The sequence below is a fragment of the Lynx canadensis genome, chromosome F1 (assembly GCF_007474595.2).
Source record: "Lynx canadensis isolate LIC74 chromosome F1, mLynCan4.pri.v2, whole genome shotgun sequence".
Classification (NCBI taxonomy): Eukaryota; Metazoa; Chordata; class Mammalia; order Carnivora; family Felidae; genus Lynx; species Lynx canadensis.
Genome location: NC_044319.2, coordinates 25350829 through 25422636, shown reverse-complemented (window position 1 = coordinate 25422636; position 71808 = coordinate 25350829). Strand labels below are relative to the sequence as shown.

At 44.0% G+C, this 71808-nt stretch overlaps 2 protein-coding genes across 5 annotated transcripts; both read right to left on the bottom strand.

Annotated features, from left to right (window-relative positions):
• Positions 1–30656: 30656 nt before the first annotated feature.
• Positions 30657–53918, bottom strand: RNASEL (ribonuclease L). Of its 3 annotated transcripts, XR_004343094.1 has the most exons (8): positions 53778–53916; positions 48930–48999; positions 39379–39464; positions 37952–38157; positions 36936–37068; positions 34090–34223; positions 30923–32988; positions 30657–30824 (listed from the first exon to the last, which is right to left on the bottom strand). XR_004343094.1 is itself a non-coding variant. In XM_030302559.1 (7 exons), the coding sequence occupies exons 2-7, from the start codon at positions 50404–50406 to the stop codon at positions 32850–32852; spliced, it is 2175 nt and encodes a 724-aa protein (XP_030158419.1). In that variant the 5' UTR covers positions 50407–50610; positions 53778–53918; the 3' UTR covers positions 32636–32849. The 3 variants fall into 3 exon arrangements, 2 of the variants coding, with proteins under 2 accessions (XP_030158419.1, XP_030158420.1); XM_030302559.1 differs by lacking the exon at positions 30657–30824 and having other exon boundaries at positions 32636–32988; positions 48930–50610; positions 53778–53918; XM_030302560.1 differs by lacking the exon at positions 30657–30824 and having other exon boundaries at positions 32636–32988; positions 48930–50443; positions 53778–53918.
• A 7114-nt stretch (positions 53919–61032) lies between these two features.
• RGS16 (regulator of G protein signaling 16) lies at positions 61033–67298 on the bottom strand. 2 transcript variants are annotated; one of them, XM_030303026.1, is made up of 5 exons: positions 67056–67298; positions 66044–66154; positions 65224–65288; positions 64769–64935; positions 61033–62885 (listed from the first exon to the last, which is right to left on the bottom strand). In XM_030303026.1, exons 1-5 carry the CDS (start codon positions 67097–67099, stop codon positions 62664–62666), a joined length of 609 nt encoding a protein of 202 aa, XP_030158886.1. In that variant the 5' UTR covers positions 67100–67298; the 3' UTR covers positions 61033–62663. The 2 variants fall into 2 exon arrangements, with proteins under 2 accessions (XP_030158886.1, XP_030158887.1); XM_030303027.1 differs by having other exon boundaries at positions 65224–65285.
• Positions 67299–71808: the final 4510 nt, after the last annotated feature.

The window sequence follows — 71808 nt, the reverse complement described above, 5'->3', positions numbered from 1 at the left end:
CAGGGAGGGCAAGAGGACACTGGGAGGGAGAGTTGTCAAGCCCTGGAGGACAGGGCTCAGCTCAGTGAGGGAACAAAGGTGCTGGTAAGTGCCATCTCCCTCTCCCATCACCCAGCCAAAATCCCAAAGGGAACCAGTTCCCATCACCGAACTTGCTTGCACTGCACAAATGCCCAACGCTGTGCTTCTATGGATCCATCCCTCCGAGGGGTCTGCCTCCCTCCCCGTGCTGCAGGGCCCCTCCCACAGGGGACCACTGATGCCAAAGCGAACTAAGCCTGCCCTCCCGCCCCTGTGCACCTTGTGGATCCACCCCTGTTAATAGGCCCTTGGCCAGATCCCATTAAAGCAGTACCACAAGCCTGGCAGTGTGCAAGTGGCCCAGACAGGGGCCACACCACTCCACAATGAGTCCTGCCCCTGGGAGAGGGGAACATAAGGTACACACCAGTCCGACTGCAGCCCCACCAGTGGGCTGGGGACAGACATTGGGTCTGACTGCAGCCCCGCCCACCAACACAAATTACTCCCGACAGCACAAGGGAAGTGCCCTGCAGTTTGGAGCCACCCCAATGACTACCCAAAATGACAAAACAGAAGAATTCTCCTCAAAAGAAACTCCCAGGAAGTAGCAACAGCTAATGAATTGATCAAAACTGATTTAAGCAATATAATGGAACAAGAATTTAGAATAATGTCCTAAAATTGCTGCGCTTGAAAAATGAATAGAGGACTGCAGAGATCAAGGGACTAAGAGATAGTCATGAGCTAAAAAAAATGCTATAAATGAGATGCAAAATAAAATGGAGGCGGCCATAGCATGGATTAAAGAGGCAGAGGAGAGAATAGGTGAATTAGAAGATAAAATTATGGAAAAAGAGGAAGCAGAGAAAAAGATAAAAGAATCCAGGAGTATGAGGGAAGAATTAGAGAACTAAGTGATGCAGTCAAATGGAACAATATCCGTATCATAGGAATTCCAGAAGAAGAAGAAGAAGAAGAAGAAAAGGAAGAGGGAGAAGAGAGAAAGGGACTGAAGGTGTACTTGAAGAAATCATAGCTGAGAACTTCCCTGATCTGGGGAAGGAAAAAGACATTGAAATCCAAGAGGCACAGAGGACTCCCTTCAGACGTAACTTGAATCAATCTTCTGCATGACATATCATAGTGAAACTGGCAAAATACAAGGATAAAGAGAAAATTCTGAAAGCAGCTAGGGATAAAACAGGCTCTAACATAAAAAGGGAGACCAATAAGACTAGTGGCAGACCTAGTTACTGAAACTTGGCAGGCCAGAAAGGAATGGCAGGAAATCTTCAATGTGTTGAACAGAAAAAAATATGCAGCCAAGAATCCTTTATCCAGCAAGTCTGTCATTCAGAATAGAAGGAGAGATAAAGGGTTTCCCAAACAAAAACTGAAGGAATTCATCACCACTAAACCAGCCCTACAAGAGATCCTAAGGGGGATTCTGTGAGTGAAATATTTCAAGGACTACAAAGTACCAGAGACATCACTACAAACATGAAACCTGACATCACAATGACTCTAAACCCATATCTTTCAATAATCACACTGAATGTAAATGGGCTAAATGCTCCAGCCAAAAAAATAGGATAGACATCAGAATGGATAAAAAAACAAGACCCATCTATTTTCTGTCTACAAGAGACTCATTTTAGACCTGAGGACACCTTCAGATTGAAAGTGAGGGGATGGAGAACTATCTATCATGCTACTGGAAGTCAAAAGAAAGCTGAAGTAGCCACACTTATATCAGACAAACTAGACATCAAATTAAAGGCTGTAACAAGAGATGAAGAAAGGTATTACATAATTACAGGGTCTATCAGGAAGAGCTAACAATTATAAATGTCTATACGCCGAATACGGGAGCCCCCAAATATATAAAACAATCACAAACATAAGCAACCTTATTGATAAGAATATGGTAACTGCAGGGGACTTTAACACTCCACTTAAACAATGGATAGATCATCTAGACACACGGTCAGTAAAGAAACAAGGGCCCTGAATGATACATTGGATCAGATGGACTTGACAGATATATTTAGAACTCTGCATCCCAAAGCAACAGAATATACTTTATTCTCGAGTGCACATGGAACCTTCTCCAAGATAGATCACATACTGGGTCACAAAGCAACCCTTCATAAGTATAAAAGAATTGAGATCATACCATGCACATTTTCAGACCACAATGCTATGAAACTTGAAATCAACCACAGGAAAAGGTCTGGAAAACCTCCAAAAGCATGGAGGTTAAAGAACACCCTACTAAAGAATGAATGGGCCAACCAGGCAATTAGAGAAGAAATTAAGAAATATATGGAAACAAATGAAAGTACAACAATCCAAACGCTTTGGGATGCAGTGAAGGCAGTCCTGAGAGGAAAATACATTGCAATCCAGGCCTATCTCAAGAAACCAGAAAAATCCCAAATACAAAATCTAACAGCACATCTAAAGGAAACAGAAGCAGAACAGCAAAGACAGCCTAAACCCAGCAGAAGAAGAGAAATAATAAATATCAGAGCAGAAATAAACAATATAGAATCTAAAAAAACTGCAGAGCAGATCAATGAAACCAAGAGTTGGTTTTCTGAAAAAAAAAAAAAAATTGATAAACCTCTAGCCAGGCTTCTCAAAAAGAAAAGGGAGATGTCCCAACTAGATAAATTCATGAATGAAAATGGAATTATTACAACCAATCCCTCAGAGATACAAACAATTATCAGGGAATACTATGAAAAATTTTATGCCAACAAACTGGACAACCTGGAAGAAATGGAAAAATTCCTAAGCACCCACAAAGTTCCAAAACTCAAACAGGAAGAAATAGAAAACTTGAACAGACCCATAACTAGTGAAGAAATTGAATCAGTTATCAAAATTCTCCTAACACATAAGAGTCCAGGACCAGATGGCTTCCCTGGGGAAGTCTACTAGACATTTAAAGCAGAGATAATGCCTATTCTTTTCAAGCTGCTCCAAAAAAAATAGAGAAGGAAAACTTCCAGACTCATTCTATGAAGCCAGCATTACTTTGATTCCCAAACCTGACAGAGACCCAGCAAAACAAGAGAACTACAGGCCAATATCCCTAATGAATATGGATGCAAAAATTCTCCACAAGATACTAGCAAATCAAATTCAACAGCATACAAAATGAATTATTCACCATGATCAAGTGGGATTCATTCCTGGGATGCAGACCTGGTTCAACATTTGCAAATCAATCAATGTGATACATGACATTAGTAAAAGAAAAGAACCATATGATCCTGTCAATCGATGCAGAAAAAGCATTTGACAAAATTCAGCATCCTTTCTTAATTAAAACCCTTGAGAAAGGATAGAAAGAACATACTTAAAGATCATAAAAGCCATTTATGAAAAGCCCACAGCTAATATCATCCTCAATGGGGAAAAACTGACAGCTTTCCCCCTGAGATCAGGAACACGACAGGGATGTCCACTCTCACCGCTGTTGTTTAACATAGTGTTGGAAGTTCTAGCATCAGCAATCAGACAAAAGGAAATCAAAGTCATCAAAATTGGCAAAGATGAAGTCAAGCTTTCACTTTTTGCAGATGACATAATATTATACATGGAAAAACCGATGTATAATAAATTTGCTAGAACTGATACATGAATTCAGCAACATCACAGGATACAAAGTTTATGTATAGAAATGAGTTGCATTCTTATACACTAATAATGAAGCAATGAAGACAAAGAAACTGATCCCATTCACAATTGCACCAAGAAGCATAAAATACCTAGGAATAAACGTAACCAAAGATGTAAAATATCTGTATGCTGAAGACTATAGAAAGCTTATGAAGGAAATTGAAGAAGACACAAAGAAATGGAAAAACATTCCATGCTCATGGATTGGAAGAATAAATATTAAAATGTCAATACTACCCAAAGCTATCTACACATTCAATGCAATCCCAATCAAAATTGCACCAGCATTCTTCTCGAAGCTAAAACAAGCAATCCTAAAATTTGTATGGAACCACAAAAGGCCCCGAACAGCCAAAGTAATTTTGAAGAAGAAGACCAAAGCATGAGGCATCACAATCCCAGACTTTAGCCCCTACTACAAAGCTGTAATCATCAAGCCAGCATGGTATTGGCACAAAAACAGACACATAGACCAATGGAATAGACTAGAGACTCCAGAAATGGACCCACAAAAGTATGGCCAACTAATCTTTGACAAAGCAGGAAAGAATATCCAATGGAGTAAAGACAGTCTCTTCAGCAAGTGGTGCTGGGAAAACTGGACAGTGACATGCAGAAGAATGAACCTGGACCACTTTCTTACACTAGACACAAAAATAAACTCAAAATGGATGAAAGACCGAAAAGCAAGACAGGAAGCCATCAAAATCCTCAAGGAGAAAGCAGGCAAAACCCTCTTTAACCTCGGCCGCAGCAACTTCTTAACACGTCTCCAGAGGCAAGGGAAACAAAAGCAAAAATGAACTATTGGGACCTCACCAAGATAAAAAGCTTCTGCACTGCAAAGGAAACAATCAACGAAACTAAAAGGCAACCAACAGAATGGGAAAAGATATTTGCAAATGACATATCAGATAAAGGGCTAGTATCCAAACTACGAAGAACTCACCAAACTCCACACCCGAGAAACAAATAATCCAGTGAAGAAATGGGCAGAAAACATGAATAGACACTGGTGCAAATGCAAACTGGTACAGCCACTCTGAAAAACAGTGTGGAGGCTCCTCAAAAAGTTAAAAATAGATCTACCCTTGACCCAGAAATAGCACTGCTAGGAATTTACCCAAAGGACACAGGGGTGCTCATGCATAGGGGGACTTGTACTCCAATATTTATAGCAGCACTTTCAACAATAGCCAAATTATGGAAAGAGCCTAAATGTCCATCAACTGATGAATGGATAAAGAAATTGTGGTTTATATATACAATGGAATACTACTTGACAATGAGAAAAATGAAATCTGGCCTTTTGTAGCAACGTGGTTGGAACTGGGGAGTGTTATCTAAGTGAAATAAGTCATACAGAGAAAGACAGATACCATATGTTTTCACTCTTATGTGGATCCTGAGAAACTTAACAGAAGACCATGGTGGGGGAGGGGAAAAAGTTAGGGAGGGAGGCAAACCATAAGAGACTCTTAAAAACTGAGAATAACTGAGGGTTGATGGTGGGTGGGTGGGAGGGGAAAGTGGGTGATGGGCATTGAAGAGGGCACCTGTTGGGATGAGCACTGGGTGTTGTATGGAAACCAATTTGACAATAAATTTCATATTTAGAAAAAGAAGAAGAAAAATAATCATCAGAGACATTCAAACTACAAACCAAGAAAATATGGAAGATGGCCATTGCCTGCTTTCAATCCATCTAAAGATACTTTGACATCTAAAACTCATCTCAACTGGGTACCCTCAGAACTCTGAAACTGGTTTATAATTTGTTCCAATCCTTAACCATTGTTTTTCTCTTGTTTCCACAGAAATGCCTCTTATTTAATACCTGCTTGAACCATGAGCATAACTTTGGGAACACACATCCATCACCACTTCCTGAAATGAATTTAGTAGAACTGACCTATTTTCAACTCTAAGAGACTAGCTCAGTGAGATAAAACAATCTACCAGCTCACATTTTAGTATGTAGAGTTTCTAAGGAACTCTAGGGGCCCAGGCCAGGCCACCCTAAAATATGCCACTTTGTCATGTTATTTTGAATTAAAGCTATTTAAGAACAGAAGAACATTCTGACTCTCTTTGTCTCCAGATAGCAGGAAATAAATCTCCAATGTGAAAGCTATCCTTCCTGCATCAGGGAGCAGAAAGACATCCTTATCACCTGAAATAGGTATTTAGAGCCAAGAAGACTGTATAAATCAGCAAGTCTTGTTACTTTTACTAGTTTACTACCTCAGCCCAAATTCTGTTTAGAATTGTATGCTAATTAAAGCCAATGAACATAAGTTTTCTCTGTCCATTCCTCACAGATTTATGGTTCTTTGCCTAAATATACAACAGCTGCTTGCTTTGGTCATGTGGGGAGTCTCAGTTTCATTATTGGACATCTGTGTATACAAAATAAAAATTTTTTTCTTGTGTTAATCTGTCTCATGTCAATTTAATTCTTAAACTAGTTTGAAGGGAAGAAAAGGGTAGAAAAGAAAATTCTTCCTCCCAAAACCAATAATCAAGTCGCCCAGGTGCCTCTTAATGAAGGGTACCCCAGCCAGACCAGCTGGCCCCACACTGCTCCAACTTTGTCCTCAGAGGGAATACGTGCATTTAGTGTAAGTTGGGGCTTGGCTATAGGCAGATGCCATGGACACCCAAGAGCCTGCTCTGGACATCTGGACTCTCTGGATACTTTTTATGTTCCAGGCCCCTGGCTATACTGTCCTGCCTCGCCTGTGCATGAATAATAAATACCTATCAACCAGCCTCAGCCTTTGGGTAGCGAGGGCCCCCCAGGTCTGTGGAGCTCTGGCTGGTCCCCAATCTTACCTGTATTGCTACCAAGGCACTGAGAGGCCAACCCCAAAAATATTCCTGAGGTGTCAGCTTTAAACTGGTGAAAGTTTATATTTTCACTGGTTTTCTGATGGCTTCTGGGATTCTCCAAGGCACCCAGGTGTCCCTTATTATAGGATACTTGGGCCACTTTGCACAAGCAAACTGTGCAAGGCAGTCTAGGTTCTTCCTCCTCTGCCCTCAGGGAGAATCTGCACATCGGTGTAGGTTAGTGCTTAGAATTGGGAAGATGCCCTATACCCCCAATGGCCTACTGCCATGACCAGGCTACCCCTGACAAGTTTTCTGAAACAGGTCCCTAGATACTCTGATTTGCTTGTCTTGAACATGCACTATTTCCTCCCCATCAGCAGATTTCCATAACAAAACCTATTTTGAACATAGTTCTGAATGGGAACAGATTGAAAATATGCCTTGTTCACTAATCCCACCAAAATCACTCAAGAGGCGATTTAGGGGTAGAATAGATTACATAATTAACTTCAGAGGATTCTGAGAGACCTATTGAAATTTTAGATTGGACAAAATTTGAGACTCCAGATGTTGGCCTGATCACCTGACCCACTGAGTTACATCCTGTATTAAAAAGACCAACGAAAGACATTACAGCACTCTTATTAAGAGCATTAGCTTGCATAGATGCCTATAGATAGAAAGGAAAAGTGCCAGCACAAAAAGTGATCTCCAGGGTAGAATGCTCCTTAGGGCACCAACCCACACCCTGAGCTGATTATTTTAACCCTTTTTGACCCTGTTCATTTTAACTACCTAGAAGCTAGGCCTACGAAAATAGACAAAACTACAACAAATGATAATATGGAACCAATCAGAATCACTAAAGAGAAACCTTATACCAAACAAGAAAGAACAAAAACTGGAATTCCAACATACTGATTTTGACCTACAAACTCAGTGACTATTAGATTTATGGTCCAAAGGAGGACAAAACCTGATCCTCACAGGAGCAGAGATTGTGCACCTCAAACCCATTAGCAGCATTGCTACATTGAATCAATACCTTAGAGCATCTGGGGAAAACAGTACTAATTTATAAAATCTTTGGGTAGCAGCAACCTGGAGATTAGATGGTCTACTCCAAATATATCATCCCTCACACCACCTCCATAGGAAACAGCAGGGGGAGCGACTAATATAATGAAACTGGACTATTAACTATGATTTATGATAAGGGCAGAAACCAACACTGCTAAATGTGGAAGCAAGAGAATTAAGAAGTCTAAAAGCTGTACCCCTTCCCCTGCCCACAGTCACAACAGCATTATTTATAGTATTTGTAGGCCCCAGAAACAGGAGAACTGATTGGCTTGATAAGGACAGCTGAGGAACAAAGTCAAGATATAAAGGATAATTTTAACACTTATGTATATAGACAATAGAAGCCTATGCCTCATAAAAATTTAAAAAAAAAAAAGCCAATCAAAATAGGCCATCTAGACCCAAATCTACAAGGCCCTTTTGGCTACCTAGACCATTTAGACCACCACCCTTGAAAACAAATTATAACCATAGAAACTCAAAAAATGCTCCAGAAACTACACAGGCAGAAAAACAACCAAACTTGTACAGTAAATAGAATTGCGGAAAATAAACCCACATATACCCACTAGTCCATTTACTGTAAATACTACCCCTTTACAAAACCTAATCCCATTAACAGACAAATCACTGCTAGCCCAAGAGAGCAAACCCTGTGAGCTCCCCACAGGACTCAGCAGTTTTTTATCCTTGCCCCAGGCCAGAGACAATTGCCCATATGTTACACTGGCCATATAAATAGAAACTTCTCTTGCAAATAAAAATATTATGTATACTGCTGTATTGTTAGATACAGGGTCCCAGTAACAATGATACAAAGATATCCTACTAATTTGAGAATTTAAACAATAAAAAGGGACCAACTGAAGGATTAGAAGTAAAATTAACCCCATGCACATGAATATACACATAGATTCCTAACAATGAGGACAGATTTTTTTTTTAAGATTTTATTTTTAAGCAATCTCTATACCCAATGTGGGACTCAAACTCACAACCCTGAGATCAAAAGTCACACACTCTACTGACTGAGCCAGCCAGATGCCCCTGAGGACAGACTTTATTTCTTTTAATGTTTATTTTTGAGACAGAGACAGAGCACGAGTAAGGGAGGGGCAGAGAGAGAGGGAGACATAGAACCCAAAGCAGGCTCCAGGCTCTGAGCTGTCAGCAGAGAGCCCAATGCGGGGATTAAACCCACAAACTGTGAGATCATGACCTGAGGTGAAGTCAGACACTTAACCGACTGAGCCACCCAGGTGCCCCGCCTGAGGACAGACTTTAAATGCTTTAAAAGTCCCAATTTAGAAAAAAGTCTTGGAATTGATATAATAGGACACATCATAAGGAACCATTCAGGAACTTCTAAAGAAACAAATGATTGTTCCTACTATTTCACCATATAAATAAATCTGTCCTGTCAAAAATCCAGAAAGGTCAGATAGATTTATCTAGTAGATATTAGGAATGTAAATACTCTCTCCAAATTGAAGGAGCACTCCTGAATATAGGCATAAACAATACCACCACTGGATCTGGAACTTATTCATGGGGATAGATTCATGTGACATGTTCTTTGCTATTCCAGTTGATAAGGAGAACCTACTCCTGACTGCATTCACATGACAAGGCAAATGATATCAGTTTACTAGATTACCAACAGGAGACCTTAACAGCCAGTAATAGCACACAACCTTCTAACACAAGACATCCAGGCTTTTCAGGAAAACAACACACACACACACACACACACACACACACACACCAGCATTTCTTATATTGGTGACATGCTCATTTATGGTGCTAACTTGGAACAGACTAGGGTTGTAATAGAGTTAATTGAATTCCTTACACTCAGAGCATGGACAATTGACCCAAGTAACATCTAAGGACCCCACACTACTGTAAAATTTCTAGGCATAATTTGGTCCTCTGAAGACAGAAAAATAACAGACCCAGTCATAAACAAGATAGATTGCATCCCAGCTGCTACCACAAAAGCAGCAGCTCAGAAACTGATAGGACTGTTTAGATATTGGAAACGGCACATACCTCTAATGGGGATAATACTAAAACACATTTATGAAGTAACAAGGAAGATAGGGAATTCAGTTGGACAGCGACTCAAAAAGCAGGCTTCAGTTATTTCAAAAATGCACTCAAATTCTTAATACATTGGTGTCAGATAGTAAGGACTCCAAATACAAACTGAAGTGTCTATACTCACAAGGTTTACAACATGGTGTCTGTGGATTAAAACATTGCAGGACCTCAAATTTTACCAGATTGCGTTTAGGACTAATAAGTTCCCATGGTCGAAGACCAGATAACTAACCAATTGGAATGCTCACTTAGGCACTCTATGTGGCCCTACAGAACACAGAGCCAGTAACAGAATATAAACCAATTATAGTTAAATGCCAATAGCCCATTTTGGAGTGGGTAAAGCAGACCCCTGACAGAGGGGAACAACTCCTGACCATAAAGTTCTAAGTGGAAATTGTGTTTTTCCAAGCAGGACTAACGGATGAAGTTTGAACCATCTGCATGAACTGAGGAAATCTCTGCAATACCAATAGTGAAGTTGCTAGAATTTCCAACAGGGTAAGCCTATCCAAGCTTGAGCACTTGGGCAATGGGAGCACCCTGGTCCTCTGAATGGTTTACAGATGGATCAGCCTCCATGACATCATCTGGATTATACTGGTAGACTGCAACCTTGAGGACTAATGATGGTCTAATCCTGACAGAAGCAGGCTCTGGAAAAGCAGCACAGTACACCGAACTAATTTTAAAATTGATGAGGGAACACTCAGTTCAAAAAAAAGTAGAATGACACATGTTTTATCAGACCCGTGGGAAGTAGCTAATGGAAAAGCTCTTTGGTCAGGAACATGGCAGGAAAATGAATGGAAAATGAGAAATAGCATATGCAGTAAGGACAGATGGCAGAAAATATCACTGGTTAACACGGCCCTAGTCATCATACATGTCTCTACAGATCAAAAGGACAACTCTGAAGTAACCAAATTTAATAACTAGGTAGATAAACTCAACAAGAAAACTAGTAAATCAAAGAATCCTAAAATTTATCTTAAAAAAAATGATTCATGGCTAAAGAGATAACCAATTCAAAACATAACCATAAAATAAAGAAGAAAGACATTAGAATGTAATATCTAAATGCACAGCTATGCCAACTGATAGGATCATTGCATGGGCACATCACCAAAGAAGTCATGCTGTTACACATGGCACTAGAACATGGTTAGAGGAAAGAAGCATGTATATACCCATGAAATGTCTTCAATTTCAAATTAAGAAATATGAGAATTTCTGAAAGTTTAAAGCTTGGAAGTAATTAATGAATACACCAGATAAGGTTAAAGTGACAGACCCTTCAAAATTATACAAATTGATTATACAGGACATTTGCCCTTATCAAAGAATAAACTATATGCATGCGCCATTGTAGACACATGATCACCAATAGGATCATCCTATCCTTGGGGGGAAATTATTTTTAAAAATTCACCATCAGAATAGAAAATGCCAATGCTTGATATGGTATTACAACCATAATAAAATCAGATTACAGCACCCACTTCACAGGTAAGTGAATATAAGAATGAGCTAAGGAAGAAGTCATAATTGGAATGTCAACTTACCCTACAATCCAGTTGCCTCTGGATCAACTGAGAAGTATAATGGTTTACTCAAGCAAAAGCTTAGAATGCTTGCTAACAATCCAGATATGAAAGCTTGGACCAAAACAATCTGGGGGTGGCAAGATCTCCAAATCATCATTATAGAAAGGATGGAAAAACTATTAAATAAATATTGCAGTCATCTACGGAGATAAGAATTAGCACGAACACCCCAGAATCTAAACCAAAAGGAAAAGTATTAATTAAAAACATAATAATATATAGGGGCACCTGGGTGGCTCAGTCAATTAAGTTTCTGAATCTTGGTCTCAGTTCAGGTCATGATCTCATGGTTCATGAGTTCGAGACTCGAGTCAGGCTCTGCACTGGCAGTGTGGAGTTTCCTTGGGATCCTCTCTTTCCCTCTCTCTCTCTGCCCCTCCCCTGCTCGCTCTCTCTCTCTCTCTCTCAAAATAAACAAACTTTACAAAACAAAACATAATAATATATATAGTACTCGGGAAAATAGCACCTGCTACTAATCAAACCTATTGGGTGACCAAAGGAAAAAGTATATCACATCAAGTTAAGGAAAATAATGTGACGCCTCCCTAACAATTTCAGGAGGGAAGAACACCATCTTTTATTTTATCAGTACCAGATGCCTAATATTTAGCCTAACATGTGTGGGATGATTGCACTTAGAGGTGTATTGGAACAATGGCCATAATAACTATAGATTTCCTTAAGTGGCAAGAACAACAAGGAAGAATTGAAAATTTATAGTACAGTACACCTACCTATATTTTGTAGGCATGAATCCACTATGCATCTTTAACTCTATCAGTATCTCTAACCTGGTCAGTAGCACACTGCCTGTTGGCTATACCATTCTGCCTATTGTTTATTGTTGGTTACCATACTCATTGCAGCAATGGATAATCTTCTGACAGCTCCAGCAAGAGTAGTTGTGCCACTGTTCCAAAGCGGAATGCAACCTTCTGGTCTAGATACTCCACCCTCTGTGACATCCTCCACTTTCTTCAGAAATCAGCCTGGTCACCTTATTGCAACTGAGAAGTCACCAGCATCCCCAACATTATCCACATCACCAAGCCCAGCCTCTCCATCCCATGCTTTATTATCAGTGCCATCTATTTGCTGGGAATCCTTCAATCAATGGAGAAACCAAATATTCAGGGATGCTGATGAAGCAGTGGATCCTCAACAACACTCCCTACTAGACATTGACTTGGAGGATGAAGATTCACTGGAATTACTAACTTGCCTTTGCTATTGTAACCCAGTGTATATACCAAGACAACCAGGGACTAACTTTTCTACTTTTCCCTTATCTTACTTTTGAGTTCAGCACTGGACACATGGCAGAGACTCTGTGACAATAACCCAGATTTAACTCCTGATTTACTCTGTGCTAGTATTTGTAAAAGAGCAGCTGCTTAATATGCAGAATGGATGATTATATCTTTAAGTATAAATAGGTCGAAAATTGATAATTTGGTACACTCCCAATTAACACTAATCCATAATCACCTATTAGAAAATGAACAATAGATCCATGGATACTATAGCCAGACTTTAAATGAACAGAGACATCCTGTAAGGTATATAGTGAAATTTGCATAGGAAACTTAGCATATAACACATATCATTATCCTTCATGGTATACATGAGACCTCTCTTTTTAAATTTATTTTCATGTTTTATTTATTTTTGAGAGAGAGAGAGACAGAGCTTGAGTGCAAGAGAGGCAGACAGAGATGGAGACACAGAATCTGAAACAGACTCCAGGCTCTGAGCTGTTGGCACAGAGCCTGATATGAGGCTCAAGTCCACAAACTGTGTGATCATGATCTGAGCCAAAGTCAGATGCTCAACCGACTGAACCACCCAGGTGCCCCCATGAGGCTTCTTTCTTACACCATATTTTTCTACCCCAAGAATATGGGAACCTATGTTACTAAAACCTGTCCTGGTCATATTGGAACTTACAATAGTAGGCTATGTTCTGAAGCTTAATATGCAGGATTTTCAAGCCAGATATAGATCCCAAAATTGTGCTCAGTTTTAGCACAACCTATGTCAAAAACAGATTCACTAAAAAGAAGGAAATTCTTTCAGTTCCTTGTTGGCCTTGTAGGAGGTTTAATTGGAGGAATATGTGTCCTGGTTTAGGTCCCCAACTATCCTGCAGGCATGTGTGCAGTTCCCCCTATCAGCCAGCCTTGGGTTAGGCATTCCATGGGCATTCCAGGCCTATGGAGCTCCAGCTGACCCCAAGCACTTGAGCAGCCTCAGATGGAAGAGAGCCCCCCTCCGGAAAATCTTTGTGACGCAGCAGCTTTTAAACTGGCTGTAGTCAGTCCCCACTTAGATAGGTTGCCTATGTGGCCCTGGGCTTCTCTAGCAATCAGGGCTCCCTGTTACCTATATAGTTTTATATACATAGGTATATATGATGGGCCCTAATATACTACACTATATTCTTGCCAAGGAACAATCCAATGTGTTTGAAAGCCACTACTCTTATATCACAGTCAGGTGAGCAACAAAGGGGTCTGTTCAGCCAGCTGAAGTGGGGAATGCAAAACAACCACCCTCTCTGTCCTGTACACAGTGATAAACCCTCAAAGCCAAACTGTAATCACTTTTTGATAGGTTCATAATGATATAACAGAAAGTGAATTTAGAATAATAGTCATAAAATTAATCGCTGGGCTTGAAAACAGTATAAAGGACAGCAGAGAATCTATTGCTACAGAGATCAGAGATCAAGGGACTAAGGAACAGCCAGGAGGAGCTAAAAAATGCTGTCAATGAACTGCAAAATAAAATGGAGACAACTACGGCTCGGATTGAAGAGGCAGAGGAAAGAATAAGTGAACTAGAAGATAAAATTATGGAAAAAGAAGAAGCTGAGAAAAAGAGAGATAAAAAAATCCAGGAGTATGAGGGCAAAATTAGAGAACTAAGTGATGCACTAAAGAGAAATAATATACGCATAATTGGTATTCCAGAGAAGGAAGAGAGAGGGAAAGGTGCTGAAGGTGTACTTGAAGAAATCATAGCTGAGAATTTCCCTGATCTGGGGAAGGAAAAAGACATTGAAATCCAAGAGGCACAGAGAACTCCCTTCAGACAGAACTTGAATCGATCTTCTGCATGACATATCATAGTGAAATTGGCAAAATACAAGGATAAAGAGAAAATTCTGAAAGCAGCTAGAGATAAACATGCTGTAACATATAAAGGGAGACCTATAAGACTCATGACTGATCTCTCTCCTGAAACTTGGCAGGCCAGAAAGGAATGGCAGGAGATCTTCCATGTGATGAACAGAAAAAATATGCAGCCGAGAATCCTTTATCCAGCAAAAGGATATCTATCATTTAGAATAGAAGGAGAGACAAAGGTCTTCCCAAACAAACAAAAACTGAAGGAATTCATCACGACTAAACCAGCCCTACAAGATCCTAAGGGGGGGTCCTATGAGACAAAGTACCAGAGACATCGCTACAGGCATGAAACCTACAGACATCACAATGACTCTAAACCCATATCTTTCTATAATAACACTGAATGTAAATGGACTAAATGCACCAACCAAAAGACATAGGGTATCAGAATGGATAAAAAAAACAAGAACCATGTATTTGCTGTCTACAAGAGACTCATTTTAGACCTGAGGACACCTTCAGATTGAGAGTGAGGGATGGAGAACTATTTATCATGCCACTGGAAGTCAGAAGAAAGCTGTAGTAGCCACACTTATATCAGACAAACTAGACGTCAAATTAAAGGCTGTAACAAGAGATGAAGAAGGGCATTATATAATAATCACAGGGTCTATCCATCAGGAAGAGCTAACAATTATAAATGTCTATGCACCGAATACAGGAGCCCCCAATTATATAAAACAATTAATCACAAACATAAGCAACCTTATTGATAAGAATGTGGTGATTGCAGGGGACTTTAACACTCCACTGACAGAAATGGATAGATCATCTAAACACACGGTCAATAAAGAAACAAGGGCCCTGAATGAGACATTGGATCAGATGGACTTGACAGATATATTTAGAACTCTGCATCCCAAAGCAACAGAATATACTTTCTTCTCGAGTGCACATGGAACATTCTCCAAGATAGATCACATACTGGGTCACAAAACAGCCCTTCATAAGTATACAAGAATTGAGATCATACCATGCATACTTTCATACCACAATGCTATGAAGCTTGAAATCAACCACAGGAAAAAGTCTGGAAAACCTCCAAAAGCATGGAGGTTAAAGAACACCCTACTAAAGAATGAATGGGTCAACCAGGCAATTAGAGAAGAAATTAAAAAATATTTGGAAACAAATGAAAATGAAAATACAACAATCCAAATGCTTTGGGATGCAGCAAAGGCAGTCCTGAGAGGAAAATACATTGCAATCCAGGCCTATCTCAAGAAACAAGAAAAATCCCAAATACAAAATCTAACAGCACACCTAAAGGAAATAGAAGCAGAACATCAAAGACAGCCTAAATCCAGCAGAAGAAGAAATAAAGATCAGAGCAGAAATAAACAACATAGAATCTAAAAAAACTGTAAAGCAGATCAATGAAACCAAGAGTTGGTTTTTTGAAAAAATAAACAAAATTGACAAACCGCTAGCCAGGCTTCTCAAAAAGAAAAGGGAGATGACCCAAATAGATAAAATCATGAATGAAAATGGAATTATTACAACCAATCCCTCAGAGATACAAACAATTATCAGGGAATACTATGAAAAATTATATGCCAACAAACTGGACAACCTGGGAGAAATGGACAAATTCCTAAACACCCACACGCTTCCAAAACTCAATCAGGAGGAAATAGAAAGCTTGGACAGACCCATAACCAGCGAAGAAATTGAATCGGTCATAAAAAATCTCCTAACACATAAGAGTCCAGGACCAGATGGCTTCCCAGGGGAGTTCTACCAGACGTTTAAAGCAGAGATAATACCTATCCTTCTCAAGCTATTCCAAAAAATAGAAAAGGAAGGAAAACCCAGACTCATTCTATGAAGTCAGTATTACTTTGATTCCTAAACCAGACAGAGACCCAGTAAAAAAAGAGAACTACAGGCCAATATCCCTCATGAATATGGATGCAAAAATTCTCAATAAGATACTAGCAAATCGAATTCAACAGCATATAAAAAGAATTATTCACCATGATCAAGTGGGATTCATTCCTGGGATGCAGGGCTGGTTCAACATTCACAAATCAATGTGATACATCACATTAATAAAAGAAAAGATAAGAACCATATGATCCTGTCAATCGATGCAGAAAAGGCCTTTGACAAAATTCTCAAGGGTTTTTATTAAGAAACGTTGCTGAAAGTCAGGATAGAAGGAACATACTTAAACATCATAAAAGCCATTTATGAAAAGCCCACAGGTAACATCATCTTCAATGGGGAAAAACTGAGAGCTTTTTCCCTGAGATCAGGAACACGACGGGGATGTCCACTCTCACCGCTGTTGTTTAACATAGTGTTGGAAGTTCTAGCATCAGCAATCAGACACAAAAGGAAATCAAAGGCATCAAAATTGGCAAAGATGAAGTTAAGCTTTCACTTTTTGCAGATGACATGATATTATACATGGAAAATCCGATAGACTCCACCAGAAGTCTGCTAGAACTGATACATGAATTTAGCAAAGTTGCAGGATACAAAATCAATGTACAGAAATCAGGTGCATTCTTATACACTAATAATGAAGCAACACAAAGACAAAGAAACTGATCCCATTCACAATTGCACCAAGAAGCATAAAATACCTAGGAATAAACCTAACCAAAGATGTAAAAGAACTGTATGCTGAAAACTATAGAAAGCTTATGAAGGAAATTGAAGAAGATATAAAGAAATGGAAAAACATTCTGTGCTCATGGATTGGAAGAATAAATATTGTCAAAATGTCAATACTACCCAAAGCTATCTACACATTCAATGCAATCCCAATCAAAATGGCACCAGCATTCTTCTCGACACTAGAACAAGCAATCCTAACATTCATATGGAACCACAAAAGGCCCCGAATAGCCAAAGGAATTCTGAAGAAGAAGACCAAAGCAGGAGGCATCACAATCCCAGACTTCAGCCTCCACTACAAAGCTGTAATCATCAAGACAGCATGGTATTGGCACAAAAACAGACACACAGACCAATGGAATAGAATAGAAACCCCAGAACTAGACCCACAAACGTATGGCCAACTCATCTTTGACAAAGCAGGAAAGAACATCCAATGGAAAAAAGACAGCCTCTTTAACAAATGGTGCTGGGAGAACTGGACAGCAACATGCAGAAGGTTGAAACTAGACCACTTTCTCACACCATTCACAAAAATAAACTCAAAATGGATAAAGGACCTGAATGTGAGACAGGAAGCCATCAAAAGCCTAGAGGAGAAAGCAGGAAAAGACCTCTCTGACCTCAGCTGTAGCAATTTCTTACTTGACACATCCCCAAAGGCAAGGGAATTAAAAGCAAAAATGAACTACTGGGACCTTATGAAGATAAAAAGCTTCTGCATAGCAAAGGAAACAACCAACAAAACTAAAAGGCAACCAACGGAATGGGAAAAGATGTTTGCAAATGACATATCAGACAAAGGGCTAGTATCCAAAATCTATAAAGAGCTCACCAAACTCCACACCCGAGAAACAAATAATCCAGTGAAGAAATGGGCAGAAAACATGAATAGACACTTCTCTAAAGAAGACATCCAGATGGCCAACAGGCACATGAAAAGATGCTCAACATTGCTCCTCATCAGGGAAATACAAATCAAAACCACACTCAGATATCACCTCACGCCAGTCAGAGTGGCCAAAATGAACAAATCAGGAGACTATAGATGCTGGAGAGGATGTGGAGAAACAGGAACCCTCTTGCACTGTTGGTGGGAATGCAAATTGGTGCAGCCACTCTGGAAAACAGTGTGGAGGTTCCTCAAAAAATTAAAAATAGACCTACCCTTTGACCCAGCAATAGCACTGCTAGGAATTTACCCAAGGAATACAGGAATGCTGATGCATAGGGGCACTTGTACCCCAATGTTTATAGCAGCACTCTCAACAATAGCCAAATTATGGAAAGAGCCTAAATGTCCATCAACTGATGAATGGATAAAGAAATTGTGGTTTATATACACAATGGAGGACTACGTGGCAATGAGAAAGAATGAAATCTGGCCCTTTGTAGCAACGTGGATGGAACTGGAGAGTGTGATGCTAAGTGAAATAAGCCATACAGAGAAAGACAGATACCATATGTTTTCACTCTTATGTGGATCCTGAGAAACTTAACAGAAACCCATGGGGGAGGGGAAGAAAAAAAAAAAAGAGGTTAGAGTGGAAGAGAGCCAAAGCATAGGAGACTCTTAAAAACGGAGAACAAACTGAGGGTTGATGGGGGGTGGGAGGGAGGGGAGGGTGGGTGATGGGTATTGAGGAGGGCACCTTTTGGGATGAGCACTGGGTGTTGTATGTAAACCAATTCGACAATAAACTTCATATACTGAAAAAAAATTCATTTAAAATAGATATATAAAGTTATAGAAGCTTTATGGAAAAGAAATATAGAGAAATGAATTCTACACAGTCAACCTAAAATTAGAATGTATTTAAGTTAAAGAGTTTTAATATCAAAAATATTTTTAAAATTCATAATCAACATTTTTCTTTGGTTAAAAGAACAAAGTTTTCTTATATTATTGGTCTGTTTTCAATAAGAAGTTGTAAACAAATGTTTTCCTTACCTTTAATATAATTTGCATAGGAAACAAAGGTTTTATATTGTGTCTTTTTAAAAAAATTTTTTTAATACTAATTTACATTTGAGAGACAGAATAGGAGCAGGGGAGGGACAGGGAGAGAAAGAGTCACAGATTCCAAAGCAGGCTCCCGGCTCTGAGGTGTCAGCACAGAGGCCGATGCGGGGCTCGAACTCACAAACCCGAGCTGAAGTCAGATGGTAAACTGACTGAGCCACCCAGGTGCTCTTGTTTTGTCTTCATCAGGTCTCCGAGCACTCAAGAAAACCAAGTCTTCTGCATATTAAGAGAGCTAAGTTTTGCTTCAACTTTGTGAGCCTTTGAAATCTTCCCTTGTCACTTTGGACAAATAGACAATTAAATACTGCTTCATAATGATCTGTAATTCTATTTGGTCAACTGTCCAACACCTTTTGATTTTTTTTTTTTTTTTTTTACAAACTTCTCAAAATTAAATTTTAAATAGTCTTTTTCTCTAAAAGTAACTGAGTATTTCCACAAGATACTTGAAACTTCTCAAAAGGTTTGCACTCTCTCCTTATAAACAGCGAAAGGTTAAACTGCACTAATTAGGTACATTGGGTATTTTAAATTACATGACAAGTATTGTCAAATAAGAGATGCTAAATTTGAATATTTTTGTGTAGATATATGTTAAAATAAGTGTTCTATAAATTGTGTGAAACTCCTTGAAATCTGATATGTTCTTTTTTTTTAATGTTTGTTTATTTTTGAGAGAGACACAGACAGAGACAGAGGGGCAGAGAGAGAGAGGGAGACACAGAATCAGAAGTAGGCTCCAGGCTGTCAGTACAGAGCCTGACGGAGGGCTTGAAATCATGAGTGTGAAATCATGACCTGAGCCAAAGTCGGACGCTTAACCAACTGAGCCACCCAGGTGCCCCTGATATGTTCTTATATATTGAGATATGACATATCTTGAAGTATGTCACAGAAATAACCAAATTCTCTTGCCAATTACCTCATAATAAACTCTCATGAGACCTCTAACCATTGCTATTTTTAAGTCTTTTGTCATCTATAGCCATGATTTTAAGTACTTCATCTTCAAGGATATTTATGGGAAATATTTGATAGTTTTTAATAAATTTAAGATTATAACACTGAACTGGGTAAGAATTTCTAAGATAGATTGCTTTAATGTTTTGTTTTCCAGATTTAAAGGACTTCTGTTTTTCTTCTCCTATAATCTATCTATAGCTCACAACAATTTTGTAAAATATATTTTTATTTAATTTACTTATTTTAGGGGAGAGAGCAAGCAGGAGAGGGGCAGAGAGAGAGGAGCAGAGGATCTGAAGTAGACTCTTCACTGACAGGCTGACAGTAGTGAGCTTGACATGAGGCTCGAACTCAGGAACCACAAGATCATGACCTGAGCCAAAGTCAGACGCTCAACCGACTGATCTACCCAGGTAAAGTATATCTCTAAATGAAAATTAAAGCATTTAACTTTTTCTCCCTACCTGATCCCTCTAGAATTCTGAAACTCTTATTAAATTCTCATTAAATATTTAATTAATTATCAAATATTAAACTCTTATTAAATATTCTTATCATTTATGACAATGTATGTATTTACACAAGTTCATGAGAATCTGTTCTCTTTGGAATAGCATACCCAATGCAACTACCTCCTGCTTTGACCAACAGTCGATAAAAGGAGATATACTTTAATATTGGAAAGGCCTCATTGCTTCTATTAAAAATAATCACGCTTTTGTAGAGCATTCATTCCACAGCATATGCTCCTGGAAGACAGAAATTAAAACATCACCTTTATAAACTGGGGACTTTATCTACTGGAAAACATATCTCCAGAAAGACTCTCTTCAACCCTGTTGGAAAGACATTAATCAGGAACTGTCAGACCAACTCTTGTGTCACGAAACTCCAAAGACCAGACCCTTGGATTCATGTGTCACATCTAAAGGAAGCACCAACCCCTGACTAGACCCACACACTCATAGGTGACCTAAAAGTAAAGATTTCCAGGAACTGAAACATATAGCTGAAGAAGACAGCTTTCCCAAGACGATAAGAACAGGCCGGTATGCCCTCTCCTTACTGTTCCTTCTTACCTTGTTTCCCGCCCCGCCCCCCCACCCCTTTCACTTGGAGAGATAATACTCCTATATGCATTTCTCAGTCTGTTGCAAAAAGGGAAAACCTCTCTGAGTTTTAAATCTGTCACCAGAAACTCCAATTTGTTCACAGTGTCAGAGACCCTTTGGTCTTGTAACTAATTTCTCCATAGTCCAATGTCACAACCGAATACATATATAAGCCTATGGATGTCACCAATCAGGTTAGATTGATTTGACCAGATGTTCCCATAGCTTGTTTCAACCTGCCCGCAATCATAACCATACTAGCTCAACTAACCGACTGAGCCACCCAGGAGCTGGTCCTGAATTACAATTCTGCTGCTAGTCCCAAATAAACTCATTTTGCTGATAAAATAACTGGCATTTTATTTTTAAGGTCGACACCTAAAATGTACACAAATACACACACATATAGACAAACACAGAGGTACTGTAGCTTCTGTTTTAAAACACTGTAAAACTCACCAGTTTATAAATAAGAGTTGGAATAAACAGTCTACTCATTCAGATGAGTAAAGTCTTTTACTATTTGTGGGGAAGACTTTTGAGATTTGTATCTGTCCCTGGCAGTAATCTTAAGGAGGCAGTGCTAGAATTTGGGCACAAGATTCATTTTAACTGTTTGTATTTTTTAAAGGCCTCTTTCGGGGCACCTGGGTGGCTCAGTCGGTTGAGCGTCCAACTTCAGCTCAGGTCATGATCTCGCGGTCTGTGAGTTCGAGCCCCTCGTCAGGCTCTGTGCCGACAGCTCAGAGCCTGGAGCCTGTTCAGATTCTGTATCTCCCTCTCTCTCTGACCCTCCCTCGTTCATGCTCTGTCTCTGTCTCAAAAAACTAAATAAACATTAAAAAAAATTTTTTTTAAATAAAGGCCTCTTTCCATTTTTTCCCTTTACTCTCAGGTTACTGTGAGCTATGTTTATGTTTCAAAGACATAAGATTTCTAACTTTAAAAAAGAAATAATGCACATTTTTTCTAAGATATTTGGGGTAGTTGTAATTGACCTTTTTAAACATTTTTTTTTTAATTTTCATTCATTTTTGAGAGAGAGACAGAGCACGAGTGGGGAAGGAGCAGAGAGAGAGGGAGACATAGAATCCAAAGCAGACTCCAGGCTCCGAGCTGTCAGCACAGAGCCTGATGCGGGCTCAAACCCAGGAACCATGAGATCATGGCCTGAGCCAAAGTCAGCACTTAACCGACAGAACCACCCAGGCGCCCCTGTAATTGACCTTTTTAAAATACAGGACAATTTTGTTCCAATATCTTGATGTTTATCTACAAGCATTTTGAGAGATACAGGTGAGCTTTGGAGGTTAGTAAAGATAGGTGGGCTTTGGCCATTTCTTGAGTTGGATTTCTGGTTTTGTAGAGATTTGCAAGACAAAGACCATTGTTTTTAATCCTCCCAAAGGAATTGGCTTATAGCCTAAGTATTAAGGGACTGACCCACCTTTTTAGTTAAATGTGCTACTTTACATCAGGGAGATTTTAACTAGAATGAAAATCAGACAACTTAGGCCTTTGTGAGGTCTGTATAAAGCATTTTAACAAAAGCCTTGTTTCTGTGTACACAATTCAGCATTGGCTTCTATCAGTCCCTGAACATCAGCCCTTCTGCTGATCATCTGCAGACGCACCTAGGAGATATTTTGGTCACCTATTTTCTCTGTGGGGAAGTATTGTGCATGACGACTATCTTTCTAATTGCTCCCTGAATTTGGGAGATCTTCTGAAAATGGAGGGAAAGGGCTTTATGAGTGAAGAGACATGCTTATTCAGGGGACATGAATTTCATTTTGATGGGGTGGGGGGGGAGGGTCTAGGATAGATCTATAAAGGACATTGCATAGGAATGCGTGAAGCCGGCAGAGGCCTAAACAGTAGGCGCAAAGCCAGCCTTACTACCAGTCTCAGGAGCTGGTTAAATTCACTTCCTCACTTTCAGCATTTATAAGAGTAACCTGTATACTTTGAACCTAGAGATTAGGCCAGAGTGCTCCCTATAAATGATGTAGGAAAAGGGAAGTTAAAGCAGGTAGATGGGGCCAGATTGTGAGAAGGGGGATTTAAGTTGGATGCAGACATTAAATTTGGTCTTGAGTCTAATTTCCCTTCTTTCATCTTACCAAGGGAGTCCCTAAGCTAGTTGTTTTACTAATAAGACAAAGACTTGTCTTTCCTTTCAGATATAACAAATTTAAAGGATCCACCGTCTGGCCACTAACCAGTAGGCGTTTATTAACCTCAACGGCTACTCAAACCAACACACCTTGTAACAGAAAGACCCAAAGTCAACTTTCCAGGCTTAGACCATGGATGCAAAGGGCATGCTTAGAGAGGGCATCACCGATGCTGGTCCCCATGATCCCAAAAATCCTCTAAGAAAGCAAAGGTGTTCATTGCACAGGCAGTAAGGATGGTGTAGTGAAGACAGTGTCTCTGTTCTCTCCTGGAAATGTGAGACACCTCCAGTCCCAGACTGCTAATCTGTGACACCAGGCAGGCACCACCGGAATGGGACTTTCCAGTATTAACAATCAATGAAGGTTGAGACACACATATCCCTTATGGCTGGGACCCCTCATGACAAACTCCACTGAGAGCTTGGAAAAAGGGAGAGGATCGACAAAGAGTGCTGCTGCGAGCCTTGTGTTTCAGAACTGTATTCTATTCCACTGGCCACCTGGTACACCCCGGCAAGTGCATCCTTCAGATGACAGAGACCAGAGAGATATTCTCACTGGTCACAAAGCCAAGTTCTTAGGACGCAGAACAAGATGAAAGGAAAAACTTCATCTTGTTTTTACAGAGAGGACCCACAGCTAAGTTTGTCTAAACAGACACTGGTCTTAGGAGAACCTGAGCTCCCCCCTCTGTGAGGCTGGCTTGAACAGCAGGCGGATAAGGGCTTAGACTGGTGTCCTTTCCCTGTGGTATTATAAATCCTTTTTGTGACCAATGACACAAAACACAAAGAAAACAGTAACCACCTCTGGGAGGAAAGGGATCAATCACACCAAGAGTATTTTACCAAATTTGCTAGAGTCACTAAGCCCAAGAAACTAGTTCTACAAATGTTTTATCTGACTAATCTAAACTTAGAAAGAGAGAAAATGGACTCCTCCCTCTTGCTCCATTAGACCCTGTGGGCAGAGAGCCAGGGGCTGACATGTAAATATTCCTATCTTCTGCCAGCTATTGCTCAGATGTCCCAGGATGTCTCAGCTAACAGTGTCCAGGCAGGGAAGTTTGTCTTGCTGACTATGCCAGCTCTTGAGGAGGAAATATTTTCCTCTTCCTCAAAGTTCCTCTAGCTGGCCTAAGAATTAAACTGACAGGACGCAGATTCACAGGAGAAGAAAACAAAGTTTAGCTCACTGTCTGTAACCAAATTGAGAACCAAAGAAAAGACCCAGGCAGGCAGCTTTTATACTTTTTAGACCGAAATTGACAGAAAGGAGAACACTTATGTTTGGGAGCTTCCATTAGCAAGAAATTCTAAACAGAATTTGGGCTGAGGCAGTCATTAATAAAAGTGATAAGGTTTGTTTATACAGCCTTTTCAACTCTGAATGCCCTACCTCTGATGCGGATATCTTTTAGATTTTGGTCCAGGGTGGGTACCTTTCACATGTGAGATTTTTTTCCTGCCTTCTGGAGACAAAGGGGGGGGGGGGCGGTTTGGGTGACTTTCTTGCACTGGCTGTTTCTTAAGTAATGTACCAAAGTGGCACATGTTAGGGTGGCCTATCCTTGGCCCCCACAGGTGCATCTTTACAGGTTAGGGCTTAGAATAAGGCAGATGCCAAGAGCCCCCCACCATGAGACTGCTCTTGAGGCCTGGATTCTTCCAGGCACTGCCCAGTTGCAGGTCCCTGAGTTCCCAGACCTGTGTGGCCCACACCAGGACAGCCAGACTTTGGCAGCTAGGGCCCTCCAGGCAGATATAGCTTGAGCCAGTTTGCAACTACTGACAGTTTCCAAGGTAGAAGGAGCTCACCCCCAAAATCTTTCTGAAGCATCAACTTGAAACTATCAGTTTCCATTTGACTGGCTGCCTGATGGGGTTCCGGACTTTAGCCATCAAACTCCCAGGTGTCTCATATTGAAAGATACCCCTGCTCACCTGCCCAGCTCTCCCCTAACAAGGCATCCAATTTCCTCCAGTCCTGACTTCAGGGGAAATGTGTGCGTTTGTAAAGATTAGGGCTCAGAATTAGGCAGATACTTTTGATCCACAAAAGCCCTCACCGAGGACACGGCCTATCCTGACACTTGCCCTGTTCCTTGACTGCACTGACCTGCATGGTTCACACAAGCACTGTGTGTACCCCATCATCTGGCCATGGGCGGCCGGGGCCTCCCGGCTCAACCAGGACCTAACCACCTGCGTAGCCTCATGGGTGGAGGGATCCCTTCCCTTTCCTGAGGTGGCAGCTTTACATAGACGACAGTCAGACCACACCTGCACTGGCTGCCTGATGAGGTCCTGGGCTTCTCCAGCAATCAAGGCTCCCCAGTGTCTCTTACAGGAGGATACCCTGGCCACTCAGGGAATCAGGGCTCATAAACCCAAGGGCCCGTTCTCATGAGCAGCTTTTGCCCACACTTTTCCTGTTACAGTCCCTGGTTGTCCTGATCTGCATGGACCACACACACACAGTACGCACCCATAAGCCTGCCTTGTGCAGACCTGGCCCTCCAAGCTCATAGAGCTCCAGCCAGGCCCCGACCACTTGCATATCCTCTGGGGTGGAGAGAAAAAAGCGGAGGCCGCAGCTGCAAATGTGCAACACTCAGTCATCTTGTGGACTTGCTGCCTGATGGGGTGCCGGCCCGAACAAGGAAGCAGGACTCCCAGGTGTCTCCTCGTGGAGGGATACCCTGTCCCGACCACCCTGCCTGTCCTCGGCAGAGCAGTTGAAAACCCTTCAGCTCTGCCTTTAGGGGGAATACTGCATAATGGGTAGGTAGGCCTTACAGTTCCGTCCATACCTTGCACCACCAAAAGCCTGCCACCAGGGACATGCCTGTCCCGACACTTGCCCTGTTCCAGGTCCCTGACTTACCTGACCTCACTGCCCACGCATGCGCAGTAAGCGCACCTTCAGCCACTTTGGGCTGCCGGGGCCCTCCTGCCCTGAGAAGCTGGAGCCCATCCCCAATCACCTGCATTGCCTCAAGGCTGGAGGCAGTCCACACTCCAAAATCACTCTGAGGTAGCAACTGAAACGTGTGACAGTCAGTCCCTGGGAGGACTTGCAGCCAGTGGCGTCCTGGGCTTCCCTAGGAACCAGGACTCCCAGGTGTCTCCAAATAGGATATCCTTTCCCTGCCTGCCTGGCCCCTCACTGTCAAGGCAGTTGAACAACCTCTCGCTCTGCCTTAAGGGGGAGGATTAAACAACAGGCAGGTAGGCCTTATGCATTGGACTAATGTCCCCGCAAGAGCCCCCTACTGTGATCCAGCCTCACCCAATGTCGCCCTGCCCCAGGTGCCCGGCCACCCTAACCTGCACAGTCCACACACGGTCAGCTGGATCTGGGCCGTGGGGGCATTCTGGGCCTGTGCAATGTCAGCCACAACGCAACCACCTGAATGGCCTCAGGAACGAGGGAGCCCACTGCCCAAAGTCTTTCTGAAGCAGTGGGTTGAAACTGGCAACAGTCAGTCCCCATTTGGACCCAAGGCCTGATGGGGTCCCGGCTTCTCCAGCAATCAAGTCCCCCAGGTGTCTCTTGCTGAAGGATACACCAGCTAGCGGCCGGCCTGTGATGGCCAAGTAGCCCGGATCTTCCAGCTCGGCCTTCAGCAGGAATATCCACATCTGTGCAGGTTAAAGCTTAGAATCAGGCTGATGCCAGGTACTTCCTCGTACTTCCCTTGTCACCAGCCTCTCCCAACACTCGCCCTGTTCCAGAGCTCACGCGTGTGTATTTTCGACCCCACTGGCCATCCTCAGGAAGCTGAGTCCCTCCAGGCCCATAGAGCTTGGGCCCATCCCCAACCACCCGCACACTATCAGGGATGGAGGGAGCCCATGCCCATTGCCCTGCGGTGACTGCTGAAATGGGCAACAGTCAGCGCCCACGCAGACTTACTGTATGCTGGGGTCCCGGGCTTCTCCAGCAGTCAAGGCTCCCAGGTGTCTCTTACTTAGGATACCAGGCCAGCCCACAATGATCCAGCCCTGGCAAGCAGTCCAGATGACTCTGGCTTGGCCTTTAGCACTTGGGTAGGTTAAGGCCTATAATCAAGCGGTTGCCTTGTAACCCGAAGAGCCCGCTCCAGTGACCAGCATCTCCAGAGGCTTGCGCTCGTCAGCTCCTTAACTACCCTGACCTGCCCCACCCACACATGCGCAGTAAATACCCATAAGCCAGCCTCAGGCCAGCCTGGCCCTCCAGGCCTTTGGAACTCTGGCATAGCCTCGGGCATGGAGGGACCCAACATTCTGAAAATTTCTCTGAGGTGGCCGCTCCAAATGGGGGACAGACCCCATGTGGACTTGCTGTCCAGGGCTTCCTTAGGAACCAGGACTCCCAGGTGTCTCCCAATCGAGCATGTCCTTTCCTGCTCACCTGCTCCCTTGCTCCACAAGGCAGTTGAAAAACCTCCAGCTTTGCCATTAGAGTGAATATTCCACATTGCTGGATGAGGCTTGAGATTTGGCCCACGTTTTGGACGCCCAACAGCTCTCTGCTGTGACCTAGCCTCTCCTGACACTTGCCCCTTTCCGGGTCCCTGGCAAGCCTAACCTACGCCTCCCACGCAGGTGCAGTATACATTTCATCATCTGTCCTTGGGCAGCTGGGACCCTCCAGGCCTCTGAAACTATGGCTCATCCCCAACCACTTGCATTGTCTTAAGGGTGGAGGAAGCCTACCGCCCCAAATTGCTCTGAGGTAGCTGCTGAAATGGACAACGATCAAGCCCCACGTGGACTAGCTACCTGATAGGGTCCCAGCTTCTGCGGCCATCAGTTCTCCCAGCTGTCTCTTATTGGAGGATACCCCAGCCAGCCTGCCAGATCTAGTCCTGGTAAGGCAGTCAGGACTCCTCCAACTCTGCCTTCAGGGGACTACATATGTTTGTAGGTAGGTTAAGGCTTAGAATTAGGAGATGCCATGTACTCCCAATAGGCCTCTCCTGTGACCTTGCCTCTCCGACATTGCCCTGATCCAGGTGCCTAGTTATTCCCTATCCTGCAGGCGCACGCAGATGCGGTTCATCGTCTGTCAGTCAGTTTTAGCCTGCAGGGGGCACTCCAGGCCTGTGAAGCTCCAGACTGACCACTTGATTGGCCTTGATTGGCTTCAGGGTAGAGAGAGCCCTTCCCAGGAAAATCTAATGTCAACTTTTAGCTGGTGAGTTAATACCCACCCCCTCCCAAATGGACTGCTCACCTGATGGGGCCCCAGGCTTCTCCAGCAATCAGGGCTTTCAGGTCTCTCTTACTGGTGAGTGCCCCAGCAACCCAACCTGGCCCCCTTTGGCCAGGAAGTCCAGGCTCCTCCAGCTCTACCTTTCAGGGGAAATACACGCATTTATGTGGATTAAGGATTAGGCAGATGCAAGGTATTTCCTGATGTGATTTTCCTGATTTCCTTAATGATGTGGAAGGTTTTTTTCTTAATGGCAACAAATACATTTGATCATTTCAGATAGTGATTAGTCCTATGATCTCTTCAAAAATAATGATCGTTGTGAACAACTTTGGACAAGGAAAGCCCATCGAATGACAGCAGCTGAGGCCTAGCAGATGAAAGGAACCATCATGCTAAGATCAGCAGGATAAAACCCCAGGCAGAAAGGACCACAAAATCCAGGCCTTTGAGGAAGTGATGGTCTCAGGATTCTTGAGGAACAGAGATACAGCCAGTTTAAGATAGGAGAATGAAAGCAATTATCACAGAGTTCTAGGACTCTCTATGTGATGGTGACAGTTTGGGTTTTATCTTAACTACAATGAAAAGTCATTGGAGGATTTTAAGCAGGGAAGTGACCTGATCTGATTTTTTTTTTTTTTTCAAGATCATTTTGTGGAGGAAGGATTGTTAGAGGACAAGTATGGAAGTCAGTTATGAGGCTGATGCTTCAGTTCCAGTGAAAAATCATTGTGGTTTGATCCACGTAGTGGAAACAAAAGGTTGTGAGCAGATTTGGGATTTATTTTGGAAGGAGAACCAACTGGGCTTGTTAATAGATTGGATGTTGAGGGGTGGAGAAAAGAATCCTACAAGACTAATAATTTGGGGGCAATTAGGTGGAAGATGGTAATATCCATAAGTAGAACCTGCATTTCAAAACATGGATATCTTCTGCCTCTTTATGATAATATTAGTCATGGTATTTGAAGAGATCGTCTAAGGAGAAAGGGGGGAAAAGTGAATTGCTTGAGGCTTAAGTCAGGGACACTCAATGTATAGAGGATGAGCAGAGAATGAGTTGGCAAAGGACATTGTGGAGAAGCAAACAATGGGTGAGAAAAAGTAGGTGAGTGTGGTGCTGAGGATGCTAATGGGGGCAGGTGAAAAAGCAAAAGAGTGGTCAGCCGGTAGACTGGTGAAAACAGAGAAGTGTCATTGGATTCGGTGCTATGAAGGTCATGGGTAACCTTGACCTCCTAGGCTGCACTGGGAGCAACTGACGAAAGCCGCAATAAGCCCCACTCACAATTATCATTCAGCCCTGCCAAACTCACCATCTTTGGCTCTCTGGGGAGGCCACACCTGATGGAGTTGCAGACCTGGGTTTGTATCCTAGCTCTTCCACTTACCACGTTTGTGAACTCGAGCAACTTATCGATCCTTTCTGCACATTATTGCCTCTTCTGTAAAATGGAATAATTGCATCTCATAGCATTGTCCTGGGTGTTGATGGATGTCATGTATAGAAGCATTAGGCACTGGAAACCAGTAGGTGCTCAAGAAGTGGTAATTGTTACGTTTACCATAATTGTCTCCCCTGTATTACTTGTCCAGTACATTCCAGGTGGGCAACTTCCCTCTTCTCTATGTAACTGGCACTTCTGCTTGACAAGTCCAGGCACAGGATCACCTTGCCTAACATAGCACCTAACATGAGCTACAAACTCAGTGAAATGTTTGTGATAATGAGGACCAAGTGAGAAATATTTGCAGAGCATCCACAGAAACCCTCAGAGAATGAAAGCGGAGGGTAAAACGATCAGTTCCTTCCTTCTCTCTCTACAGACACCCCAGCCTCAAATTGTTCCAGAATTACTGAAAGGCTGAAAATAGGCTCCTTTCCCATTATTAAAGAGGAGGATGCCCTTTCTTAAAACCTAACCAGGAATTATTCATTGAGCATTTTCTATTATATTTATCACTATTCTCTATAGTGGAAATATCACTTAGAGAAAATCAGACTGAAAAAGAGGACTCCAAGTTTTATTGACTATGCTTTACAAATGGGCATTTTGATTGACATAACCAGGTACTTACTACAAATCAGAAAAAACAAACCTTAATTTTAAAATCTAAGGCAATCTTGCTTCTCCTAAAACCTTACAGAACAGCCTTAAGTTTCTTTCTTCCAGTACCTTTTTATTTATTTATTTATTTATTTATTTATTTATTTATTTATTTTTTTTATATATATGAAATTTATTGACAAATTGGTTTCCATACAACTCAGTACCTTTTTTTTAAGCAAGGAGAGGATGATCCATGCAATCATAGGTGAGAGTGGAGGACATCAGTGTCAGTTATGTTTAGTTTGACTTCCAACTCTTCTTAACTTCATTTACTGTCGTCATCTCTTCAGAAAGAACCTAAGATACTGTTTTATCCCCAGTTCCTCCCATTACAAGTCTCCACCTTGACCACCAGAACGAGGATAAGTGGAAAATACATCAGCCTTAATGCCAGAAAATATGTTCAAATCAAGACAGTGATACTTTCTAGCTATGTATTAGAGTAAATCAATATGTCTCTATCCTCATCTGCAAAATGAAGATAACAACACCTACCTTACAGGATAATTTTGAAAACTAAAAGAGAAAATATGTGGGTGTAATTTATAAATTATAAAGCACGATTAAAATCTAAGGTAACATTATTCTTCATTTATAAAGGTGGTTCATTCATTTTTCAGGGACTATTGAATGTTACCATATGGCAGACATTTTGCTAGGCACTAATGATACAAATCAAAAAATATATATTGGGGTGCTTGGGTGGCTCAGTCAGTTAAGTGTCCAACACTTGATTTTGGCTCTGATCAGGATCTCATGGTTGTAGGATCAAGCCCCACATCGAGCTCCACGCTGAGCCCTGTCCCTCCCTCGCTTATACTCACTCTCTCTCTCAAAATAAATAAATAAACATTATAAATATCACTGGTCCTTGAAAGCTTACATTCCAGTGAGGAAGAAGCAAGCTCAAGGTGGAGAGAAGCATGCTCTGGTTATGGGTGCTAGGGGGCCAGAAAGAGCACTCAGACTGGGGGATGGAGGGTGGGGGGGCTCAGGGGGCTTCCTGGGGAGGTGACACTGGAATTGTTTCACTACAAATCCAAAAGCAAGAAAATAAATCCAAGTCGCTCCTCTGTGAGGTGGTCTACACAATCCATGGTCCTAGTCCCCAAGCCAGTTCAAAAGTGTCCCAATTCCTTAAGGCAGAGTTTCTCAGTCTTGGTACCACTGATATTTTAGGCTGGCTAATTCTCTGTTGTGGGGGGCTGTCCTGTGCATTATAGAATGTTTGGCATCATCCCTGACCTCCATCTATCTGATGACAATAACATGCCCTATCTCCCAGATTGAAAACCAAAAACATCCCCAGATGATGCTAAATGGCCCCTGGGGGGCAAAACTGCCCCCAGTCGAGAACTACTGCCTTGAGGTCATGGAAAACCAATGTAGGTGGTTCTAGAAGGAATGGAATTCATACAATTAGTGTCTGGTCTTATACTAGGTGTTCAACAAATATTGAATGAATGAATGCATGCATAAGTGGAGTAAATGAGTGAATGAGCTTTCTGGAGTCCCTTTGACATATTCCTTTGGGGATCCATCCAGAAGATCCCTGGGCTAGTGATTAAGTTCTAAATACCCAAGTTAGTGATAACAATAACACGACATGCATTTATACAGTGCTCTATGCAAGTTGTATGATCTTGGGCAAGTAATTCAAACTCTCTGAATCTCAGGTCTGCCAGTTCTTAAATGGAGATAATAAACCCTGTCTTGCAAGGTCATTGGCAGAATTAAATGAGACAATCAAGGTAAAACATAGAAGCATTACAGGTGTAGCCACTCAACTCCTGGGGTGTAACTGACAAGAGGAATCTTAGCAGGATGCCCTCCCAGCTCCTACCACTAAGCTTTATCCATAAAAAAGACAAGGAAGGTAGTTTGAGCATATACATTTTTCTGTTGTAAACATGTGGGAAAACTGGGCACTGTGTCAGGGCCTGATATACCCGCTATCTAACATCCCCGCAAACAACCAGGTTAGTTAAGAGACCCAGACAGAGAGTTGTGACTTGCCCGAGATCACAGCTAAGTAAGTACCTCCCTGAACTCTAAAAGCTCAGCCACCACTCAGGGATGACCTCTATCACACTAAGGCTTGCTGGGATTGAGGGTTTTGGGAAAATGCTTTTTGTATTCTGTGTTCTGTAGTTTCGTGTAGACATGGATGACGAGATCGGGAAATTTCTCCTGCAAATACTGGAAAGGTTCTCCAATTCTCGACTTCATCCTGAAATGAAACATAAACATATTGGCATGGTTGCCCCCAAATCGTCTTCCCCCATTATAGCATCTGCGTCCAAAGATCTCTTTGCTCCCTTGGTTTCTAGAGCAGAGGGAGTAAGGACTTTAAAATCTGACAGAACAAGGGGCACCTGGGTGGCTCAGTCAGTTAAGCATCCGACTTCGGCTCAGGTCATGATGTCTCAGCTCGTGAGTTCAAGCCCTGTGTCAGGCTCTGTGCTAACATCTCAGAGCCTGGAGCCTGCTTCAGATTCCGTGTCTCCCTCTCTCTCTTCCCCTCCCCTGCTCACATTCTCTCTCTCTCAAAAATAAATAAACATTAAAAATTTTTTTTTAATCTGACAGAACAAGATTCATCTCCTAACTCTTCAACTAATTAGCAACTTGATTTTTGTGAACCCGTTTTATTCTCCATAACATGGAGATGATACAGTTCCACAGTCCCTTATCTACAATTCCAAAATCCAAAAGAGCCCTGAAAACTGTAAGCTTTCTGTGAGTTTACAGCTAACATTTTAGGCTGCACCAGCTGATTTCACTAACAGGGGCTACTTTTGAGACTTTTACAGCACCACATTCACTTTAGCCGGCTGCCCGGGCCCCTGCATTTCTTCCCACAAGGGAGTCACTATCCTTCTGTTCAAAAGAGCTCAGCAATAGCTAAAAAGGAGGATAAGAGCCTGCGGGGCACATCTGTCATTCACTGTAAGACCCTTGTGTTGGCCTTTTCCAGAGGGGAGGAATTACTTTTCTTCCATCAAAATAAATTTCCTATTCTAACAAATAGCAGATATAAATTTAGAATTGGATTTTTAATTTTTTTAATGTTTATTTTTGAGAGAGAGAGAGACAGAGCACACATGGGGAAGGGGCAGAGAGAGAGGAAGACACAGAATCCGAAGCAGGCTCCAGGCTTCAAGCTGTCAGCACAGAGCTCAACACGGGGCTTGAACTCATGAACCACGAGATCATGACCTGAGCTGAAGTCGTACACTCAACAGACTGAGCCTCCCAGGCAGCCCTAGAATTGGATTTTTAAATCACCCTCATTTCATAGATGACTTACAGCAACAGAAATAGTACTTACTCTTTGTTTTTTTCTTCATTAATATGTTCTCCCAAATTCCGGATGAACTTTAACAGATCACTCACAGTATTCTTATACCGTTTGCGTTTGTTTTCATAATACTTATTCATTTCTTGCATAACGTAGTTGTCAATCTACAAAACAAAATGTTAAGCAAAAATGTAGTAGCAACACAAAATAAACCCTAACGCACTATTAGTACAAAAAAGCAAAATGCGAATTTGTATATGCCCAAATTACCACTGATTAATAAAGTAAATTAATAGAAAGAAAAAGAACGGAAGTAAATACTATAACATCAAAATGCTAACAGTAGTTGTGTCTAGTTGTGGGATTATAAGTAACTTCACATTCTGGTATCTATTTTCTCAGTGAATTGTTTTCATAGGAAGTTAAATATATTGAAACATGGTTTAGACATTCGTTGGCTACTATCCTAGGAAATTTACTCGTTAGACTGTACAATATTTTTATCCTGGTGGCCACCTGTCCAAGTTGGTAATTGATTACATTTCCCCCCTGAAGAGGGGTGTTCAGACTAAAATCGGACCCGGCAGCCATTGCCAAAATGAGTGTGGTGGGTTTTGTTTTGTTCTGAATCCTATTTCCAAAGGTTCCATGTTCCTCCTTGCCTCTAAGTATCTCACAGCAGCGTCTCCCAAGCCCATGCCTTTCTCTGTGTGTTTGCACCCTTGTAGGTGGCTCTCCTTTTTACAAAGCGTTAGGGGTAAGAGAATAGCACCCAACAGTCGTGAAGATAGAGTCCCTCAAGAGTCACGGGTGACTAGACCACCCCAGCGAAGACCTGCTGAGACAGTCTACATGTGCCACGTGCAGCGCACCTGGGAGAAGGGCTGAGCCACTGCACGCCAGCGCGGGGCGCCCCGGAGGGAGGAGGCAGGAGCACACGCTGGAAAACTTGGCTCCTCGGGGCTGCCGCAAAGCTGAATGTATGACCGTGAAAATGGGCAAGTCGTGAGAATTGACAGAAAGTCAAAGTCTCAAATGGGAATTAAAAGATAAGACTTGAGGGGCGCCTGGGGGCTCAGTCAGTTAAGCATCCAACTTCGGCTCAGGTCATGATCCTGTGGTTCATGGGTTCAAGCCCCACGTCGAGTTCTGGGCTGACCCCTCAGAGCCTAGAGCTTGCTTTGGATTCTGTGTCTCCCTCTCTCTCTCTCTCTCTCTGCCCCTGCCCTGCTTGTGCTCTCCCTCTCAAAAATAAATAAATGAACTTAAAAAAAAAAAACCTAAAAAATAGTAAAAAGGTAAGGCTTGAAGTCAGTCAAAATGCATCATAAGTCCATAAAGTTTTGGGGAAAGAACTGATGAACTGGGAAACAAAAGAACAGGTTTTCCTTCCCAGGCGCTGCCAATCTTTGCTTTTCCAGGTCTGGCTATTTCAGGTTATACCTCTGAGTCTCAATTTCCTCAGCAATTAAATGAACGGGTGGACTTCATGGCATCATCACTTCGTGCAGTGAGTAGCTTTAGCACACAGCATCGGCAGCCCGACTGCCCAGCTTCAGATTCTGTTGCTGGCTCTGTGCCTTTGGAAAAAGTATTTGCCTGTGCCTCAGTGTGCCCACCCACAAAAGGGAGGTAATTGCCTCAGAGGTTGTTATAAGGATTAGCTGTGGAAACTCTCACAAAGCCCTGGGAACTATAACTGCCATAGAGTCAGTGCTACAGAATTGTCAGCTGTTATTATCACTTGTTCTTGTTTCAAACTTCTCTGTTTCTAAAAGTTTAAGTTTTAGCTGAAGTTTTATAGACGTTCATTTAGCAAAGAGTCATGGCATACCTACTCCATGCCAGGAATTCAGTAACAGACATGACAACGGACAGTCTCTGCCCCCCTGGAATTTACAGGGTAGTGGGGAGAAATGGACACTAAGGCAGCAATTATGAGTGTGATGTGTCATCTAGAGGCAAACAAGGGAAGGAAAGCAAAATGAGACCCAGAAACAAAGAGGTGTGAGACAAGCAGTCCTAGATCAGGCATATGATTGGGAAGCTATTGGTTTCGGTCAAAGACCTGGGGATATGGATTCTCCCATAGTGCTTTGCACTGTCTCCAGGGAGCCCAGCACGTATCATACAGCCAGTGTTTCTGTGGGTCTCTCGGCCCTCCAGGGACCATGCTGTACTCTGCTTTACATGCCCACAGCCTCACATGGGTCTAGCACGAAACTGGCACTTGATAGGTATCTGCTAAGTAATAATAACGGAAGTTTTGGTAGCATTGACCAGATCGAGGTGATGATTGATTTGTTATGTTTTACTGATTTAGTTCAAGTTAGGTGGACCATTTCTTGAAGAAGAGAAATTTGAAAGATTTCTTCATGGTGTGTTTCCCCAGGCAGAATGTAGATGTGTATGTGGGCCCTCAGAGCTGGGCTGGACAGTCGGCAGAGGCAGCCAGTCTCTCCCTGGACTGAGAAGTCTCACGGTGCGGGACCTCCTTGGGGTTAAACTCTATTTAATCAGCCGCTCTTGTCACAATAGTAATAGGATGATTAGCCAGGCATCTCTTAGAACCAGGGCTGGAGGGAAAGAGCCACGAGAAAGGAAAAGACTCCTGGGCTGGGACGCGGCCATCCTGAAGAGAAGTCTAGATGAGAGTCTGTCTGTCAGGAGGGCCTAGCCTCTGAAAGATGAGACAGAGACCCAACAGGGCAGAGGGGGCTGGGATGGGGAGGAAGGCAGGGAAATCACATCTTCTACCCCTTGGCTGAGCCAGGCCAATAGTATACTGAAAGCTAAAAAAAAAAAAAAAACTAACATAACACATTACACAGATCCTTACTCCTAGAATAACTTCCAGACACAGGAATCGTTCATACCTTAGAAGTCCACTGGGCAAAACTTCTGGAACATTCAGACATTTCAAGTTGCAGTAGTTGGACAATCCTGCTGTTACATTTTCGCATTTTAATGTCCGATTCATTTCCCACATCCCTAAGGGTCCTATAGCGGCTGAAGATGACAAAATTATCATGGTCATTCCACTCTGCCTTCTCTTTTCAGAAAGAACAATGTTACATTTTGGTTTTTGATAAAAGTAGTAAAATCATGTCTCTAAAAATTCTGTATGATGGAAGAGGCAGGCATCTTGCTCTCTTTCTCCGCTCCCCCTCCCCCCCCCCCGGCTTTTTCTTTTCCTCAGAAAACAAAACCAGAATCCAGAGACATTAAGTCACTACTCCAAAGATACACAGTCAGGAGATGCCAAGCTGAGAGGAGAGCCCAAGTCTTCTGATTCCCAGCCTAACTCCTTCCCACACCACCTAACCATGGTGGTTAATTTTATGTGTTAACTTGTCTGGCCACAAAGGACCCAGATTAAATATTATTCTAGGCATATCTGTGAGGTGTTTCCAGATGAGATTAGTATTTGAACTGGTGAACTCAGTAAAGCAGATCACCTTCCCCTTGTGAATGGACCTCGTCTAATCCCCTGAGGTCCTTGAATAGAACAAAACCTGGAATTCACCCCTTCTTGTCTTATGGCTTCATCTGGGACATCAACCTTCTTTTGCCCACACCCCTTTTGGCTCTCAGGCCTTCAGACCCTTACTGGAATCCCCATCATCAGTGCCCCCTGGCTCTCAGACCTTTGGATTTGGACTAAATTACACTATTGGGTTTCCTGAGTCTCCAGCTTGCAGAGGCAGATCATGAGAATTCTCAGCCTCAGTACTGCCTGAGCCATTTCCTTATGAAAAGTAAATATATATTTATATTTATCATTTGGATATATGATATATGATTTTATATATATTATATATAAAATCTCCTGACTAATACACTCACTGTCTCCTTTCTGGATGCCTGAAATATGCAATCAAGCTTTACTTACTTCTCCCAACTCCAAAAGAAGGGATGACCCAGCAGGCCACTCAGATGCTCCTTCACATTTTCTCCAGGGTTGAACAGGTGATGAATGAGGTTACAAGTTTCCTCATCTGGAGAAAGTTGAATCACCTCTTCATTACTTTTAGTCTTCAGGGTTTCAAAAGGGATATCTCCCTTCTTTACCACATACAGGACCAGCAGTCCAAGGGCCTGCATGAAACCCATAAATTGAGCTAAAGGTATTCAAGAATTATCACTCTGTATGGAGGTGTGATATAGGTTATGACCAAATGGAAAGTGGGAGAAATCTCAAGGAGTCCACAGGCTTATTAGGGAGAAAAGACACAGGTAGTGTATAAAGAACCCTTCGAGGCAGTATATGGTCCCCACAACTGAGGTTTATAAGGAGTGAAAAGTAATCATGGGCCAGAGTTGTCAGGGCAGACTGCTTAAAGGAAGAGGAATTTGAGCTTGATCTTAAAGTATGGACAGCATACAGATAAACAGGGGAGAAGAAAAATATTTTAAGCAAGGGAAATGGTACGAATCTGGCTGGGAACTGGGACTTTGGGTTGGGGCTATGTCAGGGAGCAGATAAAGGAGCCAGTCCAGGTCCAGTGGGACAGAGTGATAGCCCCAGGAGTTAGGTCATGACAGGGAGGAGAGGCCAAGAAGGAGGTCAGCATAGGAACTTCATGCAGCAGGCAAGACACCAGTCAGGGAAGAAGCTAAAATCTGAGGCTTTTAACAGCAAAGGCCAGACATGGATAGAGAGCTCTTGCTCCTGGGGTTGAAAGTTGAGCACCCTGGAGAATCCCCCAGGACAAAGCTGCCCTGACAGGATCAGAATCAATCTGGAACCTTTGGTCTGCAGAGGTCAGGCTCTGTTTCTGCCCTCTCTCCTCCCAGGAGAAACAGCTATTTCAGGGTCTTAACCCTTTTGGCCAAGATTAGTCTCTTTCAAGCTGAAGATCAATCTCATCCCTCTCTTGTGTTTCAGAGGGCTGTAGTATCTGGCCCTCCCAGGAGTTTAGCACCCCCGTTTGGATGGAATGGGAAAAGAAATCTCAACTGCTTTGTCCTTAGGCAGAAAATACCTCCTGCAGGAATTCTGGAGGTGATTTGGAGATGCTTCTTGGAGGTAATTTTAGAAGAGATGTGGCATGCTCGATTTATTTACTATCTAGCTGGTGCAGGAGGAGAGAGATCCAAAGAGATACAGAAAGGAACCACAGCAACAACCAACTCCACACCAACCCAGAGAAATGCTACTGTCTGCACAGGACTGAAGGCAGCAATCTCTGGGAAAACGCTGTGAAAGTTAGTTAAAATAGAAATGATGACCTCTAATTGGCCACAGGACATAAGGGAATGAATGAAACAAAAAAAGGAAGGTGAAAGATGGAAAAGTAAACTAGTTGTAGAAATTACCTCTAGATCTGTCTTGATTTCCTGCGGCTCTCCACCCCACTTGATGCTTTTATCGAAATCTGCCAGGCAAACAGCATTCTTGGAATCTAGGGGATAGTTTGTAGAGATGCAATGAAAATCCTTTCTCTTCCTGTTGTAATTAACTTAAATAAATATGTTCTGCAATGTGCTACCATCGCCAAAGAAAGCAGCAATAAAGCTTATATCTGCATGGCCATTTGCTCCTCAAAAGAGCCATGTGCACCACATCGTTTCACCTGTTAGGTATATGCCAAGGGCAGGATTTAAATTTTATTTTTTTCCAGTCCTGGGGGTGAGGTAGGATGAGGATAAATTTAACTAGCTCCCCATTCAGGCAATTCCTGGGGGCAAAGAGCACAGATTTATAAAGAAACCGCTGGCAGGAGTTATGTTGACTTCCTAAGGCTACACAACAGCTAACCAACAAGATTCCAAATCCAAGGCCAGATTAGCACAGCACTCCACTAAATCAAGCCCATCACCCACAGCCCACTATGATGCTGTAAGCAGTTATCATGGATTAACCATGTGCTTGTTATGAGTCACTGCCTCATCCCCTCTTCAGAATCCTTCTCCCTGGAAAGAAGCCACTGAGTCCTCAGACAGAGGGATGCATGGACAGGAGAGATCCGGAACAATATGAGAGGAGAACAAGTCAGTGATCTGTCCTTGAAGAAGTAGCTCCTGCTTCTGGCTTGAAGGAGTCAAAGAAAGAAAACTGGGTAACTCCAGAGAGGATGACAGTCAGTAGAATTGTGTGCTTCTCGAACCCTTTTTATTCTGAACTTAGATATCAAAGTTGCACGGAAACCCACAGTCTAACAAAAATGCTTCCACTAAATTATTCAATAAGGGTCTAGTGAGGGGGAAAATGACAGTGGAGGAGGAGAACACGGCACAGATCCTGCAGGGTTCAGAGTCGCTGAACAAGGAGATAGATATTGAGTGAATAATTACACAAATAAACACAAAGTTAATTGCAACTTTAAAAGTACTAGCCAAAAGTGCAGGAAACTGAAAGTTTATAACAAGAACCACATGGCTGTATGTGGGAAAGAAGTCTTCCTTGAGGAAGGACTCTTAGGGCACCTGGGTGGTTCAGCTGGTTGAGCATCCAACTCTTGATTTCAGCTCAGGTTATGATCTCACAGTTTGTGAATTTGAGCCCCACATGAGGCTCCATGCTGTCAGCATGGAGGCTGCTTGGGATTCTCTCTCTCCCTCTCTCTCTCTCTGCCCCTCCCCTGCTTGCATTCTCTCTCTCTCTCTCTCTCTTTCAAAATTAGTAGAATTTGAATGGATAAGTGGAGCAGGGAAGAGAGAATTCCAGATAGGAATTCCCAAGGCAGAAAGGAACCCAAAGAATTCCGCTCTGACAGAAAGCAGGCTGAGTACCTGGAGAGGAGGGATGTAGTTGGAAAGGAGGTTGAAGGGGCAGATGGGATGCAGATCATAACCAGGGACTGTTTTCAGCTATTCGAACTAATAAATCCCCTTCATTGTTTAAGCCACTTGGAGCTGAGTTCTACTACTTAAATTGGCAAGTGCCTGATGGAACACTTCACATCTCTGCCTAACACTTGATTTTTTTAACAAGCCCCAGTTTTGTTTTGTTTTGTTTAGATTCAATAGACATTGTTAAAGTGCTATCAAAATTTTAAACTTACATCATCACAGACTGTTAACAGTTGATGGGCAGAGTCCGGACAAAATCTGCCCACTCCACCCTGCTGTCAATGAATGAATCAAGAACCTCTTCATCCTCACTCCCACCACAGTGATGTCATCTAAGATTAATATATTTGTAATTCTTAAAAAAAAACAATGTGCATAATTTACATAAACAATGAATTCTTTGTTTATTCTTTGCTTCTTGTAAGTTACTATTTTCTCCCAGACTCTCTCTCCTTCCTTATGCATATCCTCTAGCAGATCTTTCATGTAGGGTCTGTGGGCAGAAAGTTTTCCTGGATCCTTGAATGCTTAAAAAATGTATTTCAACAAATGGTGTTGGGAAAACTAGACAGCTACATGCAAAAGAATGAAAATAGACCACTTTCTTACACCATACACAAAAATAAACTCAAAATGGATCAAAGACCTAAATGTGAGAGCTGAAACCATTAAATTCTAGAAAAAGAAAAAAAAATAGGCAGTAATTCCTCTGACATTGGCCATAGAAACATTTTTTCTAGATATATCTCCTCAGGAAGAGAAGACAAAAGCAAAATTAACTATTGGGACTACACTGAAATAAAAAGCTTCTGTACAACAAAGGAAACCATCAGCAAAACAACAAGGTAACCTACTCAGTGGGAGAAGATATTTGCAAATGAGATATCCAATAAGGGGTTAATGCCAAAAAGGTATAAAGAACATATGCAACTCAACACCAAAAAAACCCCAAACAATTCAATTAAAAATGGGCAGAGGACCTGAATAGAAACTTTTTCCAAAGAAGACATACAAATGGCCAACAAACACATGAAAAGATTCTCGACATCACTCATCATCAGGGTAATGCAAATCAAAACCACAATGAGATATCACCTTATGCCTGTCAAAATGGCTACAATCAAAAGGACAAAAAATAAATGTTGGTAAAAATGTGGAGAAAAAGTGTGCACTGTTGGTAGGAATGTAAATTACTATAGCCACTGTGGAAAACAGTATGGAGGCTTCTCAAAAAATTAAAAATAGATATGATATGATCCAGTAATTCCACTATCAGATATTTACCCAAAGAAAACAAAACACTAATTTGAAAAGTTATATGCACCCTTATGTTTACAGTGTTATTTACAATAACCAAGATATGGAAGTGGCCAAATTGTCTATCAACAGATGAGTGGATAAAGAAGATATACATATATATCAAGAGAGAGAGAGAGAGAGAGAGAGAATGAAATATTACTCGGCAATCAAAAAGAATGAAATCTTGCCATTTGTGACAATATGGATGGTCCTAGAGGCTATCATGCTAAGTGAAATAAGTCAGAGAAACCTAAACACCATAGGATTTCATCATATGTGGAATTTAAGAAACAAAACAAATGAACAAAGAAAAAAAAAGGGGCCAAACAAAAAAACAGACTCTTAAATACAGAGAACAAACTGGTGGTTTCCAGAGGGGAAGTGGAGGGGGATGGGTAAAATAAATAAAGGGGATTAAAGTGTGCTTATTGTGATGAGCAGTGGGTAATGTATAGAATTGTTGAATCATTATATTATACATCTGAAACTAATAAAACACTGTGTGCTAATAATACTGCAATCAAAAATATGTATTTATTCTGAATCACATGTGAACAATAATAATGTGACTGTTCTCTCAGTCAGTCCTGGATGCTATGACAAATCACAATAGACTGAGAGGCTTAAACAACAGAAATTTATTTCTCACAGTTCTGAATATTGGAAATCTGAGATGAGGGTGTCAGCAGGACTGGGTTCATGGTGAAGACCCTCTTACTGGTTTATAGACAGCCATCTTCTTGCTGTGTCCTCATATGGTGGAAAGATAACTAGCTAGCTCTATGACTTCTTTTTTTTTAATGTTTACTTATTTTTTTGTTTATTTATTTTGAGAGAGAAAGTGCAAGTGGCAGAGTGGCAGAGAAAGAGGGAAAGAGAGAATCTCAAGCAGGCTCCATGCTATCAGCACAGAGCCCAACACAGGGCTTAACCTCACAAACCATGAGATCATGACCTGAGTGGATATGAAGAGTCAGAGAATCAACCAACTGAGCCGCCCAGGCAGCCCTCTATGACCTCTTCTTATAAGGGCATTAATCCATCCAAAGCAATTTTGAGAAAGAACACATCTAGAGGCATCACACTTCCTGGTTTTTAACTATATCACAAAGCTCTCATAATCAAAACAATGTAGTACTGGTATAAAATGAATTAAACAGAATCAAGAGCCCCAAAATAAACCCACACATATGTATTCTTCACAAGGGAGCCAAGAATACCCAATGGGGAAAAGACAATCTCTTCAAAAAATGATGTTGGAAAAAAAACAGATAGTTACATGCAAAAGAATGAAAGTGGAACCCTGTCTTACACCACTTAAAAAACTACTTTGAAATGGCTTAAGGCTGAAATGTAAGACCTGAAGCCCTATAACTCCTAAAAGAAAACATAGAGGAAAAGCTCTTTGATATTGGTCCCAGCGGTGATAGTTTAGATCCGACACCAAAAGCACAGGCAACAAAAGCAAAAATGAACAAGAGGGACTACATCAAACTAAAAGCTTCTGCACAGCAAAAGAAACCATCAACAAAATTAAAAGGGAATGTACAAAATTAAAAAAAAAAGCTGTTTGCAAATCAGATATCTGGTTTGGAGTGAATTATAAAATTCATTCAATACAATAACAAAGATAAAATGTTCTGACTGAAAAATGGGCAAAGGACCTGAATAGACATTTTTTCCAAAGAAGACATTAAAAGAGCCAAAAGATACATGAAAAGGTGCTCAATATCAGTAGTTATTAGTGAAGTGCAAAACAAAACTATGATGTAATATCATCCCATACATCTGTTAGAATAATCACCAAAAAGATGACAAGCACTGGTGAGGATGTGGAGGAAAGGGAACTCTAGTGTGTTGTTGGTAGGAATGTAAATTGGTGCAGCCTCTATGGAAAACACCGTGAAAGTTTCTCAAAAAAATTAAAAATTGATAAAATAGAAAAGTATATTTGAAGGAAATGAAATCACCATCTTGAAGAGGTAACTGCATCTCCAGGTTCATCGCACCATTATTTATGTTAGCCAACACATAGAAACTGGCTGTGTCCATTGACAGATGAAGGGATAAATAAATAAATGGTACACACACACACACACACACACAGCAGAACACTTTGCAGCCATAAAAAGACAGAAATCCTGCCATTTATGACAACATGGATGAACTTTGAAGGCATCATGCTAAGTTTAAGAAGTCAGACAAAGAAACACAAATGCTATATGATCTCACTTATATGTGAAATCTAAAAAAAATAAAACAAAACAAAACTGAGGGCCACCTCAGTGGCTCAGTTGGTTAAGCGTCCAACTTTGGCTCAGGTCATGATCTCATGGTTCATGAGTTCAGGCCCCACCTTGGGCTCTGTAATGACAGCTCAGAGGTTGGAGCCTGCTTCAGATTCTGTGTCTCCCTCTCTCTCTGCCTCTTCCACGTTCATGCTCTGTCTCTCTGTCTCTCTCTCTCTCTTAAAAATAAACATTTAAAAAAATGTTTTTAAATAATGAAAAAAAACTGAACTCATAGAAGCAGAGAGTAGATTGGTGGTTGCCAGTGGTGGAGGTCAGGGAAATGGCTAAAGGCAGTCAAAGGGTACAAACTTCCAGTTACAAGATGACTAAATTCTGGGGATGTCATGCACAGCACGGTGACTATAGTTAACAATACTGTATTATATAGTTGAAGTTGCTGAGAGTAGATGTTATAAGTTCTCACCACACATACACACAACGGCAACTATGTGAGGTAATGTGTTAACTAACTGTATTGTGGTAATCATTTTGCAATATAGATGTATATTATATCATCACATTATATACCTTAAACTCACACAATGTTACATGTCAATTTTGTCTTAATAAAGCTGGAGAAAATGAAAAAATTATTTCTAATTGTGAAAAAAAAAGGCACTAATGCCTTCATGAAGGCTCCACGCTCATGATCCAATCTCCTCCCAAAGGTCTTATCTCCAAGTGCCCTCATATGGAGATTATTGTTTCAACATATGAATTCTGGGGTGACACTAACATTCAGCTGTTAAATAGGCTCTTTCTCCTCAGTGCCTTCCTTTGGCATTCAGGTTGCTGATGAGAGAAGTCCCTTACCAATCTGATTTTGGTTTCTATGTAGGTAATTTTTTTTCTCTTGGGAGCTTTTGAGGTTTTCTCTTTTTTCTTTGATGCTTTGAAATTCCTTTAAGATGTGGCTCAATGGGGTTTTTTCCATACTTACCTCAGCTCTTGGTGAGTCTTTTCAATAAGAGAACTATATCCATCTTTTAGTTCTGGGACATTCTCAGTGATTTTTTTTCAAATATTGTTTCAGCCTCACTCTCTTCTTCCCTCTGGAATGCCTATTAGAAATTCTGGATCTAATTCCTGACTTCTTAAACTTTTTCCCTTTCCATCCCTTTATACTTTTCTATTATTTCCTTGGAGAATTTCTTGGGCAAATCTTCTAGTTCACTCATTTAATCTTCAACCCAGTCTTGAGTTTTAAGTTTTTATTTTATTTTTGAGAGAGAAAGAGCATGAGTGGAAAAGAGACAGACAGAGAGGGAGACACAGAATCTGAAGCAGGCTCCAGGCTCTCAGCTATCAGCACAGAGCCTGATGCGGGGCTGGAACTCACAGACAGTGAGATCATGACCTAAAGTGAAGTCAGACACTCAACTGACTGAGTCACCCAGGCACCCCAAGTTTAAAAATTTTAAACAATCATATTTTTAAATTCCAAATTCTCTATTTGGTTCTTTTCACAATGCTTATTCTTGCTTCTTGGAAGACATGACCTATCTTTGTTCTCTGGTTTTATTAATTATATTCAAAGTTGTATTGTGGTTACTTAATAAGGTAAGCTAAGTAAATGCCCATGTACTAATCCGTGGAATCTGTGAATATTTATTTTTTTTTATTTTTTTAATGTTTTATTTATTTTTGAGACAGAGAGAGGGACAGAGCATGAGCAGGGGAGGGGCAGAGAGAGAGGGAGACACAGAATCGGAAGCAGGCTCCAGGCTCTGAGCTGTCAGCCCAGAGCCCAACACGGGGCTTGAACTCACAAACTGTGAGATCATGACCTGAGCCGAAGTTGGATGCTCAACCGACTGAGCCACCCAGGCGCCCCTGAATATTACTTTATATAGTCAAAACAAAAAAAGGATTTTGCAGATGTGATTAAGAATCTTAAAATAGGAGAGATTATCCTGGGTTAGCAGGGTGAGTCCGAAGTATAATCACGTACATCCTTATGTAGTGAGAACTTTTAACAACCACCCTCTGTGGAGGCAAAGGGAGATCTGACAACACAAGAGAAAGCAATATGACTACAGAGGCAGAGATTAAAGTGATGCTACAAGTCAAGGAATATCAGCAGCCAAGAGGAAGAGGCAAGGAACAGAGTCTCCCCCCACAGCCTACAGAGGGAATTTGGTCTTGGTGACACCTGATTTGGGGCCAGTGGTACTGATTTCTGGCCTCCAGGACTGTGGGAGAATAGGTTTCTATTGTTTAAAAAATTTTTAATGTTTATTCACTTTTGAGAAAAAGAGAGAGTGCACAAGCAGGGGAGGAGCACAGAGAGACAGAGACCAACTCTGAAGCAGGCTCCAGGCTCTGAGCTGTAAGCACAGAGCCTGCCAAGACACAGGGCTCAAACTCAGGAGCCATGAGATCATGACCTGAGTCGAAGCCGGAGGCTTAACTGACTGAGCCACCTAGGTGCCCCATAAGTTTCTATTAAGACACCAAGTTTGTGATCATTTGTTTCAGCAACCATAGGAAACTAATACATTCAATTAGCTTTGTTTCCTTGGGTGTTAATTCTTCCATTTCATGCATCTCTTTTATGGTATCGGTACTTCATGAATATCTTAAGTCATTTTTGACTATAAGTTTCATTTTGCAGTTGAGAATCCCTGATGCCCTGTGAGTTGTTTCTGTTAATGCTATCCAACATAGGGGAATGGAGGCAGTTGTCAGAACTGCTTTACATTATTCAGTGAAACTTAGGGGTAAGAAGGACATGCCACTCAGTAGGGTGCTTTGGCACAAATCTTGTGGGTTTAAATGTTCTTTGTTTCTCTTAAGATCATCAACCACCCAGTGTCTTGAGTAGCAGCCCTGTCTCCCTGTCTGCAGACAGACAGGCCTGTCATAGATGCTTGGTCTGTGGGGGAGAGGGGATGCACAGGGTTTGAGCTTCCTAGTTTCTACCAATGCAGTAATCTTTCTGTTACCTGGTCCTTTGTCCTCTCCTGCCTCTCGCTTCCATTACTCTTAAGTGGGGCTTCTTTGCACTGATCCCACTTTTATGAGTAACATCTAGTTGTGGCCTCCTGCATTTATACTGGCTCCTGTGTCCTTCTTTAACCCCATCCAATCATGTTCAGTCTCTTAATGACTCTTCAAAGATTTTGTCCTGTAAAACTTCTTTTGTTATTGTGATCTCAGCTATGAAGTCATTTAACCATCTTTCCCTATCATTTTAGGGATTTAATACAAAGAATAGTCTCTAGTATATGTTAGGTTCACCACCTGAGGCAGAAATATAGTCTATTCTTTATTGTTCAAGCCTAAGAATAGAAGAGGTGGTGCCAGAAATTCTGAAGAATAGGTAGTGACAAGTAATTTTCTTTAGAACATGATATATGACCCTTTTGCATCAAGATAGACATTTAGAAGTGGGAAGGAACCTGCCCTTGGCTGAATCTTGAGACTGCTTCACTTGGTAGAGCTGCACATATTTCTGGCCTTTGTCAGTCTCCCCAGCAAAGTTGCTTAACACCAGGAAGGAGTGCCACTAGTGGCTTCAAACTAAAAGCCAGATTCCAGTTGTGTTCTTAGGTTTACCTACTTCTTTCCAGGTCTTGTCCAGGACCTTAAACACTGTTCTCTGCCTTTCCATACCTGAACCCTCTGTTTGTCTTGTTCCCCTACACCTAGCTTAAATCTCAATGCATGCCTGTAGATTAGGTAACTGTTTCTGCTTAGCTCTCTAGACAAGAACTTGGCCTTGGTTGAGCACCTATAACACAGGTAACTTGTCTAACATACTGCACTTAGACCTCATAACAACCTTATCAAAGCAGTATTATCAGTCTTAAACGAGAGAACTAAGCCTCACAGAATCAAGTGACTTTGAGGTTGCAAAGCTACCAAGTGGCAGGACTGGGCTGCAAGCCTCCCTCAACCTGTCTAAAGCCAAGACTCTTTCTACTGCACCACATTGCCTCCTGGGACTTTACACTCAGCTCTGCTTCTTTTCTTTAATGTTGCTTTCATTTGTTTGTTTGTTTGTATGTTTGTTTATTGGCTTGAGCCAGTGGGTAGTGTCTTGTTCTGCCTACTTGGAGGCTGTTTCACTGTGTTGCATCTTATCCTGGCATGCCCAATTTTGACCTCAGTTTTGCCATTCAGTTTTACGGTGACTACCATCTTGTCTGAAGGAACATAACTTCAGCATTCTCTGACTTGCGGGCTACTTTAGGAATTCAAATTTCTGGAGCTGACCCCGTCTAAGACATACCTTCATACTTGCATTTGCCAAAGGAAGTATATAAGGTTAGCCTGGTATTCCATTGGCATCTGGGACCTCCATGTGGGGTAAAGTTTATACCTCATAGCAGGAGAGACTGCACTATAATTATGAATCAGTTTCATTAGTCCTTGAACAGAATAGTATACATGTACTCTACTCTTTTCCTATCTATAATGAAAATCCTTTCCTTTTGTAAATAAAGACCCCATAATTTTTAAGAGAAGACTGGGGGGACTTACCTATTAAGATGTTTCCAGGGTGCAGATCCTGGTGAGTGTATCCACACAGTAGATGTAGTTCTTCCACAGCCTTAAATACAGAGAAAAGGACATGCCGGGCAAATTCATCTTCCTCATTTCCCACAGCCTCCCCTCTGTGCTTATCCAAGTGTTCCTCCAGTGTCTGCTCACAGAGGGCAAGGCACACATACAGACAGTCCTTGTGGCTCTCACTCCCATAGAACGTCACCAAGTCACTGTTTGCTCGGCTGCTCTGCAGACAGGAGACCTCCTTTTGTCCATGTGTGCTGCCTTCATAGAAGCGTTTCACAGCTACTTCCTGCCCTTCATAGAACCCCAGGTAGACACCCCCTTCAGAAGTGTCAGCAATTTTATATTCCTCATCAATAAAGATCTTGAGTTTGCCAATCATAGGGCGGTATATTCTGTGGAGATGTTCCAAGGCCTCCCCCCAACGTGAGCTTTGAGGCTTCCAGTCTTCAGCAGGAGAGTGAAAATCTTCTCTGGCTCCATGAAGGAGAAGAAACTTTGCAAGAGAACTGTCATAGTTGCGCCTCGCTATCATAACAAGATCTCCACAGTCTGTGCTGGCTCCTTTCTCGCATAACAGTTGAGCAATTTCTTCCAGTTTGAGTTGGACAGCCAGCAGAAGTGCTGTATTGCCCTCACTGTCTGTGTCATTAATCTCTATATGCTCTTGTTCCAGAAGCATCTGCACCAAACCCAAGTGCTTCTTTTCCACTGCCAGGATCAGGGGTGTCTTCCCTTTCTCTCCCCTCACATTGACATCAGCCCCATGGTCCAGCAGAAGGCGAGTGAGGACCTCCACCTTTCTATCATCAGAGTTCCTAAGTGCATAGATCAAAGCATTTCTGCCCATGTTGTCACGGGCTTTGACATCTGCCCCCATCTCATCAAGGAGGACCTTCAAGGCATCTACATGTCCATTTTCAGCAGCATCCATTAGAGCTGTGGCCCCTCCTTTTCTAAGCCTCTTTTGATCCTCCTTTGTCCTTCGACTCAAATTCACCTTTGCCCCACTCTTATACAGGAATCTTAAGGCTTCGACTTTACCATTCACAGCAGCTTCCATGAAAGCTGTGAAGCCATTAGCATCATACTCATTGACCTCTGCACCTTTAGAAAGTAAAAGTTCGAGCACCTTCACCTTTCCTCCAATCCCAGCGATGATGAAGGGAGTGGCCTCATTCTTCTTCCTCAGACAAGGATTAGCGCCGTAACGAAACAGAAGATGTAGCATGTCCTCCTGGCCACTTTGTACCGCATTATGCAACGGTGACCAGCCCCACTCCTTTTCCTGGAAATTGACATCAGCCCCTCCTTCCAGCAATTGCTGAACCAGCTTGATGTCTTCTTTTTTAACCGCTTTGATCAACTGGTTGTCCTCCACTGATGCCCTCCCCTTGCTGGAGGGTGTGGGTCTCTCCTGAAGGTTGTTATGGCTCTTGCTCTCCATGATGGTAATTACCAGTGGCTACAACTCTGTGCCTTTCCTTTAAGAAAATGAAAATGTATCTTCTTGGGACTTGATCAAAGAAACATGGAACTCTTAGAATTCCTGTCAGGGTAAATCGGAGTTATCTGACTACGGACCAGCAGTATGAGGGAAAACGATACTCTTGCAGTCTTCTGACATCCCACCAGGAGATGAGAGAGCTATCTGTAATTTCACAATAGTGAGGAAGCATTTGAATTGGAAAAATTAATCTGGTTATTAATATAGAACTATTTGCTCTAGAAAATTATTATGCTACAGTCCCACCACCCAGAAATAGCCATTGTTAACATTTTAGTATATTTCTATACATTTTTTAAAAATAGTTGAGATCATGCTATGTAAGGATGTTGTATAAGTATCCTGCTTTCTTTCACTTAATGCCATAGTATAAATAATTTCCTATGTTACTGCAAAGTCTTTTAAAATATTTTTAATGGCTGGGGTACCTGGGTGCCTCAGTCGGTTGAGCAGCCAACTCTTGATTTCAGCCCAGGTAATGATCTCACGGTTTGAGACATCAAGCCCCTGCCTCAGACTCGGAACTGATGGCATCAAGCCTGCTTAGGATTTTCTCTCTCTCTCTCTTTCTCTCTCAAAAATAAATAAATAAACTTAAAAAAATTTAATGGCAATATGCCACCAGACAGTTGCTTCATTTCCTTATTACCGAGCAGTATTTATTTTTTTTTTAATTTTTTTAATGTTTATTTATTTTTTTGAGACAGAGCATGAACAGGGGGAGGGTCAGAGAGAGAGGGAGACACAGAACCCAAAGCCGGCTCCAGGCTCTGAGCTGTCAGCACAGAGCCCAATGCGGGGCTTGGACTCACGGACCGCGAGATCATGACCTGAACCGAAGTCGGCCACCCAACCGACTGAGCCACCCAGGCGCCATTTATTTTTAAATGTTTATTTTTGAGAGAGAGTGCAAGCAAGGGAGGGACAGAGAGAGAGGCGGAGAGAGGATCCCAAGAGGACTCTGTGCGGACAACGGCGAGCTCAAGGCAGGGCTCGAAGTCACAAACCATGAGATCATGACCTGGGCTGAAGTCAGAGACTCAACTGACTGATCCACCCAGGCACCACTACTGAGCAGTTTTTAAAAACAATTTTTAGGGGCGCCTGGGTGGCGCAGTCGGTTAAGCGACCGTCTTCAGCCAGGTCACGATCTCGCGGTCCGGGAGTTCGAGCCCCGCGTCAGGCTGATGGCTCAGAGCCTGGAACCTGTTTCCGATTCTGTGTCTCCCTCTCTCTCTGCCCCTCCCCCATTCATGCTCTGTCTCTCTCTGTCCCAAAAATAAATAAACGTTGGAAAAAAAAAAAAAACAAAAAAACAATTTTTAAACAAGACGTTTAAAATTAGAATTTTTTTAACCATTCTAAATAATGGTTCAGTTAACTTAGCTTTTTAAACTTTATTTTCTTTCTTTTTTTTAATGTTTATTTTTGAGAGAGAGAGGGAGAGAGTGCAAGTGGGGTAAGGGCAGACAGAGAGAATCTGAAGCTGGGTCCAGGCTCTGAGCTGTCAGCACAGAACCCGACACAGGACCCGAACCCACGAACTGCAAGATCAACCTGAGCCGAAGTTGGACGCTTAACCAACTGCACCCAGGTGCCCCTAAAGCTTGTTTTCTTATGGGAAATCTTATAATAGATTTCTTATGATAGATTTCAAAGAACTGAATGCCTGGTCAAAGAGTAATGGCACACTAACAGGTCTTAAGTGTTAATTTGCTTCAAGCCTATGCACTGGCGTGTGCTGACCTAAGTCCCTCGGTCTGTAGCGGAACTAATCTACTTTCCTTGAGATGTGCAGACCCCTGGCCTTGAGGAGTGAAGGGCCAGCTGCTGCTGATGCCAATATGTCTGTTCAGGGTCATACTGACAAACGACTAACTGCCTGGGCATCTGCTTCTTCGGCACGCAGCCCCCACCCCCTCCCTTTCCCCATGCCTTCCCCAGCTTCCCTTGCATGGGGAAGATGGTCTTTGAGACGTTAGTCTGCCATCTTCCCAGGTTGTCAGATTCCTGAATAAAGCAACCTTCCCTTTCCCACCATCACCTGTCTCTCTAGTATTGATTTTTGAGCAGCTAGAAGCCAAACCTGAGTTTGGAACCAGTTCTCTGTCCCACAACAAAAGGATATGATCGTTTTAAAAACTCTCAAGCTATGTTAATAAATGTCTTCTGATGTCATATAAACATACTCTTGCCAGAAATAGATGGGCTCTTAAAAAAAAAGAAAGAAAGAAAGAACTCTCATTTATAGGGGGAAAAGAAATCTGTGTTGTGTCAATTTGCATTTCCTACGCCACAGGAAGTGTGATTCCTCTCAGCGTGTTTGTTCTCTGGCGCTGGGCAGGTCTTCTTTGTGCTTCTATTCAAAATAATACAGAAAAGCGGAAAGAGCTTAAGCTCCAACCTCACAAGATTGAAGTCTGAACCGCTGGTTGTGTAACTTCAGACTGTTACTTCCTAATTGTGTAGCATTAGATTATTCTCAATTTTGTTTCCTCCAGAGGGGGCAACAGTAAATACAGTCATGCATGTCACATATGGCAAATATTAGGCATTCAATAAATGAGAGAACTAATAATGTCCCACTATGAAAAAATAATAATTCAGCGAATCCTGGTCTCCCCACCTGTGTGCACACACACAGCACATAAACAGGGGACCTGGTGGTGTTGATTTAGTCCAACGGCCCTCCGCCAGGTATGAGTAACAGAACTGCAATTCAAGCATGAGCACCAAACTGTTACTTGCGTATCTGTAAAACTGCACCTGCTACAGAACCCACATAGCAACCACTTTTTGGCAATCTGGCCACCCTGACAGTATCAAAGGCCCCTCCCTCAGAGATCTCATCGATCGTGCTATGAAAGCACACCACCCTGGCAATGAAAACTTTGAGACAAATGTTCATGTGCAGGGTTCCTGTTACAGCAGGTGTGAGATGGGCTGGTAGAAATAAAGGAGCAAGGAAGGGAAGGGAGTCAAAGAAATCCCAAATAAAATATCAGAGTAAAGAGACACTGCAGCAAAAGTGCTATCATAGACAACAGCCGGCTTTCAGTTTCGTTTTCTCCGACTCACCAGAGGTGCCGGACAAAGAAGGCTTGAGTTAAGCAATGTGTGAACTGTGGCCAAACCTTGGAGCTCCCAGGAGGGCTCCGGACCAAAGGGCCCCCTGCCAGCGGGCTCTGAGCTCCCTCCCGGGTGTCCCACACCCCCTAACACCTCCAGACCCCGGAGCCCAAGGAACAAGCAATCCCTCGAAGGGAACAGCTTCTCAAGCTTTCCCAGCTCTCCTCTTTGTGAGGTCTTACCTTCTAAACTCAGACGCCCCTCAGCTATTCCTTTGAAGTCATATACGCCTCTCAGCTATTCCTTTGAGGTCATATAATCTTCAAAGCCTGTCGCCTACAGGAAAGCACTTCTTGCAAGAGGTCCCTGAGCCACAGGGCGGAGCTGAGAGGAGGAAAAACTGAGCCAGAAAAGAAAGGATCAGGGCCTGAGCAGAGAGCCCTCTAGAGGACAGTGGGGCCCCCACTCTGACTGCCCATGGCTAATCTGACGTCCAATATAGAGCTGTTCATCTTTCAGCCCTTTAGGCTTTCAGGCCACCGCTTCCAGCTCTGTCTTTACATGCTCTTCTAAATCCCGACCTTTCTGAGGGAAATGAGTGGTAAATGCATATTTATTGAACTCTGTGTGCCAGGCGCCCTGCCCATTGCTTCACAAGTGACATGACCCCAGTTGACCCCTAACAAACCTGTTGATGATGAACCTGTGGCTCAGAGAAGCTAGATAAACCCAAAGCCCAAGCTCCCTCACTCATGTGGGCATACTCAACTCACTCACTGCCCGAGGCACGGAGGCCTCCTCAGGCGGGCACCAGGATGGCAGTCTGGAGACTTGGTCCTGCAGCCAGAACTGTGGCTGTTTAGGGGAGTGACCTCAGGCGGGTGGATGGTTTAACCGCGTCGAGCCTCAGTTCCCTCGTGGAACATGGTTTTTAAGATTCCTTTCTGCTCTAGAAGTTCGGTTCTTGCCACTCTCCTCGCACTGAGATGCATACTGTGTACTCAGGGCCGCAGTGGGAAATATTCCTGTCCACAAGGAATATCCAGTCTTGCTGGGGAGACAAACTCCTGACCATCTTGAACCAGGAGAAGCAAAGAGGGGGTGGCTCAAGAGACAGGTAGAGTGTGACAGCGGGCCTGGTAGGAGGAGACTTTGTTCTGCTCACAGAGATGCCAGCCACTAGGCTGGTGCACAGCTCCAGACTCTGAAGAAGGAGCCACCAAGAGCAGAGGCAAGCAGGTCCAGGAGTGAGTGGGAAACTGAGGCAAGAGCATGCAGAAAAACATAGGCCAAGGCTACATATCATGATGTCCCCCTCCATCCCCTGGGCTTCCCCTTTCCACACACAACATGCTAGGATGGGGACACAGGGTCCTTCCGCTTTCCTTCTTTGGACCAGAAAGAGCCCTAAGGCTGCAAGGATTAGCCCTAAAGTGCGACTAAACTGCATGTTACTTACCAGAATCTCTTCTTGTTGGATCTTGGCAAGAAGACAATGGGGTCGAGTTGAATCAAATACATGACTGATGTTCTCACAGCTTCCTCACAATTTTGCTAATGAAATCTAGGTTTCCCTGCTTTCCTTTGACTGTATTAATCATGCACCTCACCTATTCTGTGAGCCTGTTAAGAACAGATGAGAAAGTAGAGATGTGGCTAAAATCGGAAATTGAAATTTGCAACCAAAACAAACAAAAACAGGATGCTCATGACCCAAGTGATCATAAAGCAGAATTCTGAAGGAATAAACAAAGGAGTAGCAAGAAATGTGGGCAAGACGAAACAGCTAGCATAGCTAGAAACTCCCTAGCACCTGCGATTGAATAGAGGCTGTTGCCAGGGTATTCCATGCTTAGGAGCAGGAAATGGCAAGACTCTTGCTAGCAGATGTCAAGGCACTGAGTCTCCAAAATGCTTTGGAGCAAGGACACCAGAAGCAGGCTGCCTCGCTTCAAAGCCGACTCTCCCACCATAATAGAATAATTACCAAAAAAGAGCCACATTTTTTTTTTTTCAATCTTCCCTTCACCCATGCTCTTCACAGTTTAACTTCATACTGGAATCCTCATTAAGTGGTCTCGTTACTCCCCTCTTTGAATCTTGGCTGGCCCCGTGACTTGGTTGGCCCAGTAGAATGTGGCAAAAGTAATAGTGCACCAGTTCCAAGCCTAAGCATGTTTTCACTCTCTCGGGACCCTGCCACCATATGAAGAAGCCTGGACTAGCCTGCTGGGTGGTAAGAGAGACACAGGGCCCAGACACCACCATTGCCCAAGCCAACAACCAACCAATCCTTAGATGTACGACTAAGGCCATCCTAGACCTGCCAACTCTTACCAGACCACCAGCAGATCACAGATGCAAAAACAAGCCTAGCTGATATTAGCTGAGCCTGGCCAGATAAGCAGAAGTGCCTACCTGACCCACCGACTCATAAGCAATAATACAGGCTTATTATTTGAAGCCACGGAGTCTTGGAATGGTTTTTTATGCAGCAACAGCTAACTAATATATAACTAGCTAACTCTTTGAATTTAGGCAATTTCCTTAAGCCTTCTGGCCTCGGTTTCTACATCTGTAATATGGTGATAATAATAACAGTAGTGACCTCAAAGGAAGGTTGTGAGGGTTACAGAAATAAATATATGTGAAGCACTTAGGATAGTGCCTATGGCATATAAGCAGCTACAATTTGTTGAGCACTTACTGCCCGTGGGGAACTGTGATGAATATTTGTCATAAATTTTCTCATTCCGTCATCACAAAAGCCCTGTGAAGCCAGTACTATTGTTATTCGCAGGTTACAGGAAAAAGTGAGGCTCTGAGAAATCCAGTAATGTGCTGAAGTTTACTCCACTGAGAAGTAGCAGGTGTGGGACTGACTTCAGAGCCCGCTGTCTAAAGCAGGACCCTACATTGTCTGTGAAACTGCCTCTTGGAACAGGCATGATGGGATAAGTTAAGGCACTTATCCTCTCCAGCAGAGAACTCTTTCTTAAGTGGGGGCCCATCACAAATAAAAGGTTAATCCACACAGCATTGCTTTTCTCAAAGTTTAAAGCAAATCCTCGTCTAAGTTCCTTCCAAAGCTTGGAAATCACCAACACTGTAAGTCGAGAGGTATCTTTTCTAAATGATGGAGACTCAAACTCCATTATCTAGCAGCTAACTGCATTACATCCCTCACCCTTGGGATCTTTCCTCCGTTATTTAAATTTCAAATTTCTTTTCTTCCCTAAAGCAATTTGAATAGCTGGACCAATTTAAAAGTTTCAGTAAAAGGGAATTACCTTGAGATCAGCCCTTAATATGCCCTGAACACCTTTCTCTCTTCACCTAAGAGCTTCAGTTTTTAAAGTTAATTTAGCCCTATTGACTAAAGTTCACTAAAGAAATCTTGTTCTAAACCCTGTACTCACCGGGCTGTCTTAAAAGTTACGCTAATAATTTTCATTCATATTAAAACTTCACGTGCTTATTAAAAAGCATTAATAAACAAAACTATAAGTTATACCTCTTGGATACCATTCCAAAGGAAGTAGCCAAACAAAATATGGCAGAAGTCAAGCAATACTAAGGAAAAAGTATGCATTGCCTGATATGGCCACAGGGAGGCAGCAGAGGGTGAAAGATGGGCCAGGGGTCCTTGGCAGTCTTGTGGAAGCAACAACAGCACCATGTGGAAGCAGCACTAGCTGACTGGGGTGGGGAGGGGGGTTGAGCGAGTTGATAAATGGCTCAACTCTTGATTTCCTCACTTGAAATTCTATAATACTCTGCACATCAGATGATATACAATACTGGAACAGTTGGACTATTTTTGAAAGAAAAGTAGATTTGGAATCCTGATTCTTCCATTCTGCTCAAAGTCGGTAAATAATTACTATCTGATGCCCACTGTGTACAAGGCACTGTGCTAAGTACTAGGAATCAGGTAATAATAATAGTAACTAACATTCATGGGAAAATAAGTGCCAAACACCTATTTCATTCAATGTTCCCAAAGAGGGGTGCACTTTTATTATCTTCATTTTACTGTGAGGGAACTACCTTACTAATTTCCCAAGGTCATAAAGCAAATGAGCCAGGATTCCAACCCAAATATTTTGACTCCACTGCCAGGGCTGTGAACCATTTTGCTGCAATCTGTCCGGTCCCATCTTATCAAGGTAAAGGATATGGCTTTTGACCTTGAAGAGACCAGTTCAGGGGAAGGAAAACAGCATGAATTGCACCATGCAGTATGTACAACAAAGTGAAAAAAAGAGTGTGTCCTAGAATCACGGAAGTGGGAGAGATTAACTCTGTGCAGTTGACATGTGGGAAGGCTTCACTGAAGAGGTGATGTTTTGGTTGGATTTAGAGGAAGGCATTTCCCTCCTCACCCCAAAACCCCCATTTAAAAAAAAAAGAGAGAGGAAGAGGGCATTCCCAGCACAGGGAGCAGCATGTGTGTAAAGGCCATCTGGGCAGGGGACAGGTCAGAAGAGGGACTTGGTTCAGATCAGAATGAGCCTCAGATGCCATGGTCAGATCTGGACTTTCTCTTGTAGACAAAGGTGAACCATTTTAATGCAGCCATGACACGCGCATATCTGTGCATTATGGGTGAAGATTGGCAGCGTGGGAAATGAATGGGAGAGGCCGGGGAGGGAGACCAGGTGGAAAGCTGTCTTTGTAGCTCAGACTGGAGAGGACAAAAGGCTCCTCTAAGGAGGTCTCTGTGAGCCTGGGAAGGAGAAGCTGGACTCAACCCATTTCCAAGACTGGATGCGATGACATAGGGAAGAGATGGAGAAACCTGAAAAATGGGTGGCCAGCCCCTGTGTGTATCAGGGTTAGAGAAGCAGAAGGCAGTGCATATTGGTGGCGGATGATGATGACCTTGGTTTTGAATGTGTTATGTATGAAGAGCCGGTGGGACATCCAGGGACGGATCTGGATGGAAGTTGGAAACCATAATCTAAACTTTTCTCCTGCTGGATTTAAAACTAATCATTAACTCAAGAGCCATTTCCTGAATGCTTATAGGCGAGGCCCTGGGGAGGAAGACCTGCCTAATCCCAGGAGCTTGCCCTCAGGTAAAGAGAAGCAGAAAGCAGGGATCTAAGTGCTCTAATTCAGTTATGAGCAGCTGTGGTACATTGAAAGAGAGGCATCCATAATCAGACCCAAAGGTTCGGGGAAGGCTTCCCAGAAAGATCCTTGAGTTGGTCTTTGGAAGATGCCTCCCTAGCTGAGTAGACGCGGTGGAAAGCAATGATGAGAGGAGGGGACACAGCAGGCAGATGGTCCAGGATGAGGAAGCAAGGAAGCCCGAGACAGTAACAGCGAATCTGGGAACTGTGACAGATTTGTTTTCAAGGGACAGGGGAGAGAGTAGCGACAGAGGCCTAGGAGGCCAGCATTTCCCACTTAGGAAATGCTTTGTCTGCTGAGTCAAAGTCTAGAGTGCTCTGGGGAAGGGGCTAAGGATACCAGAGACACTTGCTTAGCAATGTGATCTTCAAGAAGTCACTTAAGCTCTCAGAGAACCATTAGAGCATGGGACGGTTTTGAGCCTGACACCCGGGTCAGCAAAGAGGTGTGTTTTTTGTTTGTTTTTCTTTATTTTGAGAGAAAGAGCATGCAGGAGGGCAGAGAGAGAAGGAGACAGAATCTCAAGCAGGCTCCGCACTGTCAGCATGGAGCCCAATGTAGGGCTTGAACTGAGGAACCATGAGATCATGACCTGAGCCAAAACCAAGTCAGACGCCCAACGTACTGAATCACCCAGGTGCCCCAGCAAAGAGCTATTCTTATCTCTGATGTGTACCTGTCACCTTCAGCCACACCACGGAAGCCAAGGCCACTTTTTATGTGAGAGGGAGGTTTAGTGGGGTGGGGACAAGCCTTGAGGATGGTCCCACTGGACTGTGGGGCCTGTGGCACACACTGCAGACATAGGAGGTCTCCCATCCCCGTTCGTTTCTCTCTCACTCACTGATTACACCTGCCTTTTCCTACTGACCACCCACACTGCTTAAAAAATGTGTGCCCGTGTCTAGCCGCATTCAGAATCCCCACCCGCTATGAAATAAATGAAGCTACTTTCTGGTGAAAGTACAGTTACTGCTTTTGGTTTTCTGCCAGGCACCCAGTGGACACACTCAGATTCATGAGAAGGTGAAGAGATGGAAGGAAAGTAAGAACAGGACAATGTGGATACCTCCCCGCCTCCCTGGGGACCCGTCTTTCGTCATCTATCACATCCCTCCTCCCATCTCTCACACACTGGACATCCCCCAATGGTGTAATTTGGCTCACATCTCATCTCTGCTGCTGTCTCGAGCCAGCTGCCCTGGGCATATTCCTTGCCCCACAAGCTTCAGTTTCCTAGCCAGGTGTTACAGGCTAATACACCTACCTCACAGAGCTGGCATAGGGACCAAATGGGACCAGGGCCTGCCACAGCATCTGACCCAATCTTCTCTGGCCCTAAGGTCCAGATCCCTCCTAGAACTGCCCACAGAATTGCCCCCTTAGATCTGGGTTTAGAGTGCGAATCTACCGGGTTTTCTGCCCGTCGTACCCCGAGTCTGGCCACTAACTCAGACTAACAATAGGGGAGAAATAAAAGTCAATAGCAGGTCCAGATCTGTGTACAAACAGATAATTCAAGAAAAGTTCTTGGGCCGACAGCACTAGGGGGACCCTGAGCTCACCCTGTCCCACATTTTCAACTAGATATCATCCACATCCAAGCCAACCAACTGCAGAGTACAAACAGATAATTCGACGTAGAAGAAAAGTTTAAATACTGGTAATGGGGTGGGGCAGAGGATTGGTAGGGTAAGCAAAGGGAATAGGCTCTTGGCAAAGGATGAGCAGATATGATCCTTGCAAACCTACCCCCAGATTCTTGCAAGCCCAGCTTAACCCCCTTACTCCCCTCAGCCCCTGGAGTGGAGCGGCCTTGCAGACAGAGTGGCTTCCCGGAGCTCATCTCAAAGACTTCTACGAAATTATTTTAGAAATATGAACCCTTTGAATGTGCATGAAATTCTAGTGCAAATTAAGAATGGGCAAAAGTGAAGATGCCCAAAAGCCACCCCCTAAGTGAAAACATTTGGCTACTCGACCGAGGAGTCCCGCCCCTTGTGTGTCTGTTAGAGGCAGAGTTGGGAATGGTTCGTGCTGCGTCAGCAGGGCAAAGGCCATGGGCTCCGAAATGACAGCAGGCTGACAGGGTCCAATCAACACAACAGCCAGACCCCAGCTGGGGCCATCGTCAGCTGAAGGAAGTTACCAATCTTGGTGGCCACCCTTAGCACCTAGCCCCTCCTCATCAATTCTGCCAGTCACCAGACAAACATGGGTCTTTCCCCTGTGCCTCTTCCCGGAACACAAAAGCTCTCCCGCGTGCCCTGAGGGATTTCCGGAGGCTAACTCCTCCACAAGGCTTTCCATGGCGTTTCTCCTCGCCTCTTCCAGACCACACAGCCCCCACAGACAGAATCTCATATCTGGGCTTTATGTTTATTCTACAAGAATATAACATGTTAAAACAGGGAAACAGGGATTGAGTACACATTCCTGTCTAGGAAACCAGCTCCATTGTCAACAATAAATAAATATTTAACCAGTGAGGAGTCCCTGACACGCTAAGAGGTTCCCAGCACGTAGAGGTAGAGTCTGACGGTGGAGAGGGAGACAGTCAGGCTGCCAGTTCCTGCTGAGATTCTCCAGCAGAGGCAAAGTGAAATTACAATAATAAATAACAACAGCAACCACACAACAGTAATAAAATAATATGCTATGACAATGGTCACAAAACCAACAATACATTATACTTAAATAATTTTCTCCTGGAGGAGCTCACAGCGCAGAGAGAACAGTGTTGCTTTTCCTGGGGCATAACGGGGCTGCCGGGTTCATTTGCCTCCGTGGCCCAGGCTCGTGCAGAAGTCTCACCACAAAATAGGTGTTTGGTGTTGCCCTGAGGTGACGAGCAGGTTCTGATTTCTCCCAGTCTGCCTCCTCCAAGCAGTCTCTCCCCCCAGCTGCACTCCCAGCTTCTAAAGTCTTCCGAAGGCCATCTTGGTTCCAGGCCCGACTTTCCCCCACACTCTGGTAAGGGCACCTCACATCCATAGGAAAGAAACACAAGGCTCCCCTTCCACTGAGGGCGGCTCTTTTTCCCTGTTCTCACACCCACAAAAAATACTGGCTTGATTTCAATGGAACTTTTGGAAACTGCCAAGAGAGATCTCATGACCCTTTTCTCCCTAGCTCCACCCTGCTGGGCCCAAGAGCTGGGCTAGCCACTCACTGTGGGGCCCCACACCTGCCTCCTCATGGGCCCTATGTTCAAGGGCAGCATGGAGCCACGAGAGGGCACAGCCCAGCAAGAGGCCCCACAGGCCCTGCTCACAGGCGGACCTTGCCTCAGGCACAGGGTCAGGGACCACCTACAAAGGTCACCAAGAGCACCAAGATTAATTTTACAGGCGCAAGATGGCCCCTTTTCCAGGCTCTCTACTGACTTGCAAAGAGGCTCAAAAAGCCAGTTTTTGAGGTATAAAACTCTTGCTTGGGGAAAGCATCAAATTGGTTCTCCAGCCTCAATAAGACTGTGAGGCTGGACACGGGAATGTTAAGAAGGGCAAGCTAAGCGACCCTCGGACAGCCCAGAGGTGAAGGGGACAGACTGGGAACGCCCTTCTGTGTCCCGGACAGCCTGGGAACTAGGAAAACAGGATGCAATCGGAGTCAGCTGTTCAACAGGCAGATCTGGTGGTCTTCCCCTCTCTCGTTTACAAGTTCCCCTTATCCAGGCTGGAATATTTCCTGCCCCGTGGAGAACAAGAGCCAATGATCACTCCACCACCACCTTTCCTTTTCCCGGAGAGCCCCACACAACCCTCATCTCCAGCCCTATCCGCTGGTCCTGGAAGCGGGGGGTGGGGGGACCCACTCCTGCACAGAATTCAGTCCCACAGTATCTAGAGGAGAGGGCGCTGCTTCCAAAACAGGCGGCCAGATGGGCTTTTTCCTTCACTGTCCTCTCGGGCCTGCTTTGCAGAACCTGCCTCAGGGATGGGCGACTCCACCTCTCTTCCTGGCTGGCTTCCTCACTGCTACAAGGCTCAGGTGTGTGAGGGCTCCACCAGGCCGCAGCTGGACGGAGAGGCCAAGGCGGCCGCGGCTTGGGCGGCCAGGTCCCGGTAAGCAGGTGACTTCAGGAAGCGCGGATACGAGTCCTTCTCCATCAGGGTGCGGGTCTTCCCCTGAGCCACGTCAAAGCAAGCGGCTGTGGCGGCCTGCACATTCGTCCTGGTCAGCTCCCTGGTCTCGTGGTCTATGTTCACCTGTGGGAAGGAGGGCAACAACGTGGGTGAGTGGAGAGTGGGCAAGGCGAGGGGGTCAAGGGGTCAGGGGGCCGAGGAGGGCCTGACGGGCAGGTGCAGCAGCGGAAGGGGTACCCGACTCTGAACCTGGAAGCTGGGGTCTCCTGAGCTGACCATTAATTGGCTTTTCAACTGTGGGCCTGTCCCCACCTCGGATCCAGCATCTGCCCTCAAATCTCTCAAAGTTATCAAGAACATATTAAGAATGTATACAAATCCGGGGCCTCTGATTCTTGATTTGGGCTCAGGTCATGATCTCATGGTCATGAGTGTGGAGCTTGCTTGGGATGCTCTCTCCTCTTTTCTGTCTGCCCTCTCTCCCACTCACATGCACTCTCTCTCATGAACTCACTCTCTAAATAAATAAACAAACAAACATTAAAAAAAAAAAAAGAATATATACAAATCCAATCCCATTTCATCCCTGCCTCTGTACAGTCCTGGTTCAATTCGCCATCACCTCTCTCCTAGGTTAGTGTCAGAGCCTGCTAACTGGTCTCTCCCCTCCACCCTCACTCCTGTGGTCTAGTCTCCAGCCAGCAGCTACAGTGAGCCTTTTCAAACTCAAGTCAGTCTGTCAGCAGCAGTGTTGTCTTCCCTGGTCACTCGGAGGAAAAGCCAAAGTGTATGCTGGGCCCGCAGGGCCACCTAGGCCCACATCTGGCCACCTGTCTGACCTCATCTCCTACTCTCCCTCCCTCACTCTCCGTGCTCCACACGGGCTCACTGCCTGGTTCGTAGTAACTAAGACATGTGTTCTCTGGCTTTTGCACTTGCCATTTCCTGTGTTAGAATGTTCTTCCCTCCCTTATCTGTTCATATGTCACTTTATGGAACAGCCCACCCATCACTTCCCTTTGTAAAAACAAAAAGACCTCACACGTCCACCCATCCGGTACTCCTGTGCTCCCTTTTTTTTTTTAAATGTTTATTTATTTTTGGGACAGAGAGACAGAGCATGAACAGGGGAGGGTCAGAGAGAGAGGGAGACACAGAATCCGAAGCAGGCTCCAAGCTCTGAGCTGTCAGCGTAGAGTCCGATGCAGAGCTTGAACTCACGGACCGCAAGACCATGACCTGAGCGGAAGTCGGACGCTTAACCGACTGAGCCACCCAGGCGCCCCCTGTGCTCCCTTTCAAATCCTGCTTTGTTTGGATCAAAACACGCACCATCACCTGACATATATTTATGTATTTCACCGTTATTGTCATCTTCTCCCATTAGGGTAGAGACTTTTGTCCCTGTTATGTCTCTAACAACTATAACAGTGCCTTGCATGTAAATGGTGCTCAATAACTCTTTATGGAATAATGTGGTAAAAATTAAAGTGCTCAGAAAATACAATACAAAATAGGATACAAAAGCAAGGTATTACTATATTCTCTCCACAAGGTGGCCCCGTGCACTTTACCAAACGCTGAGGCCAGCCATGGAGACCTGAGGGAAGGTGGAAAAATTCACCAACCACATACCAACCAGCCTGAGGCACCGTCAGCCAGGGGACTGAAGCAGGTCACACAAGGTCCCTAGGGTGACCTGTCTCCCCACTTGTATATTTTAACCCTCTAATAAGGGCTTAGTTTACAAAAGCAGTTATGCACCAAAGCCAAAACACCTGTCAATCCCTCTAAGCCCCATCAGCGAGTCTGAGGGTAACAGCACCCATGAGTGGCACAGAACCTGGTTTTCCTAGTCTCCAGCCACAGAAGCCCATTCATGCCTGTGCAAAATAAGATCACTCTTTACACTCAACCCTTGCCCTGCTGGACACCCACCACCCCCAGTTCTCAGTGGGGAAAGAGCAGGCAGGTGGAGGGTCCACAGGACATGTGGAGGCTCTGACCTCTTTTGGGGCTTCACTGCGGATGAATTCATCAAAGATCTTGTGAGCCCGAGAGGCCAGCTTGGTAGCCGACCGGAGCTTCTTAAACTCCTCACAGGCCAGCCAGAACTCCAGGTTCTCCTCGCTGAACTCCGTCTTCAGGAAAGCGTGGAAGGCGGCTACTCCATCTGGGGTTGAGGGGAGAGAGGGAGAGACAGGTCAGACAGTGGGACAGCGAGGAATCAAAGAAGAAAGACAGCAATTGTAGTTAATGGCTCTATTTTTAGGATGCAATTTTCTTGAACAAGGACCTGCCTTTGTATTCTGAATAGAGGCTGGCACACTAGGGGATGGATCATTATTATTATTACTACAACTATTATTTTGCCCACGCTTTCAGCATCCCTCAGGCTGGCTCCAAAGCACATGGGTACACATGTGCCACCCCCGGACGGACACAACAGGATCCTACTCACTTTTACTGCTCAGTAGCAAGTCAAATGACTCTTTCCACCCCAGCACATCTTCTGAGAAGTTTCTGCTAGAAAACAAAACAAAACGTAAAGATTTTACTTAAAAAAATCAACAAACTAATGCCTAGCATAAATCCTAGCCAGAACTCTGATGGAGGTTGTAGAATTCACACAAAGTGATTACTGGAGCAGACTCCTCCAACCCTTGGTTGAGGCTACAGGTATTTTTGTAGGGGACAATTAATTCAGTAATGAGAAACCAAAGACAGAGGCCTTCTAGTCCTCAGTAGATAACTCTAAGACTGTCTCTTCACAGTCCAAAATTGTTTCTATTCCTCTGACCCTGGGCTTTGTTTTCTACATTTCCCCTCGTGGAAATAAGGGCCTCAGGAATAGAGATTAAGTCTACCCATAACCTCAGAGCCTAGAGCAGCACCTGGCAGTGTTGATTTTCAATATGAAAGGGCTTATAGGCAAAGTGCACACTAATGGGAGTAAAGTCATTGACTGAAAAGCCTCAAGTGTTCTTAGACCTTGTCCTAGCCCTGGTTGCAGAGACAGTGACATCTGCAGGTGGAGGAGTCTGGTAACTAGACATTCTGACCCTGGGCACACATATCTGTCGGTGGGCCAAGAACCCTGGAGCCACCGACCCAGTCACCCATAGCAGACCAGCAGGAATCTTCACTAAAATCTTCAGGAAGGGGTCACCAAGATGCACCCTCACACGTCCTAATTTCTGTTTGTATTTTCCTCCTTGTGGCTCCTCTCCTCGATCTGGATCCCTTCCCTCTAGGGCCCTAGGCCGGCCAGCAGGACTCACCCCTCTTTGCCGTGTTTGCTACTCCACTCGAACTTGCCAACACTGCCAGTATCAGAGCCCAGCTCTGATTTGTGAAGAAAGATCCCCAGCCGTGTCTTGAACTCTTTGGCTCTGGAAGACAAAGCAGGCACATGGGAGGATTCCCCATTTGCTCAGCCAGGGCAAAGAGGCGTCCCAGAAGAGTTGGGGCTGGTGCCACCCACCTTCCAGCCTCAAGGGTTCCTGGGAACCTTCAGCTGTTCCCAGGGCCTAAACTTTGCTTCTCTTCTTAATATCACCAACCCAGAAACAATGAAAGTAATGTTTCAGCTGTCCCTCAGTAGGACTTACACTTTCTGGGTTCAGAGCACAGCATACATGGCCTCTTTCCCACTTAAGTCACACTAATCTATCTTTGTGCCTGTTGATTAGCAGAATGCAGCTCGGCACCCTCTAGGCTTGTCATGAATATTTCTGGAACTTTGTGGAAACTGATTCCTGCCTTCTCCTTCACAGCCACCAGCTCCGGCAAGGGCTAGAGGTGGCTGAGTAGCTCCCTGGGAAGTGGGCACATCCCTCACTGGTGGACCCAAAAAACACTTCCCTGCCTTCTCAGGGCCAGGGGACTCATGCTCCTAGATCTGGGCTGTAGAATGAAAACCAAGTGTTTAAGAAACTAGAAAGGCAGTTCTGCCTGCTGATGCCAACGTGCTCTTCGTGTAGCCGATCTTTGGCAGGTCACCTGAGGACTGCCATTTGTCAGAGGCTGGGCTATAACAGTAAGCAGTGGTCCCTCCACTTCCCCTTGTTTTTCCTCCTCCCTTCTCTTGGCCCGTGGCGTCTCTAAGACTCTAAGGGAAGCATCTGAGAACGTGGAACTAAGGTGACCTCTGCCTCTCCTCTCAAGTCAGTAGAGTCCCATTCTCCCGCCCACCCGGTCCCCAAGCCTGCCACTCCACTCCTTAAGGACTGGTGGGGCTAGGACTTCTTCCTCCGGGCGGCTGGCAAGCTCCATGGGACAAGCTTCTCTTACCTCTCCAGGCAGGTGGTGGGGAAGGCGGCCAGGGTCCGGCACATAGCTGCGGGTTCAGAGCAGCACGTCGTGGGGAGGATGGTGATGGGCTCCAGCGGTCGCCGCGAGCGCGACGAGGCAGAGGGGCAAAAGGCGCGACTGGCACCGTTGAGCAAACCTGAGCTTTATCAGACTGCACGCAAGGAGGCGCAGCTACCGCGGCTTTTATTTCCTCGGAGGGGAGTGGGGCGGGGCTGCGCGCCACCGACCAATCGAAGCGCGGGGAAGGTGGAGGCGGGGCCAGGGAGATCGACGGGGCGGGGCGCCCGCCACTTGCACACAGCTGTGAGTCGCTGGGCGCACGCGGCGGCCCCCTCCTCCGGGCGGACGCGGCCACGCGGAGGGAGAAGCAGCAGGGAAGTTACAGGGCCCGAGGAGCGCCCACTCAGTTTGGTAGGAAAAAACCCGTCGGCCTCTAGTAAAAGCAGAAAGCCAAGTCAGCGGTAGCAGGCGGATTTGCGTAGGGGGTGGCACGTTGGGGAGGCACACACACAGTGCCAGTCACAGCCTGAGCCTGAACCTGCGGGGCCCTGAAGGACGGGAGAGAGGGGCGCTAGCCGGGCAAGACAGCGTCGTGATTATACTGATAGCAACCATTTACTGTGCTCCTACTCGAAGAGCCATCCCATCACCTCCATTTCAGAGATGAAGAAACTGAGTCAGAAAGTTAAAGAGACTTACCCAAGATCAGAGGGTTGGAATTAGCAGACAAATGGCCCGGGGTCGGGGGGCTCTTTATTGAGCATCTGTATGCCAGGCATTTTTACTAAGAGTCAGGTTACGTAATTTGCTCAGCCTTACACAATTAGTGTTATGCCAGCATTCAAATATGAATTTCCCATGCTTTTTCCACTGCCCTACCACCCAAAATTAGAATCCCAACACCTCTGTAAACTGATAAATGATCGACCCTGGGTTTAAGCAGCAGCTAATTCAGTGTCCTAATCTCTGAGATCAAGGACATCTTCCCTCTCTCCCCATCTTCCCATGAAAGCCTTACAGCCACCCCCACCCCTCACCCCCGTTGCCCCTCAGTTCCCTTGGAATTGCTACTGAAGAGGCTGCATGTGAGGTTTAGAGTGTGGAATCCAGAGCTGGATTTCCAGGCTTCAAATCACGGCTCCACCACTTACTAATGGGAGACCTTGGGCAAGATTCTTAATCTTTCTGTGCCTCAGTTTCCTTATCTCTAAGATGACAAAATGATACACCTATTTCATAAAGTTATGAGGATTACATGAGTTCTTAGCTAGAGTTCCCTAGGAGACAGGAAATGCAGTTCCCCTGAGGCATTGCCTTGCTGGGGAAAGTTCTCAGATCAGAGAGGGAGTGAGAGAAGCAGGGTTAGACAGAGGGAAGAGTTAAATGCCATGCTGCTGTGATACAGACCACCATTGGCCCCAGGGGATGCCCCCATTAAAGCAAGGGGGCAGGCCTTTGTACCTCACATTAATCATTCAATGTATGTGGTGGCCCCAAGAAGATGCTTCATCTCCAGGCAACTGCCTCTGTCAAGGGCAACTCCCAGAGAGACTGTGCTGTGAGCCTACAGCAGACAACAGGCTGGAGAATGAGGGCCTCGGTCCCAAACAAGAAATCTTGGTGGTATGCCACAGCACCCCTACCAAGGTGGTTAGATCAGTGCTGAACACAGTCTGCACTCAATAAACTTTAGCTCTCAGGTTTACTTACTAGGAATACAGGAATCACCAGACAATAAGGAAAAGTAGTAAGTTTTTTGTGCCTCTTGGAATTTAGGTTTCCATGAGGAGCATCTAAGAGTTGCTGTTCTTTAGCAAAGCCTGGGAGTAAAGGGTCAGAAGAGAGAGACAGGAGGAGAAGAGGTCCTCACCTGAGATAGTAGGGTGACACAGCCCAGAAAAGCTGGTCAGGGAAGGAAAGGTTAAAACCACAGAAGGGGTGAGGACAGGAAGGCCTGGAGATTGTCGAGGCGTTGCTTGAGCAAAAGAGGCCCAAATCAGAGCAACATGTGGGGCCATTTGACAAAACAGATTCTCTTGTTAAGCCAGGGCCCGTAGAAGATGACCCGGTTAGTAAAAACATAATGCGCTCTGAAGAGTAGAGTCAAATCCTTCCCCAGCCTCCCAGTGGGTCAGTGGACAGCGGCAGGTACAAACACTGGCGGCAGCATCTCAGGTGCCAGCATCCCACCTTCACCCCCATCTCTGGGTCTTCCTTTCTCACAAGTGCAGGGCTGGGTTGGTGTGGGGCAGGGGTTGGGAGGGGGGCAGTGGTGTGCAGCCGGGCAATCGAAGAATGCCTCTTGAACATCTGTGCTGCTCAGCACAACCCTCCATCCACACGAGGAAGCAGCCCACCCTCCCCATCAGCAGCACGTTCTGCTGGAGGAGTTGGTCAGCTGAGGGGAGGCCCGATGCTGCACCCGGTGCCGCTCAGCTCAATCCCCAGCGTGGGATTGTATTATGCAGCTGCCAGGTGGGGATGCGGGTGGTATCCGGGACAGCTTCTCTTCAAGCGACAAAAACAAGTTTATGGACGGACTGAATGCCCGGTCTTGCCCCCAGTAGCACTATGTTGGAATCAGCCCAGACGTGGCCACATAACAACAATGATAGTGATTATGCACAGACCCTCCCTAAACCTTCCTGTTCTGTCTGCATCCCTGTGAATAGGCCAGAGGAGCCTCTTAATTTCTATTTTGCAGACAACAAAACAGCCAGTGCCTGCGGTGACCTTACTTAAGGACCCTGGAACTGAAAACAGCTGAAACCCGGGCCTGCTCTCCAGATCCTGAGCTAGTGCTTTCTCCCATTGGACAAACAAGGCAAAAGAGGCAAGAGAGACAAAGCGGTGCTTGCAGCCTGGCAAATCCAATCCGAGAGCACAAAGCTCCTGGCTCAAGATGAAGAGCCCTCTCTGAGTTCAACCTGCCTCCCGGTTGCCATGGTTACCTCTTCAGTTTCCAGACAGAAACTTTTTGAAGTTCACAATGTATCCCAAAGTCTCTTCCCAGCAGGTGGGCTGGTTCATGTCTGCAATTTCAGTAATGACTCCACAGTTGCTGGAAATCCAGCAAGTTAAGCCCACCTGTGAACCTCACAGGCTTGGGCATGAACCTGACCTCGTTTTTTGCCCAGCGCTCGCAGCACAGCTGTGCTGCCTTTAATGGAGGGTGTGGGGACACAGCTCGGAAGCCTGGGTCATCTGGGATCAGGATTAAATATCCCACAACATCCCGGCCACACTGCCCTTCACTCCCGCCCCTGTTCCTCTGCAACTCCACCCAGCACCGCCCTTTCCACCGAGCTGAAGTCTACACAGGACCTTGTCTGCTGAAAACGATCCGGGGAAATGGAAACATTTTTCTCCACTTCTGATTTGGTGCAGATGATCCTCACCGGGGTCCGAATGTTCCCAATTCCATCATCGATCTACCAATAAATATTTAGTAAGAATTGATTATGTTCCCTGGCCAGTGGAGGAAATCACAGCTTTTAGGCTCTTCACTGAGTTTAATGACCTTCTATTTCCTCCTCTCTGAGGAAACAGAACTAACACAGTAGGGAAGGAGAGGTGAAAGGAAGTTATTGACAGGAGTTGCAACAGAAGTCCCGGAAAGTGAGAGCTCAGGGAGTGTCTGCGATGTTTTAAAAAGGAGTGAGTGGGGTTTGAGCACGATGGAATACAGCCAGACATGCTAGATGTGAAGGAAGGAGCGTGCTCCCAGCGGGAGAGTTGTACAAGCCAGTTGTAGTTTGGGAGTGCGGGAAGATTTAGGAATCCCTCGTATACAGCAAAGGCTCTCGGGATGCACAACTGCATATCATGGTTTGATAGAAGCATAAAAACAGCAGGAGCAGCACATACCGTGAGGCAGCTCAGTGAGGAGACAGATATCCCTCTCTGAATGCATGAAGTAGACAGTCACCGGGGCCATCTCCCTGCGAGGTCATGACAACAACTATGGGTGCCCTCCCCTCGGGCAGGGGGACTTGAAGGACTTCAGCCTGGATGCAGGAAAGGACTGTTTTTCCTGGTTACCCTTCAGAGCACTGGGTACAGCTCACTTCAATGGCTGTTTTATTCTTCTCCCACTTCTTCTCCTCTTTCCTCTCCCTCCTGTCTGGGAGAGGTTCTGAGGGTATGGGGGTTTGGGAGGCCTGCTTTCCTCCTCCCCCACCAGGCTAATGGACCCCTGGCTTCCAAGGCAGGGCAGTCTCAGCCACTTGGGAAGGAGGCTGAAACTCTTCAGCGGTACCTATGGCTTATAGGACCATGTCTACACTCTTCTGTACGGCATCTAAGGCTCTGACCACCTGATCTCACATCCTTCATCGCACACCCTAAAGCCCAACCAAATTCAGCAATTGGCAGGTTCTCATGTCTCCGTGCTGCCTTGCACATAGAAAGCCCTGAGCATGAGATTCTCTTGGCCTAAAGGTCTCTCCTCTCTCTGTAATACTCTAAAAGAAATTTCCTTCATGTGCCTTCCAGCCAACCCCACCTACCCGCCCCCCCCCCCCATCAGAGGCAACCATTATCCTTAGTCCTAAAACCACAGGACCAGTGTTGACTCTTCTTGACTTTATCACTGAATTTTGAGACCTAATTTTGATTTCCAGTCTGTTTGCTCATGAGCTCCTGGAGGGTAGGGACTATTGCCTTGGCCACCTTTTTATCTTCAGCCCCTAGCACCACACCCTGTCCAATGTATGTATCTAAGTAAGTGTTG

Bases quoted from the DNA above. Each gene is read 5' to 3' on its own strand.
- RNASEL (XM_030302559.1), bottom strand. From the start codon at position 50,406: ATGGAGAGCAAGAGCCATAACAACCTTCAGGAGAGACCCACACCCTCC. The intron at 38,158-39,378 runs GTAATTTCTACA...GGTTTCATGCAG, and splicing joins AAATCAAGACAGATCTAGAG to GCCCTTGGACTGCTGGTCCT. The intron at 37,069-37,951 runs GTAAGTAAAGCT...TGTCATCTTCAG, and splicing joins TTCTTTTGGAGTTGGGAGAA to CCGCTATAGGACCCTTAGGG.
- RGS16 (XM_030303026.1), bottom strand. From the start codon at position 67,099: ATGTGCCGGACCCTGGCCGCCTTCCCCACCACCTGCCTGGAGAG. The intron at 64,936-65,223 runs GTGAGTAGGATC...CCTCAACCCCAG, and splicing joins CTTGCTACTGAGCAGTAAAA to ATGGAGTAGCCGCCTTCCAC. The intron at 62,886-64,768 runs GTCAGAGCCTCC...TCCTTCCCACAG, and splicing joins GCAGTGAAGCCCCAAAAGAG to GTGAACATAGACCACGAGAC.